The following is a 72,089-nucleotide window of genomic DNA, read 5'->3' as shown; positions in this document are numbered from 1 at the left end:
AAAATCAAGTTTCAAACACAGAAACATGCCATTTGATTTAAGCAATTTTGAGAAGTTCATTGGGTAACCTTTTTCCGTGCAAGATATAAATCAGTTTCGATACTGTGTTGTATGTGGATGCGCATGTCAACTCGCGTTGTTATGCTACAAATCTACTGTGAAATTCACATTGGCACATAATGCCAAATTTGTGCGGCACAGTATAATCCAAAATTGGCACAGCTAAATTAACAACTATACCCAAATAGGTGGTCTGATACTAGAGTAGCAGGTATGTCCATGAAACCTGAGATCCACTACTCCAGGTAGGTTCTACGACCTGCTTGAATAAGCAAAGCACCACTTTCTCTTTCTGCCTTTGAAAGCTTCCTTGAAACCAAAAATGCTTTCATTCCTCTGTTCTAATGCACCCCACTTCAGCATCGCTTTCTCCCCTTGGGATGTTTTCTATGTTGGGGAGCACAGCGTGATCTGGAAACAGTGCTTCATGAACTGAGTGCTTAGTTAGGAATTTGGTACAAATCGAATCTCTCTGTTAAGCATTTCTCAACTGTAATTTAGATTAAGTTAGAATCTGATTTAGAACTTTAAGACTGCACAAAAAAAATGCAAGCTAGTTAAAATACCTAATTAGTAGAATGTGCCTGGCAGTGGTAGTTAACAGTCAATCAACTGAAAATGGTTGCCTGAATAAGTTAATTACTTAGCTGTTATAACTTGGATGGGAATCATAACCTTTCTTTATGAGTACACAGACTTTGCTGACGCACAGAGTGACTCGGGAACAGAGTGCTTCGTGATTCAAGTGCTAAATCGGGAATTAGGTGTAAGTGGGAATTTATTGCAGAGGGGGTCGGAAGTACTGTTTTTTAATGTTTTTGTTTTACCTCCAGTAGCTGGTGAGTGTTCTTTAGGTTTCAAGTTAGGAAACTAACTTTCTATTACTTTAAATTAATAACTGGTCAACTAATCAAATAAATAAAGTTTAGACGGACATGGCAGGGCAGATGGTATGTGGTGACTGCAACATACTGAAGTTTGTGGAATGCATTGCAGTCCCGCATTACAATATTTGTGGTGAGTGGCTGCAGCTTACCCAAGAGGTACAAGGTATTTGCTAACTGTGTGGATGAGAACAAGGACTGCAGGGTAGATAAGCAAACTGACAATGGCAACAGTGTAGGAGACCATTCAAATTGGGGGGTCGAGAGGAGGAGATGGGGTGGGGGGGGGGAGCAGAAAGGAGTGTGGTAGTGATGGTAGGGGTCAATATAGTCAGGAGATGGATACTGTTCTCAGCAGCCAGGACCAGAAGCTCCAGAGGCTTTATTCCTTGCTTGGTCCCAGGGGTAAAGACATCTCCTCGCAGCTGGAGATAAACTTGCATTGGGCAGGGGAGGATCCAGTTATTGTGGTCCAAGTAGGCATTTATGAGATAGGTAGAACTAGGAATGATGTCTTGCTGACAGTTTGAACAATTGGGGTCCAAATTAAAATGCAGAACCTCAGAGGTAACCCTCTGGATTGTTACCTGACTCGCGTGCCAATTATCATAGGGTCAAGCAGATTAGAAAATTAAACATGTGGCTCAAAGAGCAGTTTGGAAATGATGGGTTTCAATTCATACTGGCACCAGTATTTGGGAAATGGGAATTTGTTCCGTTGGGATGGGTTCCACTTAAACTGGGGAGGGGTCGGTGTCCTGGCAAATCATATAACAAGCGCTGTGGATAGGGCTTTAAACGAAAAGAAGGAGGAGGGTTTAGGTGAAGGAAGATTTAGAAATCCAAAGGGAAAAATCAAGAGAATAGAGCAGTGTAACAATTTGGGGAAAGACGAGCAGCGCAAGTCAGGTAGGGACAGCATGTTTAACGGTAACAGTGCATTCATGAACAAAGTTCAAGCAAATAATAGTAATAACAATAAAATTAAAGGCTCTTTATCTGAATGCCCAAAGCATTCACAATAAGATGAATGTGTGCCACAAGTAAAGATAACTTTAGATCTAATGGCCATTGCAGAGACATGGTAACAAGCTGATCAAAGTTGGAAAATAAATATTCCAGGGTACACAATGTTTTTTTGAAAAGACAGATGGAATGGAAAAGGAGGAGGACTATCCCTGATAGTAAAGGATGACATAAGGACAGTAGTAAGAAAGGGTCCTGGCTCAGATTATCAGAAAATAGAATCTGTATGAGTGAAGATTACGAATAGCAAGGGTCCAAAAACATTGGTGGGAATAGTTTATAGACCCCACAACAGTATTTATACCATTGAACAGAGCATTAAGCAAGAGATAATTGGAACTTGTAACAAAGGCAATGTAATAATTGTGGGGGACTTTAATCTTCATATAGACTGGACTGGTCAAATTAGCAAAGGTGGTCTGGACAATAAGTTTGTAGAATGCTTTTGTAGCAATTTCCTGGAACAATACATTGTGGATCTAAGTAGGGATAGAGCTACTCTGGATCTAGTTTTGTGCAATGAGGCAGGATTAATTAGTAATCTTCTAGTAAAGTTCTGCTGGGATCAATGAAGAATTGAATTCCATGTTAAGTTTGAAAACAACATACTCTAGTCCCAAACAACAATCTTAAACGTAAATAAAGCCAATTTCATAAGTATGAGCGGAGAGCTGGCTAAGGTTGATTGGGTAAATCGACTAAAAGATGTGGCAATAAATATAAGTGGGAAACATTTAAAGAAACAATTGAAAATGTTCAACAAAAATACATTTCATTAACAAACAAAAACTGGGCAAGAAATATCCATCCCTGCCTAAGAATAGTTAAGGATAGTATTAGATTAAAAGTGACTTGTAATGTTGCAAAGAATAGCCGTAAGCTTGTGGATAAGGAGTACTTTAAAAACCAGCAAAGGGTGAACAAAATGTTGATGAAAAGGGGGAAAAAAATAGAATGTGAGAGCCAAGAACACAAAAACAGATTGAAAGAGCTTGAACAAGTATACATAAAGGAGGAGAGTAACTAATGTCATGATAATTGCATCTGGAAATATTGGACTTTAAAAATAAGACCTGAGTTTTTAAAAATGCACAAGATCCACTGGCTGGAATTCTGCAGAGTAATTCCCTAAGAGATAATGAAACCCCACCCTGATGCCAGACAAGGTACTTCTAAAAGACACCCAGAAACTAATTGCACCCTCTGATAGAGACAATGGGACATAATGGGAGATGAGCACCATCTCATCAAGATATCCTGTGAGCAATGTCCAGACAGATTTGTGAATTCACTTCCTAATTGGAATATGCAAAGAAGGGGTTAAAAGTGAGCTGAAAAGCTGCCCGGTGTTCTGAGAGAGGGCAAGTACTGGGAGTTTGACTCAGAAGTAACAGCCACACACAGTACCCCGCAAATCACCATTTTGCAGGTATCCCGATCTCTCTCCCTTTCTACTGAATTCAGCTCTACTGGAACCTCGAAACCGACTATTCATGTACCGGAGTCAGTTCTACTGGAATCTTGAATTACAACAGCCGCAACACTCAATCGCTTACTCCCCATGAGTCAAGAATTGTTCCGTATACCTTTTTTTAATATATATATATTCACTTACTTCAAGCTAAATTCTTACTTTTAACCCAAATGGCCGTATATGCATCTGTTTTATCCTTTCTTACGTTTAGTAGTTAATAAACTTATTTTTACCTTTAACTCAAAGTCTGATCAAATTGGCTCCTTCAAAACCAGAACGATTGGGTTTGGGAGAAAGGTATCCGCAAAAGGGATCCTTTTTTAGATTAAATCTTGTTGCGACTGACTGAGGAGACGGGGGGTGGTGGAGGGGGCTGAATAAAAACAGGGAGCCATTTCATCCCTCCTCATCCGAGGCACAACAATTTGGTGGTGTCCCAGCCAAATGGTGACAAAATGAGGAGTCTCGCCTGGATTGACAACTTTGGGAAGCTCACTTGGGGGTGGGTCGTAACACTAAAGTAATTGTTGGTCCCTTAGAAGCAGAGAATGGAGAAATTACCATGGGGAATGAGGAAATGGCAAAGACATTGAACAAATATTTTGGGTCTATCCTCATAATAGAAGATATAAATTACATACCAGAAATAGAGGGTAACCAAGAGGCCAATAACATTGAAGAACTCAAGGTAATTAATATCAACAGAGAAAAAGTATTAGAGAAACTTAAGGGGCTGAAGTCGGACAAATTCCGAGGGCCTAATGGCTTACATCCTAGCATTCTTAAAGAGCTAGCTGCAGAGATAGCATCACCATGATTTGCCAAAATTCCCTAGTTTGTAGAACAGTCCCAGGAGATTGGGAGTTAACACAGCTATTCAAAAAGGAAGAAGAATGAAAACAGGGGCTTACAGACTAGTTTGCCTGGCAAAGGTCATCATAAAAATGTTGAAACCTATTATTAAAAAAGTCTTAACAATGCACTTCGAAAATCATAGTATGATCAGAGTCAGCATGGTTTCATGAAAGGGAACTTGTGTTTGACAAATTTATTCAAGTAACAAGTCGGGTGGATAAAGGGGTGTAGTGTATTTGGATTTCCAAAAGGCATTTGATAAGATGCCACACAAAAGGTTAATATGCAAGATAAGTGCTCATGGAGTTGGAGGTAACATATTAGCATGGATAGAGGATTGGTTAACGGACAGAAAGCAGAGATTAGGGATAAATGGAACATTCTCAAATTGGCAACTGTGACTAGTGGAGTGCTGCAAGGATCAATGCTGGAGTGTCAGCTTTTTTACAGTCTAATATTAATGACTTAGATGAAGAAACTGAGAGTAATGTATCTAAGTTTGCTGATGATAGAAAGCTGGTTGGGAATGTAAGCTGTGAGGACAACACAAATAGGCTGCAAAGAGACATGCACAGATTATGTGAGTGGGTAATAAAGTGGCAGATCGAGTATAACGTGGGGAAATATGAGATTATTCACTTTTGTAGTAAGAACAGAAAAGCAGAATATTTTTTAAAAGGCATGAAACTTGTAAATGTTGATCCAAAACAAAAACAGAATTACCTGGAAAAGCTCAGCAGATCTGGCAGCATCGGTGGAGAATAAATCAGTCAACGTTTCGAGTCCTCACGACCCGATGCTGCCAGACCTGCTGAGTTTTTCCAGGTAATTCTGTTTTTGTTTTGGATTTCCAGCATCCGCAGTAGCTTTTAGCTTTTTGTTTTTATCTTGTAAATGTTGATGTTCAGACAGAGGGACTTGAGTGTACTCTCACAAGGAACATAAAGTTGGCATGCAGATACAGTGAGCAATTGGGAAGGCCTTTATTACAAGGGGTTTGGGGTACAAGAATAAGGAAGCCTTGCTCCAGGCCTTGGTGAGGTCACACCTGCAGTACTGTGGGCAGTTTTGCTCTCCTTATTTAAGCAAGGATATACTTAGCTTGGAGGTGGTACAGTGAAGATTCACTACATTGGTTTTTGGGATAAGAGGGTTATCCTATGGTGAGAGGCTGAGTAACTTGGCCCTATACTCTCTGAATTTTAGAAAAACGATAGGTGATCTCATTAAAACATACAAGATTCTGAAGGGGCTTGACAGGGTAGACACTTTCCTCTGGCTGGGGAATCTAGATCACGGGGAAGCACAATCTCAGGATAAGAAGCAAATCTTTTAGGATGGAAATGAGAAATTTCTTCACTCGAAAGTTTGTGAATCTTTAAAACTCTACCCCAGCGGCCGGTGGATGCTCCATTATTGAATATATTTAAGGTTGAGATAGACATTTTATTGGTTACTCAGGGAATCAAGAAAATTGCTGAGCGGGTGGGAAAATGGATTTAGGGTAGATGATCAGTGATTGTATTGAATAGCGGAGCAGGCTTGAAGGGCTATTTGGTCTACTTCTGCTCTTATTTCTTATGTTCCAGTAAACATGTTATACCTCAATGATCCTTCCTTGGGAAATATGATTTTTGTTTTGCCATCATGCTTTTTATGCTTTAAAGTTGTAAGCTTGTCATCCTTTTTAAATCTCAATAATGTTTACTTACCCTTCAAAAGTATAAATTTCACTTCCTGGAGTTTTTAATAACAAAATAACATATCAATCATAATTTTGGCATTCAAAATGTTATTTCGCAACTATCTTGAACTGGACAGAATAGTAAAATTTAGTTTCATTGGTATTGGACTTTGTTCAAACTGAAACTTTTAGATTTATGCATTTGACTTTTGAGGAGATATAACTTGACCACCTTTCAAACAAAAAATAAATTCACACACGGACATGCGAATTAGGAGCAGGAGTAGGCCATTTGGCCCCTTGAGCCTGATCGACCATTTGATAAGATCATGGCTGATCTGATTGTGGCTTGTTAATTCCTCAAAGAACACTAATAAATTAGTCAAACACAATTTTCCCTTCTCAAAATCATGGTGACTCTGCCTGATTGCATTGAGATTTTCTAATTGCCATGCTATTAATAATAGCTTCTTAATAATAGATTCTAGCATTTTCCCTATGTCAGATGTTAGGCTAAATGGCTATAGTTGACTGCTTTCTGTCTCCCTTCTTTCTTAAATAGGGGAGTTAAATTTGCTATTGTCCAATCTGATGGGACCTTTCTAGAATCTAAGGAATTTTGGAAAATTAAAACTGATTTAAAACCCTGGGATGAATTCCATCAGGACATGGGGATTTGTCAAGCCTTTAGTTCTAATAAATTTTCAGTACCCTTACCCTTGTGATTGTAGTTGTTTTTAAGTTCCTCCCTCCTTTTCATCTCTTGATCTGGGATGTTACTTGTGTCTTCTACAGTGAAGACAGATGTAAAATATCTGTTAAATTCATCTGCCATTTCCTTATTTTCCATCATTAATTCTGAGACTCACTCTCTAGAGGATCAACGCTCATTTTAGTTACTGTTTTCCTTTTTAAATACCTGCAGAAACTTACTACCTGTTTTTATATTTCTACCTGGCTTTCTCTCACATTCTAATTTCTCCATCATTATTTTATTAGTCATTCTTTGCTGATTTTTATATTTTGTTCAATCTTTTGACCTGCCATTAATCTTTCTGGAATTATACACTTTTTTTCAATTTGATACTTTCTTTAACTTCATTAGTTAGCCGCGGATGGTGTGTCCTTCCCCTGGAGTCTTTCTTTCTCACTGGAATGTATCTTCACTGAGCGTTATGGAATATCTCCTTAAATGTCTCCCACTGCAGCTCTACTGACCTTTCCCTTAACCTAATCACTTTGGCCAACTCTGTCTTCATATCCTCATAATTGCCCTTATTTAAGTTTAAAACACTAGTCTTGGACCCGCTCTTCTCTCCCTCAAACTGAATATGAAATTCGATGTGAATTGATCACTGCTATCTAGAAGTGCCTTTACTATGAGTTAATTAATTAATCCTGTCTCATTGCACATTACCAGGTCGAGGATAGTCTATTCTCTGATTGGCTCTAGAATGTGCTACTCTAAGAAACTGTCCCAAAAACAATATGAACTCATCTTTGCTACCTTTGTCAATCTGATTTATCCAATCTATATTTAGATTAAAATCACCCAGGATTATTGCTGTACCTTTCTCACAATTCCCCATTATTTCTTCCTGTATAGCCCCTCCTATGGTGTAGTTTCTGCTAGGGGACCTATAAACTACTCCAAAAAGTGACTTCTTCCCTTTGCTATTACTTATCTTTACCCAAACTCTCTCACTATTTTACTAATGTCATCCTTAATTAACAGATCTACCTCTCCATCCTTTCCTAGCTTCCTGTCCTTCTGAAATGTAATGTACCTTTGAATGTTCAGGTCCTAGCCTTTGTCATCTTGCACCCAAATCTCTAATGGTTATCAGATCACAGATATTTATTTCAACTTCCCTGACTTGATCCCTCGCCCCCACTTTTTAGTATAAAGACCTCTACCACCTTAATTATATGATTTTCCAGAAACTGGCCTCGGCACGGTTCATGTGAAGACTGCCCCTACAGCTCCTATTTTCCCTAGTACTGGCACCAGTGCCCCTTAAACTAAACCCATTTTTCTTACATAAATTTTGGAGCCACACATTCAACTCTCTAAAGTTATTTATCTTACAGCAATTTCCTTGTGACTGAGGTTCTACTTTTTAATTGAGCCCCTAGCTGCTCATGCTCCCTAAGCAGAACTTCTTTCCTAGTCCTACCGATGTCGTTGGTACCCACGTAGAGCACGACAACTGGATCTTCCCCCTCCCACTGCAAGTTCCTCTCCAATATGAGCAGATGTCCCAAACCCTGGCCACAGAGCCTTCTGGACACTTTTGGATGCAGAGAACCATGCCTCTCCCCATGTCTATACTGTCCCCTAATACCTATTAATTTTGAAAGTTGAATGAAACATTTTTATGCACAAATGATGCCAAGGAAGCATTTGCCATTTACTTGACCTTATGAACTTTATTTTGTGCTATATGATGAAGGGCTATGTGCAGATTACAAATAGAGGGTACATGCTACATTTCTGTCATACAGTATGTTTTTCATTTTATGTCATTTAAGCTTCAATCTTAGATTTCTTATTTCCATTATGACAAATATTCAACAATCTAATTATTAAGTATATGCCACCTACCGAACAAGCTAACTAAAACAAAGCAAAACTTCAACTTAGTTTTTTGCTGTTCCTTCATTTACATCATTTTGATGGATTTTTATACGAAAGATATATGTAAACTTGCTTGTATTTTTTTGTTGAAAATTATCTCTATTTCCAGGTTATCTACTGATTCTTGTGTCAGGACATGCAAATTATTTTCTTCGTACCGTCAACTTTCCATTGTCATTATCAGTAATTTTGCACAATACATTGGCAATGTGTTTTTTTGACAATTTGATTGTTCTGCTTTGGGATGAATTAGCTATACGGATGAGTTGGCCAAATTAGGAACATGTCTGTAATCCGGCTGTGCATTATACCGTGTGTAAACACTTCATGCATGAATACAGACGAACATTCACAACTGTTTATTTTTTAATAAAAGTTTTTTCTTATCGTAGTCAATAAATGAACCGAGGTAGAGTGAGTCAGGAAAAAAAAACTTGCAGCATTCAATTACAAAAAATATAACGTAAGCGATTTTATTATGTGAAGAACCGTATTCACAACTTTCATTAGAAGTATTAGCTAAATAAATATTTTTAAGATATGGAATAATGAATGTTAACTTTGGATAGACTGCTGTATGTTTAACAAAAGGCTGACGCAATAGTGATGATTTGCCACTAGTGGCCACTAGCGTTATTAGTAAAATACTTAAAATACTAACCTTTTCGTAAATGCTATGGCATGATATTAGCAAAGCTCACTAAAAACAGCTCGAGGCCGAACGCCACTGCAATAAAATATTTCCGTTAATTTTACTGCTTGAATCAAGATTCTGACTATTGGGTGCGAGATTCAAATTGAACTCTTAACTTCACAGTCCTAGATGATCGATGTTTATGTGATCCGTCCATTGCAGACAGGGTAAGGAAACATTTGAAATTGATGGTTAGATCAAATCTCGAGTCCAAGGTTTGATTTGATCAAATTCAGTTTATATAGCTAAAAGTCTACAGTAATATTAAAAAAGGAGGATACTGGATGAAAACAAAAAATGCTGGAAAAACTCAGCAGGTCCGGCAGCATCTGCGAAGAGAGAAACAGAGACAACGTTTCGAGTCCATATGATTCCTCCCCAGAGCTGCCCAGATACTGGATATGTTGCTCAATACCAGCTATTCGAATCTCTGTGACGTTTCTAGTTTTATCATAAATAGAAATCGCGCAGCATAAGATAGGATATAGTTCAAATGGTAGGGTGCATTTACATCACATGCATCACGCGCGTGAGATTGGACACCAATCCTCAAGAGTACATGGTATAAATGGGTTCCCTCTAGGCTTTTCTGGGGTCAGGCTACATTTACATTGTATACAGTTTGTGTTGAACCAAATCAATGATAAAATAAAAGCATCGTTGGAGTGATCCGTTTTTCAGTAATTATTGATTCAAACCATTTAGTACAATCAGTTTCTAATAAGCACTCATTTTCGTACTTTTTCTCTATTATCCAGTACCACCTGGCTGGAGAGGTTCATAGTAACCCCGCTTTTTCCTGCACCGCACTGCTGCCCATAGGAGAGTGTACATACAAGTCGATATGATTAATAAAAGCACCAACAAAGGAGTCAGCAAAACCTCCGGGCCCAAGTGCCATGGTGCCGGAGCTGTCGTACCATCAGCGGCCTGGATCTTATCAGAGGACCCTGTGGTGATGTGACCTTGGCTCAGAGGGAGGATGTTAGAAGTCGGTGTGACATCGTACGCGGTGGCCAAGGAGCGAGGGGTCGCGTTGCTAACGGCCACGTCACCATCGATTAAGGCCGAAGCCTCTGGTGGCTCAGTGGAGTTGGTTGGGCTGCTGTTTGCTCCATTCGTCATGTTCAGCGAATCAGTGCTCGTCACCGGGTTGAAGGTGGAAGTAAGAGGTGTCTGTGATGGAAGCGACACAGACGTGTACCAGTTGTAGGTGGCGAGAGTGTGTTGTGATGGAAGAGAAACATACCTGTTGTATTGGTGTTGTTTGTCCAAACCGACATATTCTGAATTATTAAATCTTGATATATTGGTAGGGGAACGAAAGCTTGGCCCTCTGCCTTTACTTCGACGGTTTCCAAAAATGAGCAAATCTGGATCCTCTCCTGTAGAAGAATTAAGGGGGAAAATGAGGCCACGAAATTGAAGTAAAATGTCGCTGGTAGGGGCAAGTAATAGCAACAGAATGGCAGTGAAGAGAGTAACCTCACCATCTGTGGCCGTGTATTTAAAATCTTACAGATGCTTCAACTCGCTTCAGAAAAAGTTTGAATTTATAAAGCACCTTTTATGTTCTCCAATCTTTACAAAGTGCATTGCATTCAATGAATTACTCTGAAGTAAAGTCATAGTTATTGTGTTGGCAAATAGTAGTGGCCTATTTACACCGCCAGGTACCACAAGCAGAAATAAGTGAACAGTAAATCTATTTCTGGATGTGTTTGTTAGGAATAAGTGTTGGTCATTTTTTTTACCCGTTCGTGGGATGTGTCACTGGCAAAGCCTACATTTGTTGCCCATCCCTAACTGCCCTTGAATTGAGCATTTCAGAGGACAATTAAGAATCAACCACATTGCTGTGGGTCTGGAGTCACGTGCAGGCCAGACCAGGTAAAGGTGGGTTTATAGGATATTAGATTATTATTCCATGGTCACCATTACTGAGACCAGCTTTATATTCCAGATTCATTCATTGAATTTAAATTCTACCAAATGCCATCGTGAGACTTGAACCCATGTCCCCAGAGCATTAGCCTGAGCCTCTGGATTACTGGTCCAGTGATATTAGCAGTAGGCCACCATCTCCCCATCAGACTATGTAGCCAGACTCTGCAGGAATAATTAATTGTTTTATTATTGGGTTTCAAATTACAATAATTATGCACTTCCAATAAAATATAAAGAGCATTGTATGGATAGTGTTCACACCTGTTTAAATGTTAAGCGGTGTCCTCACCTTTTGTAACGTTAAACAGTATGAAATCAGTCTTCCTTCTCATTATGCAACTTTCCTGACTTGGGCAGTTAAGGTGAAAACAGTTGGAGCTGCCCTGATCTTGGGCAAAGTTGAAAACGGCGATATTACACGTATCTGCAAATGTAAAGTAAGGACGAATTAGTTTAACAAAATTATTCAAAGGAGTAGGAATGTGTGACATGGTGGGGATGTGAGGGTGGGGTGGTGGAAAGAGATTTCGTGGCCACCGATTAGAAAGATAAACTTTAAGAGAGAGCTCGCCAGCATTCAATTACCGGGCAGCAGACAAGTACATGTACAAGTACTACTGTACATAATTTGATTTGTAGAATGAGTGGTGCACTGTGCCTGTAGGAGGAGGAATAGAAAGGAGATAGGAGCTTAAGGATCACGTTGTGTGGAAGCGAGAAGCAGTACAGTAATTGTTACCAGTTGAATGAGAACATGTAGAGTGGCATCCAGCGTGCAGGGGAAAGGTCGTTCGACACCTGGGCTGGACTGGGACTGCAGGAACACAACGATCATTGTACTGAAAGAGAACAGGGTTCAGTTTCATGAAATTTAAGCTTTAGTCAAAATGTCGGTCTCATCGATCAGCAGTGCTCCTGGTTCTTTTTAGCCAAATCGGCTTTTCCGATGCTCATTTCAGCCTCGTTTTATATTAGCCTTAAGAATCTTTACATGTAGAGTTGAAACTTCTTTAAAAATATTAAACCTTGTAGACAACTAAAATATTAGATCTGATGCCATTAAAGTTGTTATTGCTTCAGCAGACATAAATTGTTAGCGAGGCCAATGATCAAACGTCGTTGTGATCGGGTTTTTTTTGTATCATCGGATTACTCATTTGAGTCCTCAATCATAACCATTTTATCTGGATGGCGACTCTTTGACTTTTTTGTATCCCCAGTTTAGCCCTTTGCCTCTAGTGCGTGATGAACTGACCACAGACGACGAAAAACAATTATGTTATTGGGATTAACATAATCGGATTAACATAATCTTCAATCGGATATGGATAATGAATTAAACAAGTAGGGTTATCCTGATATAATTTGCTGAAAATCCGTGCGACCTGCATCTTTAAGGCAGGGTAAACATTATGGCTTTAAGAGTTTGTGAAACTTACCATTCTGGTGGAGGCAGCAAGTCCTGCTGCACTGGCGGGCCGTTTTCGCGTGATAATCATTGACCAGATGAGCCCCCCTGCCCCTGGAGAGCGGTAAATCTATGAGTACCCCGGGAAGACGGTGCATCCAACAGTTCCTGTAGAACACTGTAGGCGAACACCGAGAAGCTAATTTCTGGAAAACAGGAAAAAGCATCAGCAGGGACAGTGTGAGAATCATAGCTTCGGAGTGTTCAGATCTGGACGGGGCGAGCAATCTTCGACGCCAGCGCTGGAACACAAGGTGCTTATTGAGGCGAGATGCTGCTTCTGCGTCAGAATCGACCATGTCCAACATGGCATGACTTCAAGATTTTTAATGACAGCGGGGAAGGTGGGGGTGGGTGCAGTCGCTGATACTTTGGAGAGAAGTTTCTTATTTAATACCTGATGATTGAATTATTGACAGATGAGTTTCTGGCCTCTCAGAAGGAATCAATTTCCTATTCCCGCTGTACACAGACTCGAGTTAATGGAAAAGTAAATGTGAGAACTTTACAGTTTGCAGGACTATAAAATCGCATGGGGCTTGGTTGTATCTTAAAAGCCATAATTAAGGTGACAATGGATTTGAAGGTTACTACACTGTGTGCTATAGTGGGCCTTCATTATCAATAACGAGTAGGAGTGTATTGCTGATCAAAAGGAGAAAGAGATGTGCCAGTCGGATTTTCATGCATGGACAAATGTTTTCATTACAGTAGCATTTCAGGTCTCTGTGTCACCCTCCAAATCCTTTGCATTGGCGGCAAACAGAATTACCAAGTTACAATTTTAAAAAAACTAATTCAAGGAATGTGGGTGTTGCTGGCTAGGCCAGCATTTATTGCCCATCTCTAATTGCCCTTGAGAAGGTGGTGGTGAATTGCCTTCTTGAACCACTGCAGTCCATGTGGTGTACGTACACCCACAGTGCTTTTGGGAAGGGAGTTCCAGGATTTTGACCCAGCGACAGTGAAGGAACGGCAATTATAGTTCCAAATCAGGATGGTGAGTGGCTTGGAGGCGAACTTCCAGGTGGTGGTGTTCCCATGTGACTGCTGCCCTTGTCTTTCTACATGGTAGTGGTCGTGGGTCTGGAAGGTGCTGTCTCAGGAGCCTTGGTGAGTTCCTTCAGTGCATCACTGAATCCCCCACTATCAACATCCTGGGGGTTACCATTGACCAGAAAGTGAACTGGACTAGCCATATACATACTGTGGCTACAAGAGCAGGTTAGAAGCTAGGAATGCTGTGGCGAGTAACTCACCTCCTGACTGCCTAAAGCCTATCAACCATCTACAAGGCACAAGTCAGGAATGTGATGGAATACTCCCCACTTATCTGGATGCCAACAAATGGGCTGCTTTGTCCTGGATGGTGTCAAGCTTTTTGAGTGTTGTTGGAGCTGCACTCATCCAGACAAGTGGGAAGTATTCCACCACACTCCTGACTTGTGCCTTGTAAATGGTCGATAGGCTTTGGGCAGTCAGGAGGTGAGTTACTCGCCACACCGTTCCTAGCTTCTGACCTGCTCTTGTAGCCACAGTATGTATATGGCTAGTCAAGTTCACTTTCTGGTCAATGGTAACTCCCAGGATGTTGATAGTGGGGGATTCAGTGATGGTAATGCTATTGAATTTTCAAGAGATGATGGTTATATTCTCTCTTGTTGGAGATAGTCATTGCCTGGCACTTGTGTGGCGTGAATGTTACTTGCCACTTGTTCAGGGGGAGACCATGGCATAGTGTATTGTCACTGACAATCATTCCAGAGATCCAATAATGCTCTGGGGACTCGGGTTTGAATCCCACGATGGCAGATATCCGATTGTTGTTGTTAAAAACCCATTTGGCTCACTAATGTCCTTTAGGGAAGGAAATCTGCTGTCCTTACCTGGTCTTGCTCCAGACCCACAGCAATGTGGTTAACTTTTAAATGCCCTCTGAACAAGGGCAATTAGGGATGGGCAATAAATGCTGGCCTAGCCAGCGACACCCACATCCCACGAATGAATAAATTTTAAAAAAGCCCAAGCCTGGATATTGTCCAGGTCTTGCTGCATTTGGACATGGACTGTTTCAGTATTTGAGGAGTTGTGAATGGTGATGAACATTGTGCAATCATCAGTGAACATCCCCACTTCTGACCTTATGATGGAAGGAAGGTCATTGATGAAGCAGCTGAGGTTGTTTGGGCCGAGGACACTACCCTGAAGAACTCCTGCAGTGATGTCCTGCAACTGGGATGATTGACTTCCAACAACCACAGCCATCTTAAATAAAAGCAGAAAATGATGGAAGAACTCAGCACATCTGGCAGCATTTGTGGAGAGAGAAACAGTTAACATCTCAAGTCCATATGACTCTTTAGAGCTGAAGAAGCTCATGCTTTTATTTTAACCACAACTATCTTCCATTGTGCTAAGTGTGACTCCAGCCAGCAAAGAGATTTCCCCTGATTTCCATTGACTCCAATTTTGCTAGGACTCCTTGATGCCACACTTGGTTAAATGTGGCAGTCACTCTCACCTCACCTCTGGAGTTCAGTTCTTTTTTCCATGTTTGGACCAAGGCTGTAATGAGGCCAGGAGCTGAGTGGACTTGGCGGAACCCAAATTGGGCGTCAGTGAGCAGGTTGTGCTAAGCAAGCGCTGCTTGATAGCACTGCTAATCACCCCTTCCATTACTTCACTGATGATCGAGAGTAGACTGATGGGGCCGAAATTGGCTGGGTTGGATTTGTCCTGCATTTCATGTACAGGGCATACCTGGGCAATTTTACATATTGCTGGGTAGATGCCAGTGTTGTAGCTGGACTGGAACAGCTTGGCTAGGGGCGTGGCAAATTCTGGAGTACAAGCCTTCAGTACTATTGCCGGAATGTTGTCAGGGCCCATAGCATTTGCAGTAGCCAGTGCCTTCAGCTGTTTCTTGATATCATGCGGAGTGAATCGAATTGGCTGAAGCCTAGCATCTGTGAGGCTGGGAGAGGCCAAGATTGATTATCCACTCGACACTTCTGGTTGAAGATTGTTGCAAATGCTTCAGCCTTATCTTTTGCACTGATGTGCTGGGCTCCCCATCATTGAGGATGGGGATGTTTGTGGAGCCTCCTCCTCCAGTGAGTTGTTTAATTGTCCACCATTCACGACTGGATGTGGCAGGACCGCAGAGCTTAAATCTGATCCATTGGTTGTGGAAACGTAGCTCTGCTATCACTTGCTGCTTATGCTGTTTGGCATGCAAGTAGTTCCGTGTTGTAGCTTCAGAAGTTAACACCTCATTTTTAGTATGCCGTATGCTCTTCTGCACTCTTCATTGAACCAATTGATCCCCTGGCTTGGTGATAATGGTAGAGTTGGGGATATGCTGGGCCATGAGGCCACAGATTGTGGTTGAGTACAATTGTGCTGCTGCTGATGGCCCACAGCGCTTCATGGATGCCCAGTCCTGAGTTGCTATATCGGTTCGAAATTTACTCCATTGAGCACGGTGGTAGTGTCACACAACATGACGGAGGGTATCCTCAATGTGAAGACGGGTCTTCATTTCCACAAGGACTGTGTGGTGATCACTCCTATCAATACTGTCATGGAGAGGTGCATCCACGGCAGGCAGGTTGGTGAGGATGAGGTCAAGTATGTTTTTCCCTCTTGTCGATTCCCTCACCACCTGCAGCAGACCCAGTCTAGCAGCTATGTCCTTTAGAACTCAGCCAGCTCGGTTAGCAGTGGTGCTACCGAGCCACTCTTCGTGATGGACATTGAAGTCCCTCACCCAAAGTACATTTTGTGCCTTTGCCACTCTTAGTGTTTCCTCCAAGTGGTGATCAACATGGAGGAGTACGGAATCATCAGCTGACAGGGTGGGGGATAGTATGTGGTAATGAATTATGTTTAAATTGTTGCAAATAATTCCGACATCTTTCATAGACCAGCGACTAAAATTGCCTTTTACTGTTTCGGGAGTGAGTTTGTGGTGAAATATTTTCTTGCCGTTTTAATGGTTGGTTGTTTTGTGTACTAACACGAAATATAAGCTTCGACAATATGAAGTTGCATATTCAAGCAAGATTTTAGTGAATTTTTTTCAGAGACAAACCAAACACAGTAGACTTACAACATATCCATGAGACTAACCATGCTTAATAAGCTTGACAATAATCACAAATAAATCATACAGACACACACAGTATTGTGAAATTTCATTATTGGGAGAAAATGTTGAGCGAGGCTTGAATAACATCCGTCATCAGGGCAAACAATTCATCCAAACTTGGCAAAGCTAAAAGAAAACATTGTTCTCAAGGGGAAGCTTAAGTTGTACATGATGTAGTTTAATTCTAAATGGATACATCAGCACATTTCTGACACCGAATGTGCATTTCAATCATAGCAAAGGGTAACATTTCACCAACTCAACCTTCTCTTCATTCTCACCTGCGTAATAAAAGTGGCTTGAGACCATTCTCTTTGTTCTATGTAAACAGAAGTTCCTTGTTTTGCAAACAGTGCCGCTTTTGAGATCGCTCGTTTAATTCATAAGTGGAGCGAGTGAAAGGATTTATCTGTGGCCAAATGAAAATGCCAGGACCACATATAAAGCAGGGTAAAGTGAACACATAATTCTGTTTGTATTTGCAGCAGGATGTGTTTTTTTTCAGAAGGCCAGTTCTCCAATTGAGTTACACTAATCTGGGTTAGAATAAAGGTCTCTCTTACATTCAATTGATTTATAGCAGCATAAATACCTCTAAATAATGTTTATTAGTCCTGTGCATATGCTTTAAAATATTTCAGATAAGCTGCAGCATCTGGGTTGAGTGTACGGTATAAATTGTGTGTGGGTAACTACATTGCTTACTGAGAAGCATATTGACTTATAGTTTAACAGTTCTGTTGGACTCGAAACGGTAACTGTTTTTCTCTTCTTGGTTGCAGCCATCATGCTGAGTTTTTCCAGCACTTTCTGTTTTTATTTCAGATTTCCTGATCCGCAGAATTTTGCTTTAACTAAACTTATACTGAGCTATGGTCAGAACGCTCTAGTGAAAGGTCACAGATCTGAAACATTAACTCTTTATCCCTCTCCACAGATGCTGCCTGACCTGCTGAGTATTTAGTATTTCCAGTGTTTGCTGTTTTAACTTGAGAACCTGACTGGATTGTGTTGTACATGAATTGTGTTTGCATAGTCTGAGTTGAACACACAGGGCTGAATTTTTCTGTCAGCGAGCAGGGGGCGGGGCCCGCTCACCGACGCGAAAATGACGAGGGATGACCTTACCCTGCCCCATTTAAATCTTCAGGAAGGCGGGGGCACAGCGAGATCAGCTGTCCGCCCGCCGACCTGTCAATGGCCAATTGAGGCCATTGACAGGATAATTAAAACAATTAAAGGACCTGCCCGTCCAACCTTAAGGTTGGTGGGGAGGCCAGGAACCCCGGCAGGCTTCTGAAAACACATGAAACCTCATCCACCGGCGGGATGAGGTTTCATGTAGGGTTTAAAAAAATTTAGTAAAGTTTGAGTGAAATTTGTTAACATGTCCCATCTCGTGTGGCATTGTCACATGAGGGGGACATGTTAAGGATTTTTTTATTTTTCTATTTTTGAAGTTTATGCAGATATCAGCGATCTCCCTGAGGCAGCACTTTGCCTCAGGGAGATGTGCGCTCTTTCGTGAGCATGTGCAAAAGAGCGCACTCTCGCTTTTGGGGAATCTCCCCCCGCCCACACAGGGAGCGCATAGCGCTTCCCGGTGGATGTCACGCTGGGCGGGCCTTAATTGGCCCGCCCACTTAAAATGGTGGCGGGGCCCGCTTCTCCGGCGTGGATCGGCTCCCTGCCCGCCGGAGATTGGGTCAGGCCCGCCTGCCCAACGGGCAAAAATTCTGCCCACGATTTGTGCATTGAATGTATAGTATCTTATTTAATTCTGAAAAGTCAAAGGAAAGATTGATATATAGGCAACTTAACATAATTTCTGTCTTTTTTGGTATTTGTGCTTCCCCACATGATAGGTGTACAGGGCACAGGTCACTATCCAACACGGAGGACCCACTGTCAACAACAAGCACTCCCAGATTATTAAAAGCACAGCCAGTTGTAAATCACAAGTCACTGCTTTAACCATAATCTTGGAAAAGGACATTTAATCCACTTGTGTGGCAGATCAGATATCTCCACCATCAGACACATGGGAACACCACCACCTGCAAGTTCCCCTCCAAGCCACTTACCATCCTGACTTGGAAATATACTGCCATTCCCTCACTGGTCACTGGGTCAAAATCTGGGAACTCCCTCCCTAACAGTACCGTGGTGTGCTTACACCACATGGACTGCACCACCTTCAAGGAAATTAGGGATGGGCAATAAATGCTGGCCTGGCCAGCAGTGCCACATCCCATAAAAAAATCATTGTTACCTATTCCAATACAACTGCAATTAAGTGCCAAATTATAGATTTTGTTTTAATGATATAAGGTCACTGACAACTGAGTAGAGATTGCGCAAGCTAATTTCACATCAAATATTAACAACCAACAGAGACAGGGCTTTCATCCCTTTCAGCGTATTACTCTACGCTGGGTTCACATTCAGGTTCAAAAGATAAAAGCATGTTTGGTAACATGAGTATACATATGAAAAAGAGTGGAAAAGAGCAACCATTCCTGCCTTTCCCATTCCAGCAAATTGCAGCCTGTTTGCAGGTGCAACCCATTTTCCATTAAAATAACAGCAGCAGAAACAAAATGAAAAACTTTAGGTTAATTTAGGAAATGTTTTAATTAATTTCTTTCTGGATCCTTACCCCAAAAACATTTTTTTAAAAAGATTGTAAAAGCTTCTCTGTGGTAAGTAAAAAGGAAACTTTTGGCTAAAACAAATGTGAGTCCATTACAGGCAGAGTCAGGAGAACTTATAATGGGGGATAGAGAAATGGCAGAGAAGCTAAATGATTACTTTGTGTCTGTCTTCACTGAGGAAGATAGAAGAAACTCCCAGAATTAGAGATCCAAGGGACTAGGGAGAATTGAAGAATTCAAGGAAATTACTATTAGTAAGAAGGTTGTCTTGGAGAAATTAATGGGACTGAAGGTTGATAAGTCCCTGGGATCTGATATTCTCCATCCCAGAAAGTTGAAAGAGGTAGCTATGGAGATAGTGGATGCATTGGTGATCATCTTCCAAAATGCTATGTATTTTGGAACGGTTCTTGCGGATTGGAAGGTAGCAGATGTCACCCCACTATTTAAGAAGGGAGGGAGGGAGAAAACAGGGAACTATAGACCTGTTAGCCTCACATCATTAGTGGGGAAAATGACAGAATCAATTAAAAAGAATGTGAAAATTGGACACTTGGATAATAATGATCTGATTGGGCAGTCAATATTAATTTATGAATGGGAAATCATGATTGATGAACCTGTTGGTAAGAGAATTGATAATAAGGAGTCGGTAGACGTAGTATACTTGGATTTTCAGAAGGCTTTTGATAAGGTCCCTCACAGGAGGATGGTTAGCAAAATTAAAGCGCATGGGATAGGAGGTAATATACTGGCATGGATTAAGGATTGGCTAACAGACAGAAAAGAGAGTAGGAATAAATTGGTCATTCTCATGTTGGCAGACTGGTGGGGTACCACAAGGATCAGTACTTGGGCTCCAACTGTTCATTTCTCACACCAACACTCACTGATCTTGGAGGTGAAAGGACAGTATTGCAAACGTATTGCACCAACCACTTTCTTTACCACCAGGATACTTTCAACTGCAGTTTCAATCTCAGAAATAGAGCAGAGCAGCCAGGGCTTATTACCCACAAATAGGATACTTAAGTTGAGGTGATGCAATTTATATCCTTTTTCCTATCTTCATTATTTTTACAATTATAAATGAGAACCAGAAAAACTACTCCAGATCATGAAATATTTCCACTGTGAAATGAAAGGAAAAATCTACAATGGAAAGACATCTGATTCACTCGCAATACTGAGTGAAGAAAAGCACCAACCCTGTTCGGCATCGGCTTTTCTGTCTCCTTCTGTATGCTTTCCGGGATTAAGATTTTGGGGAAGGAATATTACTATGTATGAAAACAGATGGAAGGCTGTTTACCCTGTCCAGATTCAGAGCAAAGACTAAAGTGAGACATGTTCTGATATGTGAACCGCTGTTTGCTGATGACGCAGCTTCTATCGTGTATTCAGCTGAAGGCCTGTAATCAATTCTAATTCCCTTCTCAACTGCTGCAGAGGAATTTGGGATCATGATCAGCCTATGAAAGAGTGCTATTGACTCAAGGTGATCAATCTGAAACTCTTTCGAGTTATCAACAGTCACAGATTGTAACTCTTTCGAGTACATTCACAGTTCTTGGTTTCCAGGAGTGGGACATGAACCCACAACCTTCTGATTCAAAGGCGAGGGTGCTACGAACTGAGCCACAGCTGACACCTCGTGATCAATCTGAAGCAGCACTACAACTAAACAGCACTGAATTGAAAAAAATAGACAAATTCAGCCAGTAGGGGTAACGATCTCAAGCAAAATGAAGCTTGATTAGAAGATTATCAGCATGTGTTGGTAGTGCTGCTGCAGCATTTTGAAAGCTTCAGGTAGGAGCCTAGGAAAAATCCCAAACACACAATGGGCAAGCAACTAAGAATCTCTAATGGCAGTCTGTCTGCAAGCATGACCCAGACCTCCCTGTCGCTTGCCATTTCAACACACCACCCTGCTCTAATGCCCACATGTCCATCCTTGGCCTGCTGCAATGTTCCAGTGAAGCTCAACGCAAACTAGAGGAACAGCACCTCATCTTCCGACTAGGCACTTTACAGCCTTCCAGACTGAATATTGAGTTCAACAATTTTAGATCATGAACTCTCTCCTCCATCCCCACCCATTTTCCGATCCCCCTTTATTCCAATAATTTATCTAGATTTTTCTTTTCCCACCTATTTCCATTATTTTTAAATGTATTTCCATCCATTGTTTTATCTCTACCTTTTAGCCTATTTCGATCCCTTCCCCCCACCCCACCCCACCCCCACTAGGGCTATCTGTACCTTGCTCGTCCTGCTTTCTACCCTTAATGTCACCTATTAGCACATTCCTTAGATAATATCACCACCTTCAACACCTCTGTCCTTTTGTCTATGACATCTTTTGGCAATCTCCACCTATCACTGGCCCTCTATCCAGCTCTACTTGTACCCCCCCCCCACCGCCTTAAACCAGCTTATATTTCACCTCTCTTCTATTTTTCCTTAGTTCTGTTGAAGAGTCATACGGACTCGAAACATTAACTGTGTTCCTCTCCGCAGATGCTGTCAGACCTGCTAAGTTTTTCCAGGTATTTTTATTTTTGTTTAAGAATCTCTGATGCCTGCGTACTAAGTGGACTGCTGTATAGTGCTGAAACCTGAACCTATCAGAAGCAGGAACACAGATTGAATTCATTTCAAATGTTTTGCTTGAGAAAAGTCCTTGGAATCCATTGGCAGCATAGAGTCCCCAACACAGAAGTACTGAAGCTTTCGAACTCAGAAAATATCAGGCAATGCTCAAGCGACATTGGGCAGAATTTTTCCGTCAGCGAGCTGGGGGCGAGGCCCACTCGCTGACGCGAAAATGACACAGGATGACGTTGGGAGGAACCCCCGACGTCATCCCGCCCCATTTAAATATTCAGGAAGGTGGGGGCACAGCGCAATCAGCTGTCCGCCCGCCGACCTGTCAATGGCCAATTGAGGCCATTGACAGGATAGTTAAGCCAATTAAAGGCCCTGACCGTCCAACCTTAAGGCTGGTGGGCAGGCCAGGAGCCCCAGCGGGCTTCTGAAAAAACATGAAACCTCATCCACCGGCGGGATGAGGTTTCACGTCTGTTTTTAAAAACTTTAATAAAGTTTATGTGATATTTATTAACATGTCCCATCTCGTGTGACATTGTCACATGAGGGGGACATGTTAATTTTTAAATTTTTCTATTTTTCAACATTAAAAAACTGTCAGCGCTCTCCCTGAGGCCGCACTTAGTCTCAGGGAGATGTGCGCGCTTTCGCTCCCCCCTCCGCACAGGAATGCATAGCGCTTCCTGTTGGGCGGCCTGCTGAGCAGGCCTTAATTGGCCCGTCCACTCAAAATGGCGGCGGGGCCCGTTTCAGCAGCGGCGATTGGCTGCCTGCCCGCCGCCGAGCCGGTGGGGCCCGCCCACCCATCAAGGGCAAAATTCTGCCCATTGACTTCAATGGCTAGGCTATGATGTTAGAACGGATGATGGTCACGTACCAGAAGATGCACTGGAGGCAGAGCTTGATTCTGCCCTTACGTCCATTGGGCAGTCAGACCTGAGATACAAACACTTAATGCAAGCGAGACATCATTCCAGGCCAGATTGACTTCAACAACTGGGAACAACCTGCACATAACCAAAATATTTGACATCAAAATTTTCACACTGCAGCACAGAAATTTGAAGAGCTACCTCTTCAGATTGCCACAAAAAAGCGCCATCGCAGTAAGGAGTATTTGGCAGTAGCCTTGCAATGAGCAAATGATGACCTACAATCCCTCACTGAAACCACCAATGCCTTGCTCAAATTGAACTGTACTCTCACCCAAAGACTTACAGCAGATGGTTAGTAGATGTGAATCATCGGCAAAATACAAAGACAAAACGAGAAAGATGAATGGACAATCATAATCGATTCATTTGAGGTGCTTGCCTTGATCCGGTTTCCATCTGTGCTACCTAAACAGCCCTACACAAATAATGTCGTCTGTGTTTGTGACAATGACGCACACTATCGCTCCTCATCCTCCTCTGCCTCTTTGCAAGCTTTGACACTACTGATCACACTGCCCTTCTCAAACTCACCTCATCTGTTGTCAAGTTCAATGAAACTGTAACCACTTTGTTCTACTCTTATCATAGCTAGAGCAGCTACAGCAATTGTTTTTCTTCCCACCTCTCCCCAAGCAGCTTAACTTCTGGAGTCTCCCAAGGACCTAGTCTTGACCCTAATCTCATCCTCATACATGCTGCCTCATTGTGACATCATATGAAGACACAGGGTCAGCTTCAACATGTAAAATGATGGTACTCAGTTTTAACTCTTGACCACTTCTCTCAACCCCTCAATGTATTCAGCCTGCTTCTCTGACATCAGCCCTTGATGAACTGTAATTTCTTCTGGTTGAATATTAGAATGACTGAAGTTAACATCTTTGTCCTCTACCAGCAACATAAATAAAGGAGAAACAGGGGTGTAGTATATTTGGATTTCCAAACATTAAGGTGGCACATAAAAGGCTATTGCACAAGGCCGGGGCTCATGGGGGTGGTGGTGATGTAATAGAATGGATTGAGGATTGATTAAAAAGGATAGAAAACAGAGTAGGAATAAATAGGTTATTTTCAGGATGGCAGGCTTTTACTTGGGTGCCGCAGGATCAATCTATATTAATGACTTTCATGAAAGGACCAAGTGTAATGTATCCACATTTGCTGATGATACAAAGCTAGGTGGGAAAGTAAGCTATGAGAAGACCACAAAGAATCTGCAAAGGATAATAAATAGGTTGAGTGGGCAGGAAGGTGGAAGATGGATTATAATGTGGGGAAATCTGAGTTTATTCACTTCGTAAGAAGAATAGAACAATTGAATATTTTTTTGAAAGGTGAAAAACTATTAAATATTAGTGTTCAGAGGGATTTATTGCCGTACAAGAAATATCAAAAGTTAACATGCAAGTACAAGAAGCAATTAGGAAGGCAAGTTATCTTTTATCACAAGGTGATGGTTGGAGTATTAAGGATGGTTATACTTGTGTTAGAGGCATTGCAACAAAGGTTCACTAGGTTTATTTCTGAACTGAGAAGGTTGTCCTAGGAGGAGAAATTGAGTAGAATGTGTCTATGCTCTGGCGTTTAGAAGAATAAAACATCATTGAAACATATAAGACTCTGAAAGGGCTTAACAGGGTAGATGCTGACAAGTTGCTCCATCTAGCTGGAGAGTCCAGAACTAAAAGGCACCGTCTAAGGATAAAGTAATTACTATTTCAGAGTGAGATGAGAAGAATTTCTTCACCCAGAGGAACATGAACATTTAGAATTATCTGTACCAGAGGACTGTGGATGCTTAATCATGAAATTGATAGATGTTTGGACTCCAAGGGAATCAAGGGATATAGGAATTGGAAAAGTGGAGTTGAGATTGAGGATCAGCCGTGATCTCATTAAATGGAGGCCCAGGCTCCTACTCCTATTTAAATAAAGGAGATGAACGGTCATCAACCTGAAAAACTAACTCTGTTTCTTTCTGCACAGGTACTGCTTGATCTGCTGAGTATTTACAGCATTTTCTGTTTTAATTTCACATTTTCAGCATCTGCAGTATTTTGATTTTGCATACCTGCTTCTATTTCTTATGTCTTTATGTTCATAAATCTTGTCATCAATTCCATCCCCTTCCATGGTCATGCCTTAGTTGTCCATAAATACAGCATTATAACTGATCCTGAGCTAAGCTCTCAATTGTATATCCTCTCCATCACCAAGACTGCCAATTTCCACCAACATAACATCACTTTTCTGCATCCCTGCTTCAGCCCATCTGCTGCTGATTACCTCAGCCACAGCTTACCTCCAAACTTGACTATTCCAATATATTCTTTGGCCAGCATCCCATCCATTATCTTCTCTAAAGTTAGAAACTCATCCAAAACTCAGCTGCCCATATCCTAGCCCACTCCAAGTCCTGTTCAACAATCACCCCTGTGTTCATTGACGTACATTGACTCCTGGTCTCCTACAGCTCCAAATTAAAATTCTTATGCCCATGTTCAAATTCCTTTATACCCTTGCCCCTCCCAATCTCTGCAACTTCTTCAAGCTCTCTGAGGACCCACTATACCTTCAACTCTAACCTTACACATGACCCACTACCTTCAATCTACTATTGGCACCTGCTCCGTCACCCATATTTGGCCTCAGCTGTGGAATTCTCACACTAAAGCTTTCTGCCTTCTCACATCCTTTCAGACCTCCTTTAAACCCTACATTTCTTAGCCAAACTTTAAGTTATACCTCCTGATATCTCCTAGTCTGGCTTGGTGTCACTTTTTGTCTGATATGGCCTCTGTGAAGAAGCATGAGACATTGTTCTACCTTAAAGGCACTGGATACATGCAGGTTGCTGTAGCACTGTATTGTACTTATAAAGATGAGTAGGGATGAAAGAAGACATTAATCTCATCTAACTTATCCTCCAAGGTAAGACTATGTGCATCACCATCATCCCCATCTGATTGTTGAATGGTTCCAGAGATTTTCCTTCCACCACCCCTTGCAGAAGCAATATTCCAGGGATTAATCACACTTTGTATGAAGTGCTTTTTGCCATCCGCCTGAATTTGCCTCCTACTAGTTTGTACTTATATCCCTTTGTATTATTGTTCTGGTTTACTCTGAAATAATGTTTTGATGAACCATTTCTATTCCATTTACTACCTTGAAGGACCATTGACTTAGAATGTTACGAAAGTATAATAATTTTCATAATCTGGTTTATTGTACGGTGTGAATGTAGATGGTTCTGTCTGTGTAATTTAATGACATTTTGAGTCAGGTAGACTGCAAGCTTGAAATTATCAAAAGAAGTTAATGTAGAAATGTACTTGAAATGCTAATGAGTAAACATGGATAGGGTCTTAGTATGTAAGGTGTGAAGGAACTTTGCATTTTTAGATAATTAAACAGGTTATTTGGATTTCAAAGGGATGTTAGGATGTTTACAACTAGCCAGATAAGCAAGGCTAAGCAGTGTGTTTATTTTTTCCCAAAGGTTACTGACAATATTGGCAACATGAAAGCTTTTTTATATTATGGGAAAGGTAAAGTTCCAAAGGGACATGGAATTATGGAATTTACATATTAAAGAGAGAGAAACATATATAAAAGGAAAATGAAAGGCTATATTGGGGGGTCATGTAAGATCTAACAGGAGTGTGTGAAACAGTCTTCAGGAAGCCTCCAGCCATTTATGCATAAGCCTGCTGTTTCCAGTAACTAAAGTTGGAGACAAGTTTTTGGAATTCCACTATCAAGTCGGTACTATGGTAACTTTCTGGGTTTTTAATTTAAAATCTATTTTGGATTGTTGCCTTAAAGGGGGAGTCAGGTTAATTAGGAATTTTAAGATTTGTTATAGTAGTAAATGTAATCTTATGTATGTGCTTGAAATCTTTTTTGCTAATAAATGTTTTAATTTAATGTTTAAAATCTCTACGGATCTTAGTGGACTCATTGCTTCTGAATTCAGTGCACACATCTTCTTGTAATAAATACAAATTGCAAAACCGTTGTGATAGCATGACCAAGTTTTTCTTGTTGATTTGGTCTGCTTGGCACACATCATCTGCCACCTCACAACAAGAATCATAGACTATTTGGGATAAATGACCTGTTTCTGTAATCTGTCACTCTTTCTCCCCCTTTATCTCTGTATATATATATATATATTACAACTCTCAACTCCAGGGCTTGAATACATTTTCACTGCTGATACATGATGCAGTATAAAGGGAGTATTACATTGTTGAGGTGCCGTTGTTCAGATGAGGCATTAAACAAAGGTCCTGTTTGCCTATTGCAGTGGATGTGAAACATATTCTGGCACTACTTGAAGAAGAGCAGGGCAAGTCCTCCTTTCGGCTGACCAGTATTTATCTCTCAACCACCAGCATCTAAAACCAATCAGTTATGGGACCTTGCTGTGTATAAATTGGCTGCTGTTTTGCCTTCGCAACAGTGATTACACTTCACATCAAAGTCATTAGATGTGAAGTGTTTTGAGATGTGAAAGATCCTATATAATGCAAGTTCAGGGCTCTTTCTATTATACCTCAACGATGACCCTTCTCATTCACCCCCTGACTTTTTTTCCCCCAAATATTGCTTCAGTTCTCTGAAACTAATGGCTTTGCTCTGTACTCCTTTCAAAAGTTAGATGTTTCCCTTGTATATCAGTGACCAAAACTGAATGCAATGAATGTGCTCTGAGCAGAACACCATACAGTTTGAGCATGATGCTGCAATTAAAGTTATAATTCGATAATATACCGCAGAATTGCTGTTGTTTGGATAGGTACATGCTGTTATTTATTAAAGGGAAGTACAGATCAACATTTATTTTCTCTTTTAAAATAGTGTTTTTTAATTATTTTATAATTTGGTCAACTTTGTTTATATTAACTGTTTAAAAGTATTCGATGGTAAAAAAAATGACTAGATACATTTTTGTAAAACAATCTTCGTAATAAGATATTGTTGTTTTCTCGAAACACTGCTGACTGTACAGATAGGCTGCAACAAATAATGTGAGCAACTTGAAGCAATATTTCACGAAGAGTCAGAGCGGTTTAAGTGCCTTTAATTGGTAAGATGCGAGAAGAGCAGAATGTGCAGGTTGTTGCCTTTTACAGTCGGAGATTGGTTGTTGGAAACGGAACAAGAAGTGACGACGCCAAAATGACAAGGAAACCAGCTTAAAGAAGCAAGCGAGCAGACTCTGAAACTTCATCCGAATATGCATGAAAACGGAGTAAGCATTTAATGTTTTGCATGTAATATGTGCAGGAAGGTTCTGCTGTTAAATTAAATCGAACACATTGATGTTACTAAATTAACTGAAGCTGATGCATTGTCTGATGTAGGCCTGCGTGGGGATGGTAAAGTGTTCGCACCTAAATAACTGTAAATAAAAGCTGAACCTGTCCGCTTAAGGAAAGCAGTTGCACGGGCGGGCATTCGGTCCTCGTCTGCTGATACAATGTCCTCCGAAGAAATCATAGCTATCATAATAGAAGATAAGACGTACAATGTCAGCAAAAGTAAGTTAATTGAGAAAAGCGACTATTTTAGAGCCCTCTATAACTCGGGGATGAAGGAATCCGAAGAGGACTCGGTACAGTTGCAAGGTTTGAGTGCTCATGGACTGGAGCTGGTCATTGAATTCATCAATACTTCCAAAGTACATTTTGATAACGAGACCTTGGAAGATTTGGTGGAAACGGCATCTTTTCTCCAGGTGACTTCCATCTTGAAGCTGCTGCTCTCTGAGGTTAAGGTGGACAACTGTGTGGAGTTGTATAAACTTTCTGAAATGTATGGAATCAGTGATCTAATGAATGCCTCTCTCAGGTTCATGGTTTGTCATTACCATCCCATGCTAAGGAGGCAGGAATTCAAGCATCTACCTAATACTTTGCATCAACAAATTAGGGAGATGCGCCTTAAAGGCACAGCTGTCTTGGTGGCAGTTGGGGATTTCTTCAGCAGCACCTTGGATCAGGCTGCTAATGAGGCCTGGTCAATGCTGAGGTATGATGAGATTGCACAGAGATGGCTACCACTGCCAAACAGCCTCCCTCCAGACATGGTGAATGTGAGGGGCTATGGTTCGATAGTCCTGAATAACTACCTTTTCATTGTTGGTGGATACAGGATGACTAGTCAGGAGATCGCGGCTGCACATTGCTACAATCCCTGCAAAAACGAGTGGAACCGGATTGCACCAATGAATCAGAAAAGGTACAAAGATGACACTCTTGTAGTTCTCTCTCACCACAGGGTGATATCATAAATGCTGTTTTTTGCAAGAATCTCCTTTAATCAAAGATATTTTAAAAGTTTTTGCACATAACGTTACGTCTCAAAAATGTCAACATTACTGTTCTATGACATTTCCAAGAAAGTTTATCTGTCCGAGAAAAGACACAAGAAATAATCTCACATAATTAAAACTAGACAACAACCAAGAATCACCTTTACCCTATTGCATAGCAATAACAAAGCATTCAGTTCCATATTATGTGGAGGCCCTAATTTGCAAATCTCCTGTGCTACATACAAATCACCATCTGCAGAATTTTTACTGAAGTATCTGCGAAAAGCTAGTGAAGTGAGAATTCCCCCCACTCCCAAAGATAGCCTTTCATTGCTGCACATTTCCAATAGGCCTCATTTGTTGCAATAAAATATGGTACATCAGGGCACTGAGCAATGCCTGGATTATGTGTCATTCATAGTATTGCTCTTGGCAGGGCTGGTACAAGTATTGAGACTGATGCACTGATCACAAAAGGTCAATACTGAGTAATGGCTCCTCGAGCCTGCTCCGAGCCTAAATGGTCTGCCTGCTCCCACTCCATTTCTTATGTTTTTATGTGACACACTTCGGGGCACTTGCTGTATGTGTTAGGGCCCATTTTTTTTTTTGTAGATTAAATACATGCATATGAAATAGGAGCAGAAGTAGGCCATTCGGCCCCTCAAGCCTGCTACGCTATTCAATAAGATCATGGCTGATCTGTTTGTGTATCGAATATCACATTCCCATCTACCCCTGATAATCTTTGGCTCCCTTGCCTAACAGGAATCTACCTACTTCCGCCTTAAAAATATTTGATGACCCCGCCTCCACCACCTTCTGAAGCAGAGTTCCAAAGTTGCACAACTCTTGGCGGGGTGGAGGGGGGGATTTCTCCTCATCTCAGTCCTAAAAAGGCCACCGCTAATTTTAAAACAGTGACTTCTAGTTCTGGACTCACCCACAAGGGGAAACATCCTTTCCAAGTCCACCTTGTCAAGACCATTTAGGATCTTATGTATTTCAATCAAGTCACCTTTCACTCTTCTACACTCCAGTGGAAACAAGCCCAGCCTGTCCAACCTATCCTCATAAAACAACAGCTTTTAACTGACATACAGTTAATTAAAACACACATTTGTCAAGCCCAGTAAATGGGATGAATCTATTTTTGATGTCGCTCTGATATTTTAATCTTGTACCAGTTCAGAACATAACACAAAAAATAGAAACAGGAGTAGGCCATTCACCCCCTTTCGCCTGCTCTGCTGTTCAGTAAGATCATGGCTGATCTGCTTGTAGCCTTAACTCTACTTCCTTGCTGAATCTACAATCCATGACTCCCTTGTAGATCAAAAATCTGTGTACCACAACCTTGAATATATTCAGTGACCTAGCCTCCACTGTTCTCTGGGGAAGAGAATTCCAAAGACTAATAATCCTCTAACAGGAGAAAGTCCTCATTTTTAACTGTGCCTCTTGGTTCTAGATTCACCCATGAGGATAAACACTGGCAGAATGTAATGCCCTCCCCTTAGGTGAGTTTGGAATGGGGGGGTATTTAATCAGGCTAGAGGGCGCGGGATGGGGACCCCACCACCTATCCATCTCTTTCCCAATTAAGGCTAGGGCAGAAAGGCTTGTGGGCAGCCTTCCTGCTCCACTGCCAATTGAGGACCCTAAGTAAGCAATTAATGCCCACTTAAGGGCCTCATTCCATCTCTGCTGGTATTCAACCTGTGGCGGGCAGGGCAGTCGTCACACAGGGAGCCCGAAAAGTAAACTCTGTCACGTTTGCTTTCGGGCTCCCAGGGGGGAGGGAATTCTTTGTTTTCAAGTACTCAATGTCTGATCGAGGGACCCAGCATTGGGAAGGGTGGGGGTGTTGCTGAAAGTCATCTCCCTCGCTCTTTCTTCTGACCCCCACCCAGTCAGCGACCCCCACCTTGTGAACCCCATCTCGCCCTCACTGTCAAGCCTCTTCAGAATCTTGTGAATCAATAAGATCACCTCTCGTTTTTCTAAACTCCAATGATTTTAGGCCAAACCTGCTCACACTTTTCTCATAAGTCAACCCCTTCATCACAAGAATCAGCCTAGTGAACCTTTCTGAACTGCTTCCAATGCAACCTTTCCCTCCTTTAAGTAAGGAGACCAAAAAAAACTTCAGGTGTGGTCTCACCAAAGGCCTATACAGTTGTAACAAGACTTTCCTACCTTTATACTCCAACCCCCTTGCAATAAGAGCCAACATTCCATTTGCCTTTCAACTACTTGCTGTACCTGCATGCTAACTTTTTCTGATTCATGTACAAAGACACCCAGATCCCTCTGTACTGCAGCATTCTGTGGTCTCTCTATTTTAAAAATATTCTGCTTTTTTATTCTTCCTGCCAAAGTGGACAATCTCACCTTTTCCCACATTATACTCATCTGTCAACATTTTTCCCACTCATTTAACCTACCAATATCCCTTTGCAGACTTTGTGTCTTCCACACAATTTGCTTTCCTACCTATCTTTTTATGGTCAGCAGATTTGGCTACAATACACTTGGTCCCTTCATCCAAGTCATTGATATAGAGTGTAAATAGTTGAGCCCCAGCACTGATCCCTGTGGCACTCCTAGTTACAGTTTACCACCCTGAAAATGACCCATTTATCCCAACATTGTTTCCTGTTAGCTAGCCAATCATCTAACTGTGCTAATATATTACTCCCAGCACCATGAGCTCTTTGTCTTGCTAGAGTATAATTTATATTTCCACTAGCAATTCTCATGCCAGCATTTAAAATAAAATACAACTGTTTTACAGCAATGGGTGGGCACCATTGCAGTATATTTGTCAGCTGTAATCTGACATTGTCTTAGGGTAATTTTGCTGACAGTGATTGTTCATGGATTTTTTGTAATGTACAAAAGGCCTATTTAATAGTCTTGTGTAAACTATTCCTAACTATGTGCCCTATTAATTTAAAAATAGGGATATAATGTCTGAAGTGCAGGTGAGCTGCTAGCCATTATCAAGATATTATGTAACTGATTACATTTTTTATAAAATCTTTCGTAAGTCAGAACTGGCCACATTCAGTAGAAAATACAAATTGGTAAGTACTTGCACTCTTCCATGGATTCCTTTTCAGCAACCTTTTTCCAAAGACTAAACTGTATTAAGAAAATAAACACCCAACAAACTGTTGCAGGCCACTCAGTATGTTCATAATTTCCTGAGGGTGGTAAGGGTCCATTATATTATCCCTTTGCATTGCCTTTCTTCCCCTAGCAGAATGTCATAAATTTGGGTACTTTTTAGATAAAAGTATTGGTATAATAGACACTACACTTTTTCCCACCTGTTTACTTCATTGATATATAAATCTCAACAAGCCCAAGTAAAGTATGAATGCTTTTTGTTTTAAGACTGTACCAGCCTGGCCTTCAATTCTAATTGAACGTTTCAAATCATTATCATAGGAATGTGTCTTTAAGAAAGAGACGTGCACTATGAAGGGATTGATGTTGTCATTTTTACCCCTGTCGCAAAACTTTGATATGATGAAATGTTTGTAGAAAGATTGAGATGGATGAACAAATACTTCCAGTATATGCCAGCTATTGCTTGAAATGATTTGGGAAATGCACCCAATGACAGTATCAGGCTACCCAGACACATGGTACAAGTAATGTTGGGAATATAGCCGAAGATTCAGAGCGATGTTAGAGGGACAACAGTGATCATTTCAGTGGACGTGCAGCTGCGGAAGTATAGCATGAACCACATCATCCCAGAAATCCCTTCCTTTCATGCTGGTCTTCTAGTGGCCTGATGTCATCTGGACTCTGATTACAGAGTCAAGTAGGTATTCAGCCTGTTGCATTTGACATTGCATTGTCCCATGAGCTTGGGTTAACCTAAAGGGAGTAAGATATTTGTAGATGAGGGGCAGTGCATTCTTTTCTGCTGATCATTTTTAGAAAAAGTATTGCTCTTTCTTAAGTAACATTTCCTTTGTTTTAATTCTTCCAACAAGTCCATCTTTACAGTGGGATGATGGGATGTAATTATCAGGGCTGTAGCATGCATGTTGACTTTCAATGCAGTTTTATAATCATACTCTGAAACCTATATCTGAATTAACTTGACAGGAACCAACTGTTCAGACTCTAGGCTGTAAGGGTTGAATGTGAAATGAGTTAGGACAATCTCAAGTTACAAGGCTTTGGTGCACAGCCCAAAATTGTCCTAATTTCAGCACTAATAGGCACTACATTGTCAATCTCACTTGGGGAAGCCATAGGATGGCTGGTGTGAGATATGGAAAATGACACATTAGTTCTGTAAGGGCTGGGGATAAGGTACATTGTTGAGACACGAGAGAGAGTTGAAACAGTAGAGTGAACTTTGCTCTGCATCTAACCATACTGCATCTGAACTGGGAATCTTTGATGCTAACTGTGGGCAACCAAAGATAGAGAGTTATACTATTGCCTAACACTAATGTACTTCATTCTGAGCACAAAATATATTTTTGTCATTTAAATAGCCATACATCATAAGCTCTCATTAAAACTACAAATGTTTTTGAAAAATACAGAATTGAACGTTTTATGCTGTTTCCATATTTCTCTCCCTTTAGATCAAATTTTAAACTTCTAGCTGTAAGTGAGAAATTGTATGCAGTAGGTGGACAGTCACTTTGTAATGTTGAATGCTACAATCCAGAGATGGATTGGTGGAGTTTTGTAGCCTCAATGCCAGATCCTCTTGTGGAGTTCTCTGCCTGTGAATGCAAAGGGATGATCTATGTAATGGGTGGATACACAACAAGAGGTGAGCTGCTTTTAGTTCTAGGTTTTAAAGGAGATTTGTTGACTGCTTAAACAATATGTACACTAAAATATAATCCTGGGTGATCTGTTTGTTCACTAATAAGTGGCACCATAACAATGATGAGATACTGATTTTACTTATCCCTCAATCTTGAGTTCCTGATCTTGGTTTCATAGTTGTGAATGGAGGCTTGGCACTTTTGTACAGACAGTAAAGAAAAGATAGATAGAAGGTGATCCTGGGCAAAGCCTGCTGGGCACACGATGCAGATTTTAACAAAAATTGCACAGCAGGCAACATCAGTTTTAAAAACTAAAATTTGAGTAACCAACCTTTCAAAACACAAAGGATTTTTTGGAATTAAAAATACAAAACATAAAACATTACTACAGTAGCCTCAATATCCCCTTCCTCACAGAACTTACTAACTGACATTCCTACACATTTCAACAGAAAAATACATTTCTTACATTTTTCTGGGCATTCATATCAACTGCACTTTGCTGGCTCTCAGTTATCACCAATGCTATTCTTAGCCATTAGAAGAGCTGCCCAGGATGACCCTCTAACTTTTCTTCCCTTTCGATGAGATTTGATTTTGTTGGAGAAGCTTCACACCTGTTACAGTTGGGTGTACTGAGCAAGAGATTGGGAGTGAGAGTGGCCATAAAAGTGGTGAGAGTTCAGTGAAAGGGGCCTTAATAACGGCGAGAGTTTAGCGAGAGGGGCCTTAACGGTGGCAAGAGTTCAATGAGTGTGATTAGCTGCTGCCACCTGTGGACAGTCAGAGCCCATGTTCGGAAACAAAAATCGAGGGAAAATCACAGGGAAGCAGGTAAGTGATTGGCTGGTGAATATTTCCCATTTATCTTATCTAAACTAGGGAATTTCAGTTGGGGTAAGTAGAACATTGATTGAAATCATAAGAATGTAAGCACAAACAAAACTAGATGCATTAATTTAAAATTTAATTAAGAAAATAAATTATGAATTACCTAATTAAAACACAATAAAGTTGGCAGGGCAGTTGTTGTGTAGCGGCTGCAGTATGTGGGAGCTTGTGGGCGCCAGTATGATCCACAGCAAACATGTCTGCAGTAAGTGTCTGCGACTTAAGGAGCTTCGGCTCAGTCAATGAGCTGGAGGCTGAGCTGCAAACAATGCAATGCATCAGAGAGGCAGAAAGTTACCTGGACACTTTGTTCCAGAAGGCAGTCACGCCCCTTCGGATAGGGTCTTCTGATTTGTTCCATGGTTAGGGACAGGAGGGTGTGATTGTGAGTGAGGCAGGTAAGGGGATCCAGAAAGTAGAAGTGGAAGAGCCTCAGCCCTTGCAATTAACCAACAGGTTTGAGGTTCTTTCTGTTTGAATGGATAAGAGCGGGAGCTGCAGAAAGGATGAACAAACTGACCATGCCACCATGGCACAAGAAGCCATTCATGCGGAGGAGATGGGGGGTTGTGTAAATAGGAACGTAGTGGTAGTAAGGGACAGCATAGTTGGGGGAGAGACACAGTTCTCTGCAACCACAAGTGAACGTCCAGACGGCTGTGTTGCCTACAACAAAAACAAAAATTGCTGGAAAAACTCAGCAGGTCTGACAGCATCTGTGGAGAGGAACACAGTTAACGTTTCGAGTCCGTATGACTTTTTTGCTGTTATCTTACGGCTGTGTTGCCTGTCTGGTGCCAGGCTTTTGGACATCTGCTTGGGGCTGGAGAGCAACTTGCAATGGGAGGGGAAGGATCCAGTTGTTGTGGTCTGACATAGATAGGACTAGAAAAGAGGTTTTGCATAGAGAGCATGAGCAACTAAGGGCTAAATTAAAAAGCAGAACCTCAAAGGTAATAATAACTGGATTATTACCTGAGCCTGACATAGGGTAAATAAGATTAGAGAGTTGAATGCATTGCTCATAGACTGGTGTGGGAGAAATGGATTTTAATTCATGGGACACTGGCAGCAGTACTGGGGTAAATGGGAGCTAATTTCTCCTTCCCTATTAATTTTTTAATCATTCTTGCTAGTTTTTAAATTCTGTCCAATCTCCTGGCTTACCACTAATCTTCGCAGAATTGTGCGCATTTTCTTTCAATTTGACACTATCTATAACTTCCTTAGTTAGCCATGGATGGCACATTCATGTCCTGGAGCCTTTCTTTCTCACTGGAGTGTATCTTTGCTGAACTTATGAAATACCTCCTTAAATGTCTACCACTGCATTTCTACTGACCTACCACTTGACCTATTTCCCAACTCACTTAGCCAGCTCCATCCTCATACCATTGTAATTTCCTTTATTTAAGTTTAAAACACTGGTTTAGACCCACTCTTTTCTTCTTCAAGCTATATGCGAAATTCAATCCTGTTATGATCACTACTACCTAGAGGCTCCTTTACTATGAGGTCATTAATTAATCCTGCCTCATTGCACACCACCAGGTCTAGAATAGCTTGGGACGGTCTTCACCTGAATTGTGCTGGGACCAGTGTTCTGGCAAGTTGTATAATTAGGGCGATAGAGAGGGCTTTAAACTAAATGAGGATGAGGAATCATGTTAGGGAAGATATGGTAAATTAAGGGGAAATGACAAGGCAAGAGTGCAAGGTAGCAATAAGGATAATAACAATCATTGTGGCAGGAGGGATAGAGTGTACAAACTTAAGGGTGCAACAGCAGATAAGACCAAGTTTGCAAAAATAGTAAAATGACAGAACTGAAGATTTTGTATCTGATTGCCTGTCGCATTTGTAACAAAACAGATGAATTGTCAGCTTAGATAGAAATAAATATAAGCCTGATGGCCACTACAGAGCAGTGGTTGCATGGTGACCAATGCTGGGACCTGACTATTTAAGGGTACTTGACATTTTGGAAGGACAGGAAGCTAGGAGAGGATGGTGAGGTTGCTCTTTTAATTAAAGATGACATTAGTAAAATAGTGGGAGATTACCTTATTTCTAAAGATCAAGATGTAGAATCAGTTTGCATAGAGATAAGAAATAGCAAAGGGAAGAAGTCAGTTGTGGGAGTAGTTTATAGGCCCTCCAGCAGTGACTATGCTGTAAGGCAGGGCATACAAGAAGAAATAACGGGGGCTCCTAAGAAAGGCATGGGTGATCATAGGTGATTTTAATCTACATTTATAACAGATGAATCAGATTGGCAAAGTGGCCTATAAGATGAGTTCAGAGTTAATTTCAGGACAATTTCTTGGAGCAGCACATTCTAGAACCAACCAAAGACCAAGCTATTCTGGATCTGGTAGTGTGCAATGAGGTAGGATTAATTAATGACCTCATAGTAAAGGAGCCTCTAGGTAGCAGTCATCATAACAGGATTGAATTTCACATTCAGTTTGAAGAATAGTGGATCTAAACTAGTGTTTTAAACTTAAAAAGGCAATTACAAGGGTATGAAGATGCAGCTAGCTAAGGTGAACTGGGAAATAGGTTAAGTGGTAGGCATTATGATATGGCAGGTGGTATTTGCCAGGCTGATCAAATCACAAGGGAAACTTGGCCACGCTATCAACGGTTTTGTAATTTGTATTTATTACGAAAAGGTTTGTGCACTGAATTCAGAAGTAATGAATCCACTAACATCTTTAGAGATTTTAAAAGTTAAATTAGAACATTTAATAACAAAATAAAATAATTTAAATACATACACAGGATTACTGTTACACTGTTACTTAATATTAGAACAAATCCCAAAATTCCTATTTAACCTGATTCCCAACTATACATGCCCTTTAAGGCAACAGTCCAAAATAGGTTTTATATTTAGATAGGCAATCCAGCAAGGTTACCACAGCAGTCACTCAACAGTGGAATTCCAAAGGCTTTTAATACAACTTTGCAGAAGTCTGTTGCTCCAGTAACCAAAGTGGCTAGAGGCTGTTTCCCGAAGTCTGTTCCATTATGGTGTTCCTTTTAGATCTTACACAGCCACACCTGATACAGCCCTCCAACCTTCTTTATATATATTTCCCTCATATTGAACTGTAAATCCCATTGTTCCCATATGTCTTTGGAATTTACTTTTCCCATAATTTAAAAATCTTTCATGTTGTCAATATGGCCTTTTCCTTTCGGGGAAAAAAAACCATAATAACCTTGCCCTATTTATCCTGTCAGTTGTAAAACTTTATCATGTTTCTTTGAAAACCAAACACCTCTCCACTTGTCTTAAAATGCAAATTTCATTCACACCCAATCTGCTGAGACTTCTACCCTAGCTCACTCATTAGCATTTCAAATATCCTTTTTACACCTAACTCTTTTGATCATTTCAACCTTGCAGTCTATCTGAACCTAATTCAATTAAATCAGCGACACAGACAGAATCATCCACACACACGCACAAACATAAGCCTATGTTACAATACCCAACAATAATATTATGAAAAATATGGTAGTTTCGTGACAGTAGGTCAGTAAAAATGCAGTGGCAGACATTTAAGGACGTATTTGAAAAGTTCAGCAAAGATACACTCCATTGAGAAAGAAAGACTCTAGGACACGAATGCACCATCCATGCCTAACTAAGGAAGTTAAAGATAGTATCAAATTGAAAGAAAATGCATACAATTCTGCAAAGATTAGTGGTAGGCCATGAGATTGGACAGAATTTAAAAACCAGCAAAGAATGACTAAAATGTTAATAGGGAAGGAGAAATTAGAGTGCGAAAGAAAGCTGGCTAGAAATATAAAAATGGATACTAAAAGTTTCCACAAGTTTTTAAAAAGGAAAAGAGTAACTAAAGTGAGCATTGGTCCTCTAGAGAGAGAGAGTCTGGAGAATTAATGGGAAATAAGGAAATGGTAGGTGTACTGAGGAAACTATTAGAACAGATTTCATCCTAGGGCCTTAAAAGGAGTGGCTGCCGATATAGTAGATACATTGTTTTTAATTTTCCAAAATTCCCTTGATTCTGGAAAGGTCCCATCAAATTGGAAAATAGCAAATATAACACCTCTGTTCAAGAAAGGAAGGAGACAAAAAGCAGGTAACTACAATCCAGTTAGTCTAACGTCTGTCATGAGGAAGATGCTAGAATCTATTATGAAGGAGGTTATAGGAGGGCATTTAGAAAATCTTAAGGCGATTAGGCAGAGTCAACATGGTTTTATGAAAGGGAAATCATGTTTGACTAATTTATTGAGAGTTCCTTGAGAAGTGTCAAGTAACGTGGGTAAAGAGGAACCTGTAAATGTGGTGTACTTGGATTTCCAAATGGCATATGATAATGTGCCACACCAAAGGTTGCTGTGCAAAATAAGAGCTCATGGTGTAGGGGGTAATATATTACCATGGATAAAGGATTGGTTGGCTAATAGGAAGCAGAGAATAGGAATAAATGGGTCATTTTTGGGTTGGCAAGCTGTAACCAGTGGAGTGCTACAGGGATCAGTGCTAGAGCCTTAACTATTTGCAATCTGTCAATAACTTGGATGAAGGGACCAAATGTATGGTTGCTAAATTTGCGGATGACGCAAAGGTAGGAAAGTAAATTGTGAGGAGGACATAAAGAGTTTAAAGAGGGATATAGATAGGTTAAGGGAGTGGGCAAAAAATTGGCAGATGGAATATAATGTGGGACAATGTGAACTCGTCCACTTTGGCAGTAAGAATAGAAAAGCAGTACATAACTTAAATGGAGAAAGATTGTAAAACTTGGTGGTACAGATGGACCTGGGTGTCCTGGTACATGAAACACTAAAAGTTAGTTAGTATGTGGATACAGCAAGTGATTAGGAAGGCCATTGGAATGTTGTGTTTATTGCAAGGGAAATGGATTATAAAAGTAGGGAAGTTTTACTGCAGCTGTACAGGGTGCTGGTGAGACTACATCTGGAGTACTGTGTACAGTCTTGTTCTTCTTCCTTGAGAAAGGATATAATAGCATTAGAAGCAGTTCAGAGAAGGTTCACAATACTGATACCTGGGATGAGGGGGTTATGAGGAAAGGTTGAACAGGTTGGGCCTGTAACCATTGGAGTTTAGATGAATGAGAGGTGATCTGAATGAAATATAGAAGATCCTGAGAGGAATTGACAGCGCTGAGAGGATGTTTCCCCTTGTGGGAGAGACTAGAACTAGCAGACACAGTTTAAAAATAAGGGGCCTCCCATTTAAGACGGAGATGAAGGGAAAGTTTTCCTCTGAGGGTTGTTGGCCTATGGAATTCTCTTCCCCAGAGGGTAGTGAAGGCTGGGTCATTGAATATTTTTAAGGTTGAGTTGGATTTTTGATTGCCAGGGGCGTCAAAGAATATAATGGGTAGGCAGTAAAGTAGAGTTGAGGCCACAATCAGATCAGCCATGGTCTTGTCAAATTGTGGAGCAGGCTTGAGGAGTCAAAAGGCCTACTCCTGCTCCTAATTTGTATGTTCACCTGTTTGGATGTAACTCCTCAAAATCTGTCTTAAAAAAAATGGAAAGTAAAGGTTCCACAGCATTAAGAGTCTGTTTTGCCTGACACTGTTGCCTGTTAGCTAATCACAGAATGTTGTTCTTGATCATTTTCCCAAATTTAACAACCTTTATGCTCATTGTCGGAGTTAGTAATTTAAAAATTGATAGTGTTACTATCACTTTGAAAGACACTTGTACTTAATTTTCTTGATTGACTGCGACTACATTGGGTGAAATTTTATGGCAGCGGGATTTTACATTCCTGCCGAAGCAAATGAGGTTTAGAATGTCTCGCCGTATTTTATGGCCCCGTCCCCGCCGAAATGGGGCTGTAAAATTCTGCCCATTGAGTTTATAGACAATGTGGCTGCCTCTCCCATTCTTTTGAATTCAATTCCTAAACAAAACTGGAAAGAGGAGACAGCATATGAAGAAAATTAGGGAGTTAAAAGTTGCCTCTAAGTTTATATCCAATCTGTTGTGTCTTACTATCATGTCCATGCATGGCTGACAGCAGCTTGACATACCTGAACCAATACTGTTCCATTTCTGTGATGAAGATTTGTCCTACCATAATGTGGAGAATCACATCATTGATCAGCACCTGAAAATAAACTGATCAGCTGCATTTGGGATACTATGATATGCCCTGATATCTATATTTAATCTGAAGCCACAACAACTCAACTCATTCAATTGCCAGTCTAGCCAGTGGCAAGAGAGGTTCACTTTGTGCTAATTATGCCCAGCATGCATTTTTCTTTTCAGAATCTTAAACCTATATTTGGCTTTGTAATTGTGAAGCCTTGCTGCTTTGAAAATGAAACTTCATGCTTAAAATTATACTTCTCACCTTTGACCGTGTTCTAGTATCAGTTTTGCAACTCTATGTGTATTTAAAAGTGTGCATCTTGTTTTAAAATTCATTCAAAAATACTTTTAATTTCAGATAGAAATATGAAAATATTGCGATACTGCCCAACCTCAGATGCCTGGACTGTATTAGAATCCTGTGAGGTTCACATTCGTAAACAACAAATGGTTTCTGTGGAAGATACAATTTATCTTGTGGGTGGCTGCATTCACGAGAAAGGTGGAAGTAGAAAGGGAAGCCATGCTGAAGACATGCTCACTGTACAGTCCTACAATGTGACCACTAGGGAATGGCTCCACCTCAAGGAAAACACATCAAAATCTGGACTAAATTTAACTTGTACACTGCACAATGATGGAATCTACATTATAAGCAGGGATATTGCACCATCAACCAGTCTTGAACATCGTGTATTCTTGAAATACAATCTATTTTCAGATATGTGGGAAGCATTCCGACGTTTTCCAGCATTTGGACAAAACATTTTACTTTGCTCATTATATTATCCTGATGTAATTTGAAAGTCATTGTTTTGTGTGAAAACGTAGTTGGCGTAACTACAGCAAGACCGTAAATGAGGAGGGATGGTAAAGATGAGTTAATTTAATGGAGCCAGACCGCTTTGTGAAAGAGTTTGGAACTGATCATTATTCTCAGGCAAATAGTAGAGAACTGAAATTTCAAAATTGTTAATACAAACAGCTGTAACAATTCTGTGATTCTGTGATCAGCTGGCTCCTAATGAGATTTATATGAAAAATAGCAATTGGGGGAACAAAGTCAAGAATTATTTTTTAAAAAATGGCTAAGACTAATAAATTGATTTGGATTAATAATACGTATGTATTACATTTCTTGTGAGGCAAAGAACAGAAATGTGGGATTTTAAAAGCACAGCTGTAAGGCAGTGATTGGTGATGACACGTAAGAGGGGGGCCCAAAACCTTGTTCTTAAATGGCTGTTGATGTCAAGGCTATCTTCCAGTGAAGGATAATCTTTAGGTCCATGAGTGATTTCTAGTCTGTGATCTGCCTTCAGTGCAGAATACTTATAATTTAATAAAAGCTTAATTTTGCTCCTTAAAAACCTTCAGCCACTCCAAACAGTAATAATTTCAAATTTAATTTATATAGACATTTCACCAGCATCTCTCAAAATGTACAGTAGCAATCTGGTTTGTTGATCACTGCTACTTTTACATATAAATGTGTACTTTGAAATGGAAATATCTCTGTCAAGTTTCCTTTTAAAAAGGAACCATTTCAAAATCATACATTTTTCATTCAACATTTTTCTGTCTATGTACTTTGTGTTTAATTTATTTTAATTGACAATTTCTGTCAACATATTGAGTGAAGAGCAGTGATGACATAGTTGGGGCTGGTTTTCTGGTTCTGACAGTGTGAGAATGCTAAATTGACCCTAAGTTTCTATCAGATAAATAAATTCAATCAGCATTTAAGTGTTCCACTTGACAGCCACTGAAACTAACCCTGCTATTACATAATAAAGTTACTCTTGGAGATCTCTAATATATTAAATATTTTGCTACTGTCATGTATTTATCACGCATTTTGTGTCAACTTCAATTATAAATTCCTGTGTCCACAATTATTGGAAATTACCCATGGGAACTTGTCATGCTAGAATTACAACCTTCTAATAGCACTTTAGTCTGTATCCACCAGTTCCTTAGCTGGTTCAGCAAAGAAATTCCTATCTTCTAGCCAACTCTGCTTCCCAAGTGTACATTTTGCTATTCAACCACCAGTAATGTAAAGGCTGCGTTTGCTGCCAACGCTGTGCATGTGTAGTTGTATGCGCAGCCACCATCTTTATAGGGGGGAAGTGCAGCAGGGCGCATGTGCAGTCATCACTTGCCTTGGAATTGCAAATATTGCAGCGCCGGCAACATAATGTTGACACTTTTAACAACCCCCTCCATCCACAGCTCACCGCAAACCTCTCAAACAGCACTGGAAAGTGCAACTGGCAAATGGGACCCACTCCTTCTGCCCATCCTCACCCCCAACCCCCAATTAAAATGACATCACATTGGTGTCTTTTTAGAAATTTATTAAAAGATGAAACATGGAAAGAAATGGCTGGGGATAGAGAGAAAGCAGGAGAGACAGGGAAATGGCTGCACTCTGAGTGCCCACCCACTCTAAGGAAGGAAGCATGGAATTGCTTGAGATTTCAGGCCATTAGTTCCGAGGGATGAGCTTATTTGTTCATGGGACGTGGGTGTCACTGGCTAGACCAGCACTTATTACCCATCCCGAATTGCCTGTGTTCAGAGGGCATTTAAGAGTCAACTGCATTGCTGTGGTCTGGAGTCACATGTAAGCCAGACCAGGTAAGGACAGCAGATTTCCTTCCCTAAAGGGCATTAGTGAATCAGACAATGATTTCATGGTCATCATTAGACTTCTAATTCTAGATTTGTATTAAATTCAAATTCCACCATCTGCCGGGTCCCCAGAGCATTGTCCTGAGTTTTTGGATTACCAGCCCAGTGACAATACCACTACAACATCACCTCCCCACAGAGGATTACCTGGTTGTGTTTCTTTATTTGTTACTAACGATTTTGGAAATACATGGGAAATGAAATAAGATTCATTATTAAAAGTTTGAAGACTGCTGAAAAGAAGCTGTCACCGTTTATGAAGGTCGATTTGTGTCTCCTGCAAATTATGTCACTGGATTCTGCACATGCAAAGGCAAGTATCAGCAACCATCTTGCACTGCCAACTTGTGTCACCAGCTTACAGTGTAATATAAAATCACAGAAGAGGAAGTGAGAGAGAAGTTGTTAATGATGATCCTTTGTACCTTTTGTTTGCTTTTAATGGGTCACTGATGATGGAATTTGTTTTTTAATTTTAAAATCACTTCACAATCCTTGCAAAATATTCCAATATTTCCGTGTATCTTTACAATCTAAGAATTATAATGGCTCAGATTTTGCTGTAGCAATCCATCTAACAGTGTCTGCCATTAGACTCACCCCTGCATGTTTAAGTTTTCAATTTTCTTTGCATGACAAGTTACTGAAATTGTGAGCAGATAATGTTGCAGCAAGGGGAAGCTGAGCTCTGTACCCGCGTTAACAGCTAGGCAACTGTGTATTTCCATAACCAATCAGATTGAAGGGGTAGAAGTGTACAACCCCTCCCACTGGAGGGATTTTCCGGTCCCACTGAAGTCAATGAACTTTTGAACAGCTCACCGCATTTTATGGCCCTGCTTCCGTGCAACGGGGCCATAAAATTCCGCCCAAGGACTGGGTAGGAAGTGCAAATTAGAGGAGGTGAATTCGATGTCATATCAATTACATAAGGCGAGGGGAGAGAAAAAACCACAAAAGGGAAAAGTAAAAAAAAATCTTAATTTAAATTTCTACGTTTTTTAACTCACTGATAACCATTTACACCCGAAGGGTATAAATGTTTAACTTTCAGTGCTAGAGACGCTGGTAGTTATTAACATTTCTTAGTTCTGTCCTTGGCAATTATTTACTAAACGCTGAGATTTTTCTATTTCAGGTAGGATAAGGAGGCAGGCCTTGAACTTACCTCACCTGGAGCAGGGATTGAACCCTGTATTGTTACTGTTAATCTTATTCACATGTCTAGCCAACTGAGTTAACCAACCCCACTTGCTAACACTTACCACATCTTTAAAAGGGTACTTACACTTGAAACGACAAGAGTTAATTTTCTTCGGTGAGTTTAGTTCATATCTATCATACGAACAGAGCAACTTCAATGCATATGAATGGTGAGGCAAGCAGATGGATGCCGTTTTAGGGAAGATAACAACAAAGCAGCACAATTTGGTCTCAGCATTTCGGTATTAATATTTAAATGTGCATCTGCTCCTCACCTAAAGTTGCTGTACCAGTTACAAATAGTGGCAAGCATCATTAGCCTCACCATTTTAATAGAAAACATCAAATAATTTTTTTAATTGTTCTAATTTTTACTATAAATTTATCCTGATTGCTCATGAGATTACTGTTTTAATAGGAGCATAAGAATGGGACTAGGCTATTTAACCATCAAACCTGTTCTGCCATTCAATGAGATCATGTTTGATCTGTATCTCAACTCTATCCAACTACCTTGGCTCAATAGCTTTTAATATCCTATTCTAGCAAAAACTTATCAATTTCAGAATTAAAATTATTAATTGAGCTAGCATCTACAGCTTTTTGTGGGAGAGATTGCCACATTTCTACCATCCATCGCATGAAGTGTTTCGTAACTTCCCTCCTGGATGGCCTGGCTGGGTTTTTAAGGCCTTATCTTGGACACCTCAAACAGCGGGAAAAGCTTTTCTCTATCTACCCTATCAATTCTTATCAAGATCTCAAAAGTCTCAGTCAAACCACCCCTTAGCCTATAAATACAGCGAATTCAAGCCTTAGGCCTGAATTTTACCCTTGGCGGGTGTACACATTCGGCGGGCTTGGGAGCAGCCTGGAAATGTATCCCCGACTGCGATTTCATGCTGGCTGGCCAATTAAAGGTCAGCCGGCGTGAAACACGTGCTGAAAAGCTCAGCGCTGCTGGGATGAAGGGGGGAAGAGAGTGGGCGATGACGTCACCCTGGGTGCAGGTGAGCGGTGTGAGAGAGATCCCTGAAGGCAGGCAGCTACCTCAGAGAACTGCAGACCTGCAAATGGTTAAATAAAGGTGTAAAAAGCTGCAAAAAAAATGTCCATGCATACCTCATAAAATTGCTCTCCACAGATATTTATTATTATTTTATTTCATAACGGAGATTTCATCCCGCCCTTGGATAGGGTTTGATGAAAAATTCAAAGGCCGCCTGGCCGATTTGCCTGTCCGCCAACTGTAAGGTTGGACGGGCCACGAAAAATCAGAGACAATTGCGCCATTAATGGGCTTAATTTCCTGCTTAATTGTTGGCGGGTGCGCTTCCGACTTTTGCGCACGTCCGCAGAGCAAAATATCGCGCAATTGAGCGATGACGTTGGGATGCTCGCCCGATGTCATCTTATGCGATTTTACACCCGATCGGGTTGGGCGTATGCCTGCCTGTGGAACATAAAATTCTGCCTTTACTTATTTAATCTCTCCTCATAACCTAACCTTTGGAACCCAATTAATATTCTGATGAATATGTGCTGAACTCTTCCCAAGGCCAATATATCCTTTCTAATGTGTCGATAAGGTGAAATTTTTTCACTCAGAGGGTCGTGAATCTTTGGAACTCTCTTCCTGAAAAGGTGGTGGAAGCAGAGTCTTTAAATATTTTTAAGGCAGAGGTGGATAGATTCTTGATAAGCAAGGGGCTGATAGGTTATAGGGGGTAGGTGGGATGTAGATTTCAGGTTATGATTAGATCAGCCTTGGTCTTATTAAATGGTGGAGCAGGCTCGAGGGGCTGAATCTCTTACTCCAGCTCTTCGTTTATTTGTATTTTCCTTTTAATTTCATTAGCTAAGTCATTAGTAAATATTGTGAATAGTTGAGGCCCCAGCATAGATCCTCGTGAGAAACCACAAGTCACATCCTTCCAAAGTGAGCACTTGACTATCATCCTCTGTCTGTTTTCTATCACAACTAATCTTCCACCAAGGCCAATAGTTTGTCTTCAATTCTTTAATTTTTGCTAACAGCTTCTTATGTGGAACCTTTCTAAATGCTTTCTAGAAGTCCATACAAACTACATCCATAGACATTTCCTGTCTACTACTAAAATTACTTAGTCAATAATTCAGTTAGGTTCATTAGACATGAGCTATCCATTACACATTATGGGAATGGTAGTATAGTGATTATGTTATGGGACTGGTAATCCAAAAGCCTAACATAAAATTCTGGGGATGTGTTCAAATCTCATCATGGTAACTAGGGAACATTAATTAAATAAATCTGGAATTAAGAAGCTAGTTTCAGTAATGGTGATCACGTAACTACTAGATTGTTATAAAAACCCATCTGGTTCACTAATGTCCTTTAGGGATAGAAACTTGCCTTTTTACCTGGTGGTTTATTTGTGATTCCAAATCCACAGCAATGTGTTTGACTATTAACTGACCTGTGAAATGTTGATATCCTGTCAATGCATTAAAAAAAATCATGTTGGCTCTCTGTAATAACCTCAGCTTTCTCCCTAAGTGCCCAGTCATACCTGCCTGAATTACAGATTCCAATATCTTTCCCAACAGATGTTAGATTACGAGATCTATATCTCTGATCTTTCTACAGTAATGGAGCTACATTTTCAATCTTCTGATCTAGAAGCACAATTTTTGAGTCAAGAGAGCTTTGGAAGATTAGGACTGAAGCACCTGTAATTTCCTCACCCGCTTTTTTCAGTATTGTAGGTTGGAAACCATTAGGCCCTGAGGATGCTCTTAAGTACCATTACTTTTTTCTAAAGCTGTTTTCTTGAGTTCCAGTCCTTGATTAATTATTCATTTTCCTGGAATGTCAGGTAAATTATCCTCTTCCTCTTCTATGAAGACTGACACAAAGTAATTATTCCACAAGTTTGCCATCTCCTTCTTTTGCAATATTATCCCCCTCTATTTATAAAAATCCCACATTACCCTTGACTACTCTCTCCCTTATATAAATGTAAAGACTTTTGTGTTAATCCTGATATCCTTCATACATTTATTTTATTATTTTAATGTTAGTTGACAAAATACTATAGAATGTAAAGATTTGTGATTCCATTGTCAGTGTTGTGAAACTGTTCCTATCTAAACTAGGAAACAAATAATCTGGAACAAAGGTTTATTTCTCAATATTGTGAATAAAATGTATTAATGTTTTATTAGCCCCTACACTATACAATATATATATATATATATATACACACAACTAAAAAGGATGTCAAACAAAATTACAGTTCGTCAGAAATTTGGAATAATACATTGTTATGGATGGGGAGAGATGATAGGGATGGCTCCTCTTTTTTTTCCCCCTCTCAACTGACCGCAGACAGCATGTAAAAAACATGGCCAGGGTATTTTGGATGGCAGGGTTTTCTGTTCCCCTATCCAAAGATTCTCGCCAACACTGCCTGCCCTGCAGCCATTTCACGTTCCAATGAGCATTAATTGGCTGCAGGTAGGACTCCCACCCCTCGCTGAGGAGGAAGTCCCACCCTAGAGAGCTGCCGGCCAATCTGATTATCCAGCAGCTCTTTAGTCCCTGCAGCGACAGGAGCTGTAGGAGACAGAAGTGGAAGAAGTCCACAGAGTTCAAGAAATTCATGAAGTCCATGGAGCCTAAGTCCTGGGAGTGCACGGACAGGTGAGTTTCCGGGGTCTCAGGGTGGGGAGGGTAGGGAAGGCCTAGAGGGGGTTTGAATAGTGAGGGTGTGGGGGGAGAGGTCAGGGATGGGTAGATGGAGATCCAGTGGCCACCAGACATTAAGGGAAGGAACATCAAAAGATTCAAGGGGGCTTCTGATGGAGGCATCATCCCCAACTTCCCATCCAAGGCTTAAACCTGATTATTTTCAGGCTTCCCCCACACCCTGGAAATCCTCCCACCAGCCTAAAAATTGAGGCTGGGTGGGTAACGGCCCTTAAGTGGTAAATAATTGACCACGTAAGGGCCTCAACTGGGGCAAGGGCGGGTGAGCCATCCGAGGCTTCGCCTGCCCCAGCGTAAAATTGCTGAGAGGTCAGGGCAAGTAGGAACCCAGCGGGAAGCTCATTTGTGCTATTTCATGCTCCCCCTACCAACAAACCCACCAGCAGGGGAGTGTGAAATTCAGGCCCATGTTCTAACCCCTGTTATGAGGTGGCATGTGATATGTGCCAGGCAGACCAAATCCACAAGGGAAACTTGGCCATGCTATCACAACAGTTTTACAATTTGTATTTATTACTAGAAGATTTATGCACTGAAGTCAGAATTAATGAGTCCACTAACACCTTTTGTGATTTAAAAAAATAATTAAAACATTTATTAACAGAAGAAAAGAATTTAACACATACAGTTACTTGATATAATAACAAATCCCAAAATTCTTAATTAACCTTACTCCCAACTACACACCCCCTTTAAGGTAACAGTCAAAAATAGGTTTTAAATTTAAATAAGCAATACAGCAAGGTTACCGCAGCACTCACTCGACAGTGGAATTCCAAAGACTTTTAACACAACTTGAGTTACTGGCCACAGCAGACTTCTGCAAAAGTGGCTAGAGGCTTTACCCCAAGGCTGCTTTACATGATGTACCTTTCAAGATGTCACACAGCTGCACCCCACATAACCTTCCATCCTTCTTTATATGTGTTCCTCTCTCTTTAATGTGTAAACAACCATTGTTCTACATGTCTTTGGAAATGTACTTTTCCCATAATATAAAAATCTTTCATGTTGTCAGTATGACCTCTTTCCTTTTGGGAAAAATAAACATAATGCTTGGCCTTGCTTATCATGTTAGTTGTAAACATCCTACCATCCCTTTGAAAGTCGAACAACACCTTCACTTATCTAAAAATGCAAATTTCTTTCATACTTTATCAGTGGAACCTTCATCCTCACGTGTCCATCTCCATTTCAAAAGTTTGCTTTATACCTAACTCTTTTGATAATTTCAACCTTGCAGTCTATCTGCCTCTAATTCAATTAAATCAGTCACATAGACAGAACCATCCACACTCACACCCATAAGCCTACAATAATATTATGTTTTGTAATATAGTTTTGTGATACCCCTGAGTGCAGTAGTTGTCAGGAAAGATAAATCATAGTTTTTCTCATAAGTTTCAAAAGAAAGATAAATGTTTATAATTCAACACCCAAATATATATATGCAACTACACCCACTGTTACACTCAGAGAGATACACAGGCTCTCAATAAAAGATTGTGGTTACAGAAGTAGCATGCATTTAGTTCTTAAGAGTTCAAGAGTTCTGTGTCACACTTGTTTTTCTCTGGGATGAAGACGTCAAACAATGCAGGGCTGTAATCCTTTTTGAGTCCTCTGAAGAAAGATTTGCTGTTGTTTTATGTTCCCAGTAGCAGATTTCTCTTGGTCCACTCCAGTCAGGGTGCAATAGCAAAGCCCTGGTACAATTTTTTTTATTCTTTCATGGAACATGGGCATTGCTGGCTATGCCAGCATTTTTTAATTGCCCACCCCGCAGTGCCCTTGAGAAGGTGGTGATGAGCTGCTTTCTTGAACCGCTGCAGTCCACTTGGTGTAGGTACACTCACAGTGCTGTTTGGCAGGGGGAGGGAGCTCCAGTTCCTCAGGTAGAGAGGTCAAGGCCAACCAGAGTCTCTGCCTACTTTAGGCAGGGTCTTTTTCCTTTGCTGGTCTAGATGTTTCTCCACTGTATGCTCCAAAATTATGCCTTATTAAATCTCATTATGAGAAACCTAGTTTTGGTCATGTGACCAGAACATCTTTTTCCATTGTCCTCCTAATTAGATTCTGATGGCTAAGCCATTATCAAACACTGAAGTCCATCTTGATAAAATAGAACTTTTCACACCTATTTTCTGGGATTCCAATTTGTAGTCAAAGAGCCTGAAAACAGTATTGTGAAACCAGACATTTAAATCAGTTGGAGAAGTGCAGCCATTAACCACAGGAAGAGTTGCTTGCATTTTAATGACTTTTCAAAGGTATGTCCAGAAAGGTAATTTGCATTTTAATGACTTTGTTAAGACTTGTCTAGACATGAAGATTAATTCAGGGGTCCTAGCAGTTCCATGTGTAATGGCAGGAAATTCCATTTTGTTGGAAAGTGTCCATTTTGGGTTTCATATTTAGCTCATAAGTTTGTATGGCATGAGCATGACAACACCTAGAAATCAAGCTGTTTTTAAGCCTGTACAAAAATGTGTGCATCTTTTCAATGCTGCTGTTTTTCCTGGCAATATTTCAAGTTGTTATTTTACAGAATTATTTTGAATATAGCCAACACCCTGTGTTTTAAAAAATGGAAGAGCCATATGAAAAACCAATAGTAATTTACTGTCACACATAGATTTTGTATTCCATAGTAGTGATGAAAATTAGCTTCCTACTTCTGTCCAGAGCACTAACACCCTTTTAATTATTTTCAGGAAGGTATGAAGCTAAATTCAGGAAAGCACCTGTTATCATTTTCTATCCCATTTACTCATTCTAGATATAGCCAGGTTCCTTTTAGTTGTGACATTTTGTCAGCAGTGATCTTTAATTATTTAATCATTTTGCTGTTGGATCATTTGATTATTGAAAATGGATGTGAATGATAATATTAAAATACACAATAATATTTAAAGTCCTATTTGATATTCATTATATAACATAAATAACTGGTGCTGCCGATAACACAATAACTCATTTATGGGAGGATTGAGGGTTTTACTGATGTGCATGACTCACTGAAATCTTAATCCCACAGTTTGTGATTTGATTGAATTATAAACATGTGGTTCCTTAACAACTACTTCCATTTAATATAGAAAGGTGAATCACACTGAAGAAAGGCTCATAAGTTAAATTGGATAATGGTCCTAATGAATAAATGAAATGCAATTGTGACTAGTGTTCAATAAAATAAGTAAAATTTAGAATGTTGAATCCTTCTCCTAAAGCAATATATCCAGACAGGTTGGTGCACAAACTAAAGTGCTATTACCTTAACAGGCAACATAATGTCCTTTAGGGAAGGAAATCTGCTGTCCTTACCTGGTCTGGCCTACATGTGATTCCAGGCCCACAGCAATATGGTTGACTCTTAAATGCCCTCTGAACAAGGGCAATTAGTGATGGGCAATAAATGCTGGCCTAGCCAATGATGCCCACATGCCATGAACGAATTTAAAAAAGCACAGCAAATCCAAAGGAGTTATGTTGTAGCCAGTATACACAGTTGCCCATTGTTAGCAGTTGAGTGTTGTAATGAGACCAAAATACTGTACTGAACATTGGAATAAAAATTGTGATGTGTGTAATATTGTTGCAGAAAATCAACTGCGTGTTGTTCCGTCTGGTGGATGGAATTTATTTAAAGTGGAATAGAATTGGAGTTCCTCAAACAACAACAAATCATTCATTTTATACTCTTTCGAGTTATCAACAGTCACAGATTGCAACTCTTTGAGTACAATCACAGTTCTTGGTTTTCCAGGAGTGGGACATGAACCCACAACCCTCTGATTCAAAGGCAAGGATGCTATGAACTGAGCCACAGCTGACACCTCTCATTCATTTTATAGTCAAACTATATGAAGAGAACCAAATGATGAGACAATTATACAGTTAAACAAAGGAGCAATGATTCCTTCCCTTCAATTCTCCTCAGCTGGTTTTTTTTTGTGTTTTTACTCTCCATTTTGAATTGTCCCTAAACATGGCAAATTCTGGAGCGTTGTGCACAGCTGAGGTCCTGTTCTTAAAATCTTCTCATTTGTGATCAGCTGCCAGCAGAGGATTAGAGCAGTTTGAGGTAATTGGCTCACCTTCTGATTCTCTCTGTTTAAAAATGTTTCTAATGTTTGTTACAATCCTTTTTTTTCACATGTTTAGGTCAGTAAACTAATCAGGTGAGAAATCAAGTGCATGAATCTTCAGAGCTGCTCATCATCGTGGTTTAGCGTCAAAGATTTATTTTTAAACCATATTAATTTATTTTAAAAATATTGACTGAATAGTGTTTTGTTTAATTCGATAGAAAACAGACAATATATGCTATCGTGTAAGGTGATTATAAGATGCCTGCATGTTGCAAAGCACAGCTCGTTTACGTTTCATTGTATTTGAATAAATGAGCAGAAAATGCAATTCTCTCTATCCTCGATCTTATTGTGGCTTCCTGTCAGTTATGTGTTTTCTTACATGTAATGTACAAACTTCCGCTATAATAATTTATTTCAGTTAAATTGGAAAGTGGTGTTCAGCAGATATGCAAATAAATATTTGCCAAATAGATTTTAAACAGTGTAACTTCGGATTCCAATCTGGCTGATTTCTTTACTTAAAAGGACTGAATTGCCTGATATCCCGAAAAAAAAATATTCATTCGTATATATCCTCCCAATGAAAATACAGAATGTTACTGAGACTCTACTTAATGTCATAAAAACAGGAAATGCTGGAAAAACTCAGCAGGTCTGGCAGCATCCGTGGAGAGAGAAACAGGGTTAACGTTTCGAGTCCACCTGACTCTTCTTCAGAGCTTAATGTCGGTATCTTAAATTTTGAGGAATCATCTGGTGCTTCCGCTGTATTATTTGAGGACAACTGTTCAGACTGAAGAAGTCATACGGACTCGAAACGTTAACTGTGTTTCTCTCTCCACAGATGCTGCCAGACCTGCTGAGCATTTTCCAGCATTTTCTGTTTTTGTTCGGGCTGATGTGTTTTGAAGTCCTGGGGTTCAATGGCATGAGAAAATCCTCTCATCTGGACCTGTCGAGCTGTTTTTGGGGTGCACTCTATGTGATTTAAAAGGCAGACCCCAGCACGATGTCGCATCCCGATACCTCTTGGCCAACAAAACGTAAATGATTGGGTTGATACATGGGTAGAAATAGTTAAGGACGCTGCAGCTGAAAAAGAGCATGTCCCAGGTCTTCCCGCGAGGGCATGAACCCAGGTAGATGCAGAATTCCAAGATATAGCTGGGCAGCCAACACGCCGAGAAGGAGCCCGTGGCAAATAAAATCATGATGGACGCCCTTCTTGTGTACCTGGAACTAACCAAAGACATCATGGGGCTCTTCAGAAGGAAAACTGCAAGACGAGCGTAGTTATAGGCGATCACCAGCATGGGGACCAAATAATAAAGGACGAACTGAGCCAGGATGGTCTTGTATTTGTGCTGGTATAACCCCGTCACGCAGAGGGTCAGGTTGCGACTCCCTGTCCCTGTTGTGGCGTTGATCCGGAGAGGTATGGTCACACAGAGGCTCAGAACCCAGACCATGACCAACATGGCCATGCTCAAAGTCATGGCAGGGGGGCTATGGGGTTTCATGACGATCCAGGCCCGGGTAATGGAGACGGCGCACAGGGAGTAAGCGCTAGCGGCCACCGAGAAGGCCAAGAGGAACTGAAATATTTTGCAGAATATCCTTCCGAAGGGCCACGTATATCCCAGAACAACCACGATGAGGAAAGGGTCCAAGAGGAGAGAGAGGAAATCAGCCACGGCCATGCTCACCAACAGGATGTCCAAGCGGTTTTTACGGAATGAAACATACTTGGTGAAGATATAGAACACCAGAATATGGGCGAACACCCCAACCAAAACAATGGCAGTGCAAATGCTAACGAAGATGGTCCCATATGTAATGGGCATGATTACAAACTCACAGTAGCCAGGGTCTTCAAGTTAGCAATAAATGATATAATCCCGTTTCGTGGTCGATAGACCGGGAGACCGTTCACTGCAGGACCAATAGCTTTTGGTAGTCTCAATTCAGGTAGGCACAAATCGCCGAAAACTGGCTATATAATGCAGAACAGCAAAGTATTACATATGGAAACAAACGGCGCTAATGCACATTAGTTGAAGCCTGACTACTTTACTCCCACGTTTTTGCCCAGCCGAAAGGAAATAAATCGCAAAAGGCTTCTTCTGTTATTTTATGTCATTAGGTAAATACACCAAACCATTCAATATCGACAAGTTCGATCCTCAAACAAACAAAGAGCTTAAAATCATTCACGTATCCCAGTTCTGAAAATAAATCTATTGTGAATGATTAACTTTTCTCTATTTACTTCTTAGAATATTTGGGCATTTACAGTAAGGAGACCTAACTCCACCTCACCACCAATGCTCTTCATTCCTCCACTTTCTCTAAATTATCTGCTTTTCCACAATCCAACATGATGGTACAAGGAGGGGGTGGGACACAAATTTATATGCTGGGGGTATGTGAAAAAGATAATGATCTAGGGAACACACTGCCTACCAGGCTGGTGGAAGCAGAAACAATCCATGATTTGGAAAGGATATTGGATGGGCACTTGGAAGAAATAAACTTGCAGAGCTTCAGGGATCCATTGTGGAAGTGAGACTGACTGGATTGCTCTTTGGGGAGCTGGCATGGATGATAGGCCAAAGGGCCTCCTTCTGTGCAGGGAATTACTCTGTCACTCTACTGGATGAACAAAAATCCCCTCCAATTAAATACTGGGAAGACTGAAGTCATTGTCTTTGGTCCCTGTTACAAATTTCAGTCTCTAGTCACTGGCTCCATCCTTTCCCTGGCAACTGTCTGAAGCTGGACCATAATGTTTGCAGCCTCAGTGTTATATTTCACCTTAGGGTGAGCTTCTGACCACATATCTGCACCATCACTACGACTGCCTATTTCCACCTATGTAACATTGCCTGATGCTGCCCCATCTCATCTCATCTGCTGCTGGAACCCTCCTCATCTGGTTTAGTGTCAAATGCTTTGGGACATTTTATTACTTTAAGGGTGCTATATAAAAACAAATTATTGTTGTTACAGTGAATCTTGATATCATCAGATGGAACTGACATGCAGCTATATAGTGTCTTTAAACAGAAAATATCCCAAGGTGCTTCACAAATGCATAGTCAGATAAAAATGACATGTGTGGAAGGAGATAGTAGGAGTGATGACTAAAAGTTTGGTTAAAGAGGTAGGCTTTAAGAAGGGTCTTAAAGGATGAGAGAGAGCTGAAGAGAGTAATGGAGGGGATTCCAAGGCCTAGGACCTAAAAAACTAAAGGCACTGCAGCAAGGTATGAGGTGAAGTGAGTGGGGGATACACCAGAGGTCAGAATTGGAGGATCCTGAGTTCTTGGAGGGTTTGAGAGGAGGAGGCAACAGAGATAAGCTGGGGGGCAGGCGGCGGTGGCGGGAGGGGGTTGAGGTCAAAATGGGATTTGAACACAAAGATGTGAATTTTAAATTGCAAGTGTAGCGGGACAGAAGCCACTGTAGGCCACCCCACTTCATGGGGTGAAGTGTGGTACCGGTTAGGATACAAAGAGCAGAGATTTGGATGAGCTGAATTTTATAGAGGGTGCAGGGTGCAAGAGTGGCCCAGGGAACATTGGAATAGTTGTGTCTGAAGGTAACAAAGACATGGATGAGTGTTTCAGTAACAGATGGACATACAGAGGTGGAGACATGCAATGTCATGGAGGTGGAAGTAGGCGGTCTTTGTAATGGAATTGATATGAGGTTGGGAGCTCAGCTTTTAGACATATAGGTTGCTGAAGTGGTGGCTTCTAGCAGGAAGGTGTTGGCGTAATTAGAGTAAGGATGGGGCTGAGGATGATAGTTCCAGTCTTCCCATTATTTTATGAAGAAATTGTGGCTCATCCAGGACTGGATGTTGGGCTAATAGGGTGATAGCACAAAGACAGTGTGGGTGGGATGGGGCTGGAGCCATGTTTACTTATTTATCAATTCAAACTTAGCTTATCTTCTGATACATCAAAGCCTTCAGACCAGCTGTCTTTAATTCAATTAAATCCAACCCACCCCCCCCCCCTCCCACACACACACACACACTATCCAGACCCCACTATTCCACTTTACAATAAATTGGAATAGCCTTATGAAAGTTATCATATTTTCACGACAAAACTCTTAAGAATCATTATTATCTGGCCCATGTAAATATTCTCCATGTTTCCTAAAGGTAATACAATAGGTCTTTTACAGCATCTCCAGTACAATCATACCTCATTTCCAGATCTCTAATAAGATCATATTCCTTTAACAACAATTTGTGCTTCAGTCAGCCATTATTAATGTACTATTAAATGCAGAAGATTACCTCCCTGTTTGATTTCCAGAAAATTGAGTTAATGTCTGTTATCAGATCGTGACTATGATTTTTTTGCATTACTGTGTTCATTTTGATAACATAAACCCCATCTTATCGCCAGTTTATAGCCCAAAGAAAACAAATCGAAACCTCACGCTCAAACTTAAACATTCCATGTTAATGATATTTTATGAGGAGGAAGGTACACACTTGATCAATATTATTTGCTGTTTGATTTTCCAAACATTTTCTACCTGAGCAGGTTTTATGAGGGTTTTTATCAGAAAGTACTCTTTAGTTGTATAATGCATATCTTTGACAGCATTATATCAGATACCTGGCTCTACCAACCAGAGTAAAATAGAAAAGTAAACATGGGCACTGAGCACTCTATTTGTTCTTCATTTCATTCATTGGAGTAGAGTCTGTCAATGCAAAAGAGTGATCTTGTAGAAGTCTGTTTTTAATATCCTGACGTCAGAGCAAATTATTCCATTGAGATTAGTAAAACAAGGGACCGATTTTTGTTTTAAAATAATTGTAACAGTTAAGTTCTTTGTAATTGCACATTCAAATCTTATTTTACACCAATATTATCCATTTCATTTCTAATTGTCCAGCTCAAAGAATCACAGAATCGTTACCGTGCAGAAGGAAGCCATTCAGCCCATTGTGTCTGCACCAGCTCTCCGAATGATCGATTCATCTCGTGTCATTCTCCCCGTAACTCTGCACATTCTTCCTTTTCAGATAACCGTCTAATTCCCTTTTGAATGCTTTGATTGAACCTGCGTCCACCATACTCCCAGGCAGTGAACTCCAGACCTTAACAACTTGCTGCATGAAAGGAAATATTCTCATACTTCTTTTGCCAATTATTTTCAATCTGTGCCCCCTCTTCTCGATCCTTTCACCAGTAAAAACAATTTCTCCCTGTCTCCTCTGTCCAGACCCCTCATGATTTTGAATACCTCTATCAAACCTCCTCTCAGCCTTCTTTTCTCCAAGAAATAGTCCCAACCTCTCCAATATATGTTCATAGCTGAAGCTCCTCATCTCTGGAACCATTCTTGTGAATCTTTTCTAGTTCATATTTCAGATTTTTTTATGCAGGAGTATTGTGGATCTTTTATTTATTTTTAAAATCAGAATTTCGTAAACCATAGTGTATTAATGGTCCAGTGAGTTTTGGAGAGCTGTGACCAGATTGGTGTAATGGACATTTTTATGGCTGTATAAGTAAGGTTTCTTGTGAAATTGATTCATTCATCTCACCCCAATGGGTTATTCCCAAAGTACAAAACTATTCACAACTCAGCACAAATTTCCACCATCTTCATTATCTTCATTACAGAGATAAGGAAGGTTGGTGTGGGGAATTGTAATAATCACACTAGTGCAGTAGTGTTACCAATATAAGAAATTAAGATGTTACTTAATAAAATGGGGTTCATTCTTCATCTGGCTATGTCACATGTAATGATTTAGCCAGATTCAGTTTTTTTTATGAAGGAAACATAATCCATCTTGCCTACAATTTTTATATTTCCCTTTCACTGCAATGTACTTTTCATATTTTATAAGTTGCTTTTATCATTCTTTATTGCACACCTGCAATAAAGCTCTTCACTAAATCTTCCTTTTAAGTCCTTGTACCTTCTTCCACTATCAAAAGGCTTTTACTTTCTTTTATTTAATGAGGTATTTACTTCTCCATTAAACTACCAAGAAACTTAAATTATTAGAGAAAAAATGTATAGTCTTTCAGGTTATAGGTTGACGCCAATCACATTTTCGACTGGACTAACTTAGTTGGACAGAAACTTCTGAACTGTAAACCAGAAGCTAAAGTCCTGAAATTGCATATGAGCATTATTGCATTAACATTTAAAATAAACAAGCTAATGCCATTAAAGTAGTGAACAAATAAATTACCTATGAATGCATAAGTGTTCATGCGATAAAATTCATACAACATTCCAAAGCCCAAAAGTTTGTTTTCTGGCAGGGAAACCTGAGATACAAAATAACTATATATAAAGAAAAATTGCAGCGATGAGCAATGGACTATAGTTTGTCTCCTTGGACTATAAGCTGTTACTGTAAGGATTGAGATGTTCATGGTTTTTCAATAATGACATCAGAATTTATAATAGAAAGGTTGACACAAAGGTGTGTGACAATATATGACAATGAGTTTGAGAGCAACACTTCCAATAGAAATGAAGGAATAAGTAGAGAAGGCTCAGACATGGCAATTATTACATTATTGATATTTTTGATATATGTCAAGAGTTTGTTATGTGGTGCCCTGATGACAACATGGTAATCATCAGTGATGCCCTGCACTCTTGGGAATGCAGCCAGCAGATAGAAATGCTGGGCCTTCTCTACTTATTCCTCCATTTCTATTGGAAGTGTTGCTCTTGACAATCAGGACTGTTGTGACTTGCTTGATGCAGTGGTGTATGGACAGCTGACATATTTGGCAATTGTCACGAATAGTGCTTTAAAATGAAATGACTGCAAAAATATTCAGTGTCATGGTAGTAAAGCTATCTCAGCGCTGGATATGAAAGTCAAAGTTAGCTTAGTATATAGCATAACCTGCTGAAGAGTAGATGGCAACTTCCAACTTGTCTAAGTAGTTGTGCTTGCCTTGTTTGAGCTAATTCCTGGCTTAGAAGTGGATCAGTACCAGGTACCTGTATTGCCAATGCAGCTGCTTCTACTTCGTCCTGGGTAGCTCCTTTTCCTCCAAAATCCAACATGGTCATTGACAATCTCAATAGCATGCCCATGGCGAGCACTGCTTTTAGTTACAGGGTAAACTGATGGCCACAGTGATGCTGCTGTAGGAGATGGGCATCAAATGAGCACTGAGGTGAAGAAAGCCAGCAGCAAGCAGGAGATGTATGAAAGTTTACTTTGTTAGTAGCACAAGAGACTTGTGACTATATGCTTGAGATAGCCAGGTTTCCTGCCTGAAGTCAGTAATTCAAGCATCAGATTTTGACCAACTCCAAAATCACACTGCTTCTTTTGAAACTACATCAATTCAGAGAAGTTGTTTTATATTGATGAGTTTTAATTTATAAGCTGCTCATCCTTTAGCGTATCCATCACAATATCATTATGCTGCAGAGAGGAATGAGGTTGAGAGGTTAAGGAACAAGAAGCAATGTTTTTACTGTTGATCTTTTTCTTTTATTTAATTGAGTATAAACCACATGTTCTAAATGTATTCTTTGATCTGTGTGAATCCAACTAAAGGGCAATGGATGTAGTTAACTTTGGAAGAAAACAAATAAGCAAAACACATCTGCAAATGATATTTTTATGTGTTTTTTTGGCTATTTTGGAAATTTAAGCAAAGACTTTAATTAATGGCAGCTTTACAAATGTTTGATTGACCTTAGCTCACCCAGCCTCAACACATGTTCACTGTCTTACACACAAATATATCTGTGAAGAATTAAGATTTGGAGGAGGCACTCCAGAAGAAGTATTAAAGAAACTTTTTTCTTGATCCCAAAGATACTATGATAAACACCATTTAAAAAAAAAACATTTGGGTGTGGCACCTCCATGCCAACAATGATCTTCAATTCTTCACTTTGGCAAACAAAATCAGTTTACCACTTTTTGAAGGCAGTTATCCTTTAACAATATAAATAATACATTGGAAGTCTATACTTTCCAAGTTATAAGAACATAAGTAACAACAGGAGTAGGTCATCCTGCACTTTGAGCCATTCAATAAGATCAGGCCTGATCCTATGTATCAGCTTCCCTCTCCTGCCTAATCTCTTGAATCTCTTAGTACTCAAACATCTATTGATCTCTGTCTTGAATATACTCGATGAATAGATAGTCATAATTTTCTGCGGAAGGAAATTCCAAAAATTCAAAACCCTTCGAATAAAGAAATTTCTCCTCATCTCAGTCCTAAATAGTTGACTCCTTATTCTGGAGTGAGCACTACTTTTAGACTCCCCTGCCAGGAAAAGCATCCTCCCAACATCTACCCTTCATGCCCCTTAAGAATTTTATAGGTTTCAATGAGATCGCCTCTCATTCTTCTCAACTCCAGTAAATGCAGGCCTAGTCTAATTAATTTGTCCTCATAGGATAATCCCCTCACCCCAGGAATCAGTTTAGTGAGCCTATGTTGCACCGTCTAAGGTAAGTATATCCTTTCTTGATATTCCAGGTGTGATTTCACCAAAGCTCTATATAATTGCGGTAAGACTTGTAAACATTTATACTGCAATCCATTTGTAACAAAGGCTAGCATATCATTTGTTGTCCTAATTTCTTCCTATATCTGCACGTTAGCTTTCTGTAATTCTTGTATAAGGACACCCAGCCACACTGATTACCAACATTTCCCACCATATTAAAAGTATTCTGTTACAGGGGTATTCTATTTTCCTACCAATGTGAATAACTTCACACTTCCTCACATTATATTCCATTTGCCACCTTGCCATCTCACTTAACCCACCTATATCCCATTGCAGCCTCTTCACATCCTCCACACAGCTTATTTTCCCACCTAACCTTGTGCCATCACCAAACTCGAATATGTTACACTCAATCCCCTCATCTAAGCCATTGATATAGATTGTAAATAGCTGAGGGCCGACTACTGACTGTTGCAGTACCCCACCAATTGCACGTTGACCTGAATATGACCTGTTAATCTCCACTCTGTTTTCTGCCAGTTAACAGATCCTCAATTCATGCTAATCTATTACCCCCAATCCCATGAGTTCTAATTTTGTGTAGTTACCTCTTGTGTGGCACCTTATTGAATACTTTTTGAAAATCCAAATACAGTACATCCACTGATTCCCGCTTATCTACCATGCTAGTTACAACCTCACACAACTTTAATAGATTTGTCAGCATGATTTCCCTTTCATAAATCATTTGCCCAATCATATTATGATTTTCTGTGTGGCCTGACACCATTCCTCGAACAATAGATTCTAGCGTTTTCCCTACTACTGATCGAAAGTTATCTGGGCTTCAGGTCTCTCACCTTCCTTACTTGATTAGCGAAGTTAATCAATCCATGGAAACTATTCTAAAACCTAAAGAATTCTGGAAGATCAAAACTAATTGCAGCCATTACCTCTATAGCCACATTTTTTAAACCCCTAGGATGTACGTCATTAGGTCCAGTGGATTTGCTAGGTTTTCACCAGTACTATTTCTTTAAGATTTTCATTCTCACTAGACCCGTTATTTTAGGAATATTTATTTTGTGTCTTCCACATGAAGACATATACAAAGTATTTGTTTAATATCTCAACGATTTCCTTATAACTTCTCTTGCCTTTACCTGTAAGGGAGGTACGTTTACTTTCGCCAATCTCTGTTTTTTTTAAACATATTTTTAGAAGCTTATACGATATGTTTTTGAGTCTCTTGCTAGTTTACTGGTGAGGTGGGCAGTGTTTGCATTAGGACGTTGCTACGGAGGCTGAGACAAGAACCTTTACATAACGTCACGTGTCCTTGTTCAGGGCGGACTCAGGAATTGACCCCATCCAGTTTAAGAATGTTGATTTGGAATTGAATTTAAAAATGTTGCGTCATAGACCAATCGAGGGTGCTATAGTACAAATTAAAGTCAGTCTTCCCCTCAGACTTCATCTGCAGCTGAGGGCAGGTTTCCATTATTAATAGCGATGTTGGTTTTGGCATCTAAACGTTTAGAAGCGAAGGCCTGACACAAGAAAACGAATTCGTAGAGAGTAAAAATGTTGAGATTCACTTCTTGGTTGAGAGACACGCAGCAATAAGCTCGTGTGCAAAGACTTATGTAATACAAAACAAGATTGGATTCCAAAATAAGAAACGTAATTTTCTTTCATATTTAGTCTCATGCATCCTAACCAAAGAATAATAATCTAGACTGTCTCATAGTATGTGCATCGATATTTATTACACTTTTAGTGTTTGCTTAATTATGTGCTTAATTACTATTTACCTCTAAACAAAGGCACAAGGCGCTTTCGTCTGTTAAATAAGGTTTTCGTGAAAAGAAGAACGGGAGACGGGTTTGATGTAGAAGCCTCGAGAAATAGCAACCAAAATTTAATATAAAATTGCTAGTTTAGATGATTAGATGCCACTCATTGAACAGACTGAAATTTAATGTTTTCCCTCACAGTTGACCTCATTTGATAATGAACGCTAACAAGAAATGCGTTTGATTCATAGCACCTTTCAAACCCTGAGATTGAACCCTTTTGTATTTGCCATGGCAGTTTTAATTTGGGAAATTAATTTCACTTTTTCCTCGATTGAACCTCGGATCCGTGCTGCCCTCCACTGGCACACACAAACTGAAGTTTTCTATAATTTGAGCACATAGACATTTTTGTCAGCAATTCTTGTAACGATTTTTCATCACCGTGTTTAATAAACCAGTATGCAAGACATACTACGAAACATACTGATTGTTTGGTTAATGTGTTTCTGCCTCACAGAAGCAAGTTAGACCAGGCCTGAATAACAGTGATCTAATGTTACCCAGCGCCCTAATAATAAAATACCACTCTGAAGATCCGTTTTATGACAGATGGACTTCATAATTAAATATAAATTCTCTTCCCCACCGCCCCCCACCCACCCAGTCACGCTCTTGTTGCAAGATCAGAGATATTTCCCTCAAACTAAAATCTAAAGTTCAAAAGTTAACATTTTTCGTTAGCAAAGGTTTCTAGGTGGGCACTACAAAGCATTCCTGACGAAGCAGGTGCGCTCACGATTCTTCTGAATGCTATTACTCGAACTCTTGTGTCTTTGTAAGTAATTTTGGCTTGAGACCGATGGTATTACTCCCCCTATTATTATTTCTCTAATCCCCGTTTGCTCTCAAGAAGAACGCATTAGAACTCAGAGCACTGTAAGGCATTGTGGGGCTGTTTGCCAAAGAATTCTTTACTGTTCTATAAAATTATTTTCTGTTTTCACCAGATGCTTCAGTAGAGTGAATAATTAGTGTTATTAAAGAGCATTACTTCCTTTTCCAATTCAACGAACCACGAAAACACTTTATTATAGGTCACGTAACAACATTACTTGAACTCTAAAGTGCATATATTTACAATATATCTATATATTAGCAGCACCAAGATACACAATTCAAATAAATAGATGATTTAACAAATAAATTACGGTATGTGACATTAATCATGGATTGTCAAATATTCACAATGACCAATGTATAGTTCCATAGTGTACACTCACGTTTTTTATTCTCGTGCTTTTTTTTTAAATATTTACAATCAATAAATACGTTTAATACTTTAATTGTGATCACAATAACAGAATACTGCAAAAGATTTGTTTCGGTCTTTCCTGAATAACAGACCTGCCTGGGGGGAAAAAAGGAAAATTAGGGGGTCACTTTGTATTTAAAACAAACAAAATCCGCAACGCTCCATAGGGATATAATCAATAAACAACTATATTGATATCTTTGTAATGAGTCGAAACTTAATTGAAAATCCCTATGTAAATACCAATATTCATGTGGGCTGTCTTCTAATAACTTAGTTATACTGTACGTTTTACATCTACAGGAAATGGCTTTATCCGTGCATGTTTGCATGCGTGCAATTTGCTGTGTTTTCCATGGTCAGGTGCAATTTCGAGCTGCAAATTCCTAATCCACGTTGCTACAAACATGTACAATGTTAACTTTACTGTGCTGTTTACAATAACGGAGCGCTTGTTAGCTTATATTTTGAGTCCTCCGTGTGGGGGATGGTTGGTGCGGTAGGCTAGTAAATCTATAAGATAGACGGATAGGAGTGAAGATGTCTTTCTCTCCTCATTTAGTTACTCGTCAAGGACTTTAAGTTAAATGTGATACTTCAAATGTATTGCAGTTCTCATGGGGCGAGTTCAAGATATAAAAATTATCCACTCTTTGGAAGGTTACTCAAAGAGGCCACAAGATGTATTTGATTTGACATCTTCTAACAATTGAAATTAAAAATTATCCTTCGCCTTGACAGGCAGAGTAACAAAGTCAAACAAAATTTAACATAAGTACTAATGTATTCGAAACTTTGTTGTTCTCGTACATCAAACAGGTCAATAGGGCACATCACTTGAAATTGCCTCCATCGTACTCTCTAGTTATGTGAAAGAGGGGCATTGGAAAATCTTTGATAACCTCTGAGTTGATTTTCAGACATTTTTCATATAGTACTCTACTGAATCTCAATCTACCACCTATAAAATTATGAATCTGTGACTAGGAAACATGTTATTACAGCAAATATATGTAAATATGAGGAGAGTTATGTTAAAATAAATAATATAAGCTTGTACAGAAATAATGCTTAATTAACCAGTTTTAAGATTCTAGTCATGTGACGAGTGAGTTCATCGATGTAAAGAACAGTCATTGATTATTATGGTGTTTTTCTCTTTAAGTCTTAGTCTTACACATGACAAGTGCAGCATTGGTGGAAAGTAGTCTCATGTAAATAAACGTAAATGAAGCCTAACTCGAAGTCAGAGCCTGACCTAATGCCAGAGGGAAGTGAAAAGAGACTGCCCAGACTCTCTCACTATTTTTCATTGACATTAAAATGAAAACCCATCCTAAGTATAATCCCTTTTTTGTGATTTCCTGATTAGTTGTAACATTGTTGTACAGCATTAATTCTAACTCTGCCTCTATGGACTTTTCCTGCTCTGATATTAATTCTGGTAATCTTAATGCTGCATTTAATATCCCTCTCTCAGGCAACTGTCTGAGGCTGAACTCAACTATTTGCAACCTTGGTGCCATATTTGACTATAAGTTAAACTTCCGACCACATAACTGTGCCATCACTAAGTCCACCTATTTCCACTCTGCCCCTGCCTCAGCTCATCAGACGCTGAAACTCTTACACATGCTTTTGTTACCTCTAGACTTGACTATTCCAACAAATTCCAGGCCAGCCTCCCACATTCTACCTTCTGTAAACCTGAGGCCATCCAAAACTCTGCTGCCTGTGTCTTTACTTGCCCCAAGTCCCATTCGCCCATCACACCATACTCGCTAACCTCTATTAGTTCCCAGTTAAGCAACATCTCGATTTTAAAATTCTCATCCTTGTTTTCCAATCCTTTCCTGACCTTTCCCCTCCCTATCTCTGTTATCTCCTGCAGCCCCAAAGCCCTCCAAGATATTTGCATATCTGCTTTTGGCCTCTTGAGCATCCCAGACTTTAATTATGCCACCACTGGTGGCCCTGTCATCAGCTGTCCAGACCGAAGGCTCTGGAATTCCCTCTCTAAACGTCACCACCTCTCTTTCCTCCTTTAAGACGCTGCTTAAATCTACCTCTTTGAACAAACCTTTGGCCAGCTCCCTAATAACTGTATGTGGCTTGTTGTAAAATGTTGCTTTATTATGCTTTATGATGAAGTGCCTTGGAACATTTTATTACTTTAAAAGCATTCTATAAATACACGTTGTTGAAGTTGTTACACTGTACCCACAATACAGGTTGGTTTACTTTGTAGCTGCTCTAGCAGGTCCATACTGTTTAAATTTTTAATGAAATTCTGTTAGTTTTAATAAGTATCCAGGAAGCCCATACAGCACGTTTTAAAGGTGATTTGACATCTTGCTGCTGGAGTCACACTCCATGTTGTGTGAAGCCCAAGCGATATGAGACTGCCTCCACCAAAGAGTCTTCACTCTACTTTTCTCTGCAGTTGGGAATGGGTCCTGGCTACGGATTTATATTACAACTTAATTTTTTTTTTTCTTTTCATGAAAGCTATTTTACAATAACACTAAAGTTGTTGTGTTTGTACACCTCCTCCAGCCCTACAGCCCCCCGAGAATTCAACACGTCATGCTTTCAGATATCTTGGTCCTAGGTTCAGGAATTCCCTTAGTTAAATCTCTCCGCCTCTATCTCCTCCATCACTTTGACGAAATTTATAGACGCCCTTCTTTTATCACCTTCTTTAGCTGAATGACTGGTTTCTGTGAAGAGCTTTGGGACGCTTCCCTTTGTTAAAGGCCTTATACGCTGATGTTTTGCGAATGTTTGCACAGAGCTCCAGTCCCCCTGTACCTTTTTTACAGGGGTCTAGGCAGTAGCGTCTATTTCCTCAGAACATGTAATATTCACTGTACAAGTTTAAAAAGTGCACAAGATTCCGATTCACTTGAGCAGCTTTTAAACCTACTGCGTGGAATTATATTCCATTCAGTGACCAGGCCAATCGTTGCAAAATTTGTTTCTGGAGGGGTCTACCAGCTCCTGGCTTTGGATTTGATCCTAACTACTGTTGGTGTACAGTCAAACAGCTGTAAGTGGTCACAAAAGTGACAGCATCAATGCAACTGTAAGACATTTTACGAATGATTATGTTTCTGAAAAGTCAATTAGATTCTAATATGTTACAGCCTCTGGCTATAGTTAATGAAACGTTTTCACTTTATAAGCATCTTTGTTCGTTGACTATTAAAGCAAAACACATCAAAGACTGCAGGTATGTAGCCACTTTCACACGAACGGAATGTGAAAATCAGGCAAGTATCCGTGTAATCTGGGCGCTGATCTGACATCAGAACTATAAGGTACCCTTTAAGATACCGTCTCACGCTACTTGGAAGTTTGCACTGGATGCATGACACAACTGCAGCCTTTTGTAAAGATGCATTTCAGAATTACCCATTGAAAATTCTGAATGGAGCCTGTTCTTTGCTAAGATTATAAATTACTGTCTGGGGAAAGCAGGGGCGAGCATACCTCCCAGCACTCGAGTATAAACTGCCCTGTGCTCGTTGTATCTGGGTGTTCCTCAGTCTGAGATGATTGTGCAGATAACCAGGTTTTGCTGACTGTACACCACAGCCGCAATTTTCCGGTCTTGGGTATTGCCTGCAGCACTGCTCGTCTTCTGACCTTTAAACAAGTCTGAGAGAATTGACTGGGCAAGTATTATGTAATTACCTAAAAGTGTATGTTACAGGTTGGCCCCTCAGTGCCACAACCGTCCACAGGCGGCAGTGGGGAGCGGCTCAGAGTCGAACCCGCTGCCGAGATCCCCGACTTCGGAGCCCGCGGAGCGTGCGTGCCTGCTGCCCTTCTCCTCCCGACCTCTGTGCGCTTTGCGCTTGTTGTTTTTCCCTTGCTTCTTCCTCTTGCCATTCTTTTTTGCGTTCTGGTATTTGAAAGGACCAGGCTTGTTGGTTTCTTGTACCTGTTCCAGCGGAGTCTTGGTTCCCTCGTTGTTGCTGTTGTTGTTGGCTTCCAGCTTGATGAGGAGCACGGCCAGGTCCGGCGAATCCGGCCACGTCGCCGGGTGTTTGGGGTTGCGAGACGGCTGTGACTGAGTCATCCGCCGGCCCTCTGCTGTGTGCAGCTCGCCCATTACATTGTGCAGCCAGATCCGCCTCTGTAGCTCCTGGATAGCCCTGCTCTTGTCATGCATGAACTGGTGCTCCGAGACAGACCTCTTCCTACAAAACACAGACACGAAATTTTTATTATTTTAGATTAGACAGCTCGGCACAGGCTCAAGCACAGTCCAAACCAGTTCTAGCCACATCAAAACACAAACATCAAATTCCAATCGACCGTAACAGGAAAGCGGTATTAAAATCCAAACTGCATTCCAACCGAATTTACTGCACTGCAGTATTTTCGAGTCGAAATGTTAATACCCTTTCTTTTCATTATGAATTAGTTTCTGCCAAGTTCATTTCAAGGTGCCGGCAATAAAATCTAACAGGACATCTGAAGCAAAGGTTTGATCCGAGCTACTCTATACGGTCATAAAGTGAGTGCACACGATCCTGAATCAGTTGAACCCCGCCTTGCACAAGACTTTGCCTTTGATCGCAAGCGTATCGCATCACAATGCTTCTACCGAGATAAGAATAGGGCACTGCGTTAAAAACCTGAACTTGGATTAATGACTGATCCAAAGCGTTGGCAGCGCAAAGCTTCACTTTGCATGTCTGTCATTTTATCCAACGCCAACTTCTCCGCGATCCGCTACACCCTTCGTTTTAAAACTGATGAAATGAACACCCAAACCACATGTTAGACGTTACCGAGAGACTTTTTAAAAATTTCTGTATTTTAAGCCGATGCAGTCCACAAAGAGAACTGTATTCCGTCTTTTTCAATCCACTGGGAAACATCTGAGTGCATCATATGCAGCATTCACCCTACAGCGCTAAGCGGCCAGTGCGCCCACTCTCTGTTAATATGCAGCAAGTAGGGAAATCACAATAAAAACTTACTTTATAATGGAGATTTCATCCACCGGCTTCCCATATGTGGACACTGAGCAATACAGAAGAAATATCGCAAAACTCAGCGGCTCGAACAATCTCCTCGTGTTCGACATCTCGCTTTGCTTAACCTGCGAACAGGATAATTCGTGAGTCAAAATTAAGTGCATGATAGAATCCCCACTCAGCCATTAAAGACAGAAGGTTTTCCACAAAGCTGACTCGAAACAGTGTGGAAACTGCAAGACAAGGTTCCAGTGCACATGTAAATCCACCCCTTTCCCTCACTTACTTCTGGGTAGTCGGTTCTTGCGAAGTATGACTGAACTTGAATCCTTCCTAAACACTAGCCCTCTTAAGGCGCTCTGTAGAATGGAATAAAAAGGTAAATGAATTGCAAATGTTTAACCAGCCGTGCTAAGTCTTTAAAAAAAACATGCTAATTCCACAGGATCGCGTGGAATAGACGAAACGTCAGCGCACTGGCCGGGTTGGAGCTGGCGGAGTCGCTCTGCCAGGGACGCGCAGAGCAACGCTCAGAATTTAAACTTGCTGACCAAAGTTAAAGACACAGTATCCCTCTATAGCGTCCATGGAACCCAGCCGTGTTGCACAGGAAAATTAAAATATTTTACATTTTTGTTCCGACCCGTTTTAAATTCTGGGCGCTATTTCACAAAGCCTCAAAGCGTGTGTGTTAATTACCTTACCTCTAGACGTTTAAAGATGCGCTGAACTGTCAAACGTTGGCGTTTATGGGAACATTAAGTTCTGATATCATAGTTTACACTTCATCTAGAAGCACATTTGTCAATTCTTCAACGATTATGCCAGCTCACGTATGCGCGCTACATAAAGTCTGGACAAGGTGTGACCTGGCAGAACTTGTATTAGGAAGTTGAATCTGTTGAATATCTCCCCCTCTAACACTTACCAGTACAATGACAGATAACTTATCGTAGCGGATTCCTTTCTGATGTCCAATTGTTCTTTCCTAAACAGGAACTTCAACGAACAAATTTAAAAACTGATACAAAAAGAAACGATTTTAGTTCTCGCAAAAAGCATGCATGCTCCCGCACCGATGTTGTCTGGAGTTTTAAAATCTTTGTGTGGGGGGCTGAGACCTTGCCTTGATAAGCACCTTTTCTCTGACATCACATTGCGTTAATCTGCGTTTGAGTAAGTCATCGCCGGCTTGATGATGATTAGCACATCCGAACACTTATTCAAAACCATTCAACTGGAACATATATGGTCAATCATTAAAGGGAAAAAAAAAAGCTGGCAATGGATGCAAGGAGGTTAAAAAGAAACTTTATTACAGGTCTTAGCGTGTGGAGCCCGGATTGGTGTCAGCAATCAACTCTGTTAGCAAAGATCTTGTCTCCGCGGCACAGTATGGAAACGAAATCGGGGCAAAGCTATGCAGAAAACACTGCAGGACAAGTTGTTATAACCTGTTAGTGCCTTTGATGGATATTTCTTAACTTGACACGAAATAAGTGAAAATAAAGTTACATCTAGTAGCCGAATTAATTCACACTTAGTAAGAGATAATTCGATAATCCTTCTATAGACAATCTATTTTTTAAAAAATGAGACACATCATGATACGGAATAACATCATTTCAGTACATAAGTATTTTGTAATTATGTTACTCGCATACAATGGAAACTAATCTTATACCATAGAAGCTCCGAATTGTGGCCCAGCCTAACTTTCGCCTACATGTGTGAACCCATCTTGCACATCTAAAAGCATAGATAGAGAGTACAAATCGAGTGATAAACAACCTCTAGTGGAAAACTGGGACAAGCTCTGGTGCATATTTCCTAATAGTGCCGAGGAAATACCAGAAAGGCTTCGATTTTGCAGCAAATTGCGTAACGCTGAGAGCTGTCCATGGTGATTACCAGATCCGATTCTTTCTCGAGAAAATAAAATCACATAAAAAAACGATCGGAAAATTGCATCGCCAAACTAGTCCGTGGGATTTGGATGAGTGTGGGTTTCATTTGGTGTTTTCGGACGATTCTCGAGAGTACGAAATAACAATGCTATTACTTTCAATGTGGACATTGACGTCTCTTCATTACTGCAGCGTAGACAGAGAAATCGCCACAGAAAACGTTAGGAAATCTTATTGAATATATCAAAGGTGATAATAAAAAGAAAACTTTCGCCCCCGTGTTTTAAATTAATGTGTTATAGTCAGGCTGGACATATTACTTGTTCTTTGGCTGGCAACGAAAAGAGGCTCCCACGCTAAATTTCAAGGGTACGATTAATCTGCCATACCTAACCCAAACTTCGCCATAAGTGAGAACAAAAGGAAGTATGGACTGGGAGAGAGTCCTTGGCTCCAATCCATTCCTTCCAAATATCACAATGGGCTCTCCCAATTTAATCAATCCCCAGAACGAGTGAAGCCTCTAGGCTACCTGTCCGAAAGCAATCATTGCATAATTCACAACTGTCATCATCTACCTGAAGCCACTTCTCTACTAATTTTCGGGTGCTAAC

The 72,089-nt window shown here is 40.3% G+C and overlaps 3 protein-coding genes across 4 annotated transcripts; 1 reads left to right on the top strand and 2 right to left on the bottom strand.

Annotated features, from left to right (window-relative positions):
* The first annotated feature begins 28,235 nt into the window (after positions 1–28,235).
* klhl42 (kelch-like family, member 42) lies at positions 28,236–43,077 on the top strand. Of its 2 annotated transcripts, XM_078568122.1 has the most exons (4): positions 28,236–28,342; positions 28,455–29,331; positions 34,027–34,220; positions 41,591–43,077. In XM_078568122.1, the coding sequence occupies exons 2-4, from the start codon at positions 28,571–28,573 to the stop codon at positions 42,034–42,036; spliced, it is 1,401 nt and encodes a 466-aa protein (XP_078424248.1). In that variant the 5' UTR covers positions 28,236–28,342; positions 28,455–28,570; the 3' UTR covers positions 42,037–43,077. The 2 variants fall into 2 exon arrangements, with proteins under 2 accessions (XP_078424248.1, XP_078424247.1); XM_078568121.1 differs by having other exon boundaries at positions 28,236–29,331.
* A 10,820-nt stretch (positions 43,078–53,897) lies between these two features.
* On the bottom strand, positions 53,898–54,821 carry LOC144696820 (galanin receptor 2b). Its single transcript, XM_078568567.1, has one exon. The coding sequence runs from the start codon at positions 54,819–54,821 to the stop codon at positions 53,898–53,900; it is 924 nt and encodes a 307-aa protein (XP_078424693.1).
* A 9,506-nt stretch (positions 54,822–64,327) lies between these two features.
* On the bottom strand, positions 64,328–70,763 carry LOC144696368 (parathyroid hormone-related protein-like). Its single transcript, XM_078567578.1, has 5 exons — positions 70,497–70,763; positions 69,855–69,927; positions 69,572–69,693; positions 68,274–68,782; positions 64,328–64,673 (listed from the first exon to the last, which is right to left on the bottom strand). Exons 3-4 carry the CDS (start codon positions 69,676–69,678, stop codon positions 68,302–68,304), a joined length of 588 nt encoding a protein of 195 aa, XP_078423704.1. The 5' UTR covers positions 69,679–69,693; positions 69,855–69,927; positions 70,497–70,763; the 3' UTR covers positions 64,328–64,673; positions 68,274–68,301.
* Between the last annotated feature and the right edge of the window lie 1,326 nt (positions 70,764–72,089).

Source organism: Cetorhinus maximus, chromosome 22 (genome assembly GCF_964194155.1).
Source record: "Cetorhinus maximus chromosome 22, sCetMax3.hap1.1, whole genome shotgun sequence".
Classification (NCBI taxonomy): Eukaryota; Metazoa; Chordata; class Chondrichthyes; order Lamniformes; family Cetorhinidae; genus Cetorhinus; species Cetorhinus maximus.
This window is presented reverse-complemented; position numbering and strand designations above follow the sequence as displayed.

What these genes read in the sequence shown, in the direction of transcription:
- klhl42 (XM_078568122.1), top strand. Translation starts at nt 28,571, where the DNA reads ATGTCCTCCGAAGAAATCATAGCTATCATAATAGAAGATAAGACGTAC. An exon ending in GCACCAATGAATCAGAAAAG is followed by an intron (nt 29,332 to 34,026) that starts GTACAAAGATGA and finishes CTCTCCCTTTAG; the next exon opens with ATCAAATTTTAAACTTCTAG. An exon ending in GGGTGGATACACAACAAGAG is followed by an intron (nt 34,221 to 41,590) that starts GTGAGCTGCTTT and finishes TTTTAATTTCAG; the next exon opens with ATAGAAATATGAAAATATTG.
- LOC144696368 (XM_078567578.1), bottom strand. Translation starts at nt 69,678, where the DNA reads ATGTCGAACACGAGGAGATTGTTCGAGCCGCTGAGTTTTGCGATATTT. An exon ending in GATGAAATCTCCATTATAAA is followed by an intron (nt 68,783 to 69,571) that starts GTAAGTTTTTAT and finishes TGTGTTTTGTAG; the next exon opens with GAAGAGGTCTGTCTCGGAGC.
- LOC144696820 (XM_078568567.1), bottom strand. Translation starts at nt 54,821, where the DNA reads ATGCCCATTACATATGGGACCATCTTCGTTAGCATTTGCACTGCCATT.